Here is a 71,562-nt window from a genome sequence, read left to right as displayed (position 1 = left end):
CAAGCTAAGAAAGTCTAGTCTGTGTAGGATACCTTTTGTCTCTACAAAGTAGTTTCAAAACCCCCATGTTATTTTTCCAAAAGAAATTTTCAAAACCACATTTAACATGCTATTTCAAATCCCCTAAATTGGTGCCAGCTTTGTTACGTCCAGCTGGAGGGTTTTATTTAACAGTGCTTTTCAAAAGATTATACTGCACAGCTAAAAGCTAATTCAACTTCATTCCACATCCACTGTCAATCTGCATAGCTTGCTGTTCCAGAAGATCCTGTGTATTTAGGATGTGAATGTGTAACACTTCACAGATACCTTGGCTTTAACAATATAGTCAAATATATCCATATCAGTCATCATAATATCTATCATAATATCTATCATAATATCTATTTCATAGACAAATGGTGTCAGATCAGGAAAGATAATAATGTCATTGCAGTGACATGTAAATTCATATATTCCAATAAGAGGTAGGTATACATGCTGTAGATAGACAAGTTTGTCAGTACAGACTATGTATGTATGTATGTATGAAAGAACAATGCAGCATATATAATAATTGTATTATTGAGTTTTATCACTAATATATGAAGTACTTAAACTATAGAAGAACCAAAGACAGAAGAAAAGAAAGACCAAAGACACACACTGTTTTTGACGATCAACATTAAAATGTTATTTTTTTAATAATGATCTGACAGTTTGTTACAAAAAAAAAAAACGAGAAATTTGTAGTGCCTTTTGGTAGCGTTATTATAACTTCTTATCAATTTAATTATGTACTAGGTAGCATTTCAAGCCCTGGTAGATCTGCTGCAGTGTACTTCTGTTTGCGTCACTGCGGTTTTAATTATCGGTCATATATTCAGCTCTTTTCTCTTTTCCCTACACGTCAGTGGCTGTCCACATGTTGTCAATCTTTCTCTTTAGACGACAGGGTAAAGAACATTATTTTACAACATCCTTCTTTCAGCACTCGCGGCAGATGTCTTCTACAGAAAATAAAAGAGACTTAACATCCACGATAGCTTCGCAGTATCCCTGTTGCCGCAAATTCTCTCAATTAAATAACGTACCAAACAGTACAGTGCGTCTGAAATGCATCCTGCCCGCACAGAACAGCGCGTACCGTTCGTGCGCAAGGATGAATGGGATTATTAGCCGCTGGCGGCCAATCACAACACAGACAGTCCCCCCTTCGCAAACAGACCTTCAGCGTCCTACAGACAAGGTTGCAAAACGCGTCATATCAGGTAACTCGCACACATGATGCAGCAGGTGCCGGGAACCGGATATAGAGACGACACCTGTTTATTGATATCACTGAAAAAAGTTGTATATGACCACACGACATGGCAGAAGTCGGGGGGTGGGGGTGTTTGCTGCGGAGCCCCAGCTGTCGCGACGCAGCCAGGTAAATGGCTATTCAGGGGAATATTCGTGTCACCACGATTCTGAAGAGCAATGGAAAGAGCAGTGCTACGCTTGTTCCAGAGGGCAACGCAACCGTTTTTATCAATGAGTGCATCGCAGTGCTGGGTGTGCGCGTAATCGCGACAGGCGGTGACGTCAACCTCCTGTAGTCAGGCAAAGACATCGATTAGTTTCCCACGCGAGGGACCGGGGGCTTTTGCGCAGTGTGCTCAGCTTGTCTTTTATAAGGAGCTCTGGGGTGTGGTTGCCAAATTACTTATTGTGCATCTGGATCTCTCTGATGAAGATATGTTTTCATTCATTTCCCCCTGAGCATCAAGAGTAGTTTTCAGTAAAAGTATCAGTAGTTTCCGTGCAATCACTAAAAAAAAAATCTAATTATATTTGTTTATTGTAAGTTTTCTTTAAGAGACAAGCATTTGACAATGAAACACAGACTTGTATATTTGTTTGTATACATGTACACAAGCATATACTGTATGTATACAATGTATTCAAACATGTATATGTTGTATGTAGCCTACATGTTTGTATACATTGTAAATATACATGTTTGGTTCATCTAACCAATAACTTTTTTGGTTTCATTCTGTCACAGAACTACCCTAAGCATTTAAATCCATAAAAAATTATTTCGTTTTAATATTCATCTCAAAGGTTAAATCGATACCTTCAGTAAGGTTTAGCCCCAGCAGTAAATAGATACTACAACCAATAATATCAAAATGTTTGTCACTGCAAGAGCAGCAGAATTTATTAATTTGTAGACTGACGCCAGAGAAATCTCAGCACAAAGCAGCACAAATCAGATCCTCATCCATTTCGTTGTGTTTCTTTTCATTAAGAAACGCTTGCAAAGACTAATTATGATTCGGCTTTCCCTCCACTGCCGTATTTACACGTGAGATTCCGACCCTGCCCCTCCTCCTTCGTGATGCTCGCCATAATGAAACGTAGCAACACGTTTTCGTTTTGTCATTTAGCAGACACTCCCAACCTGAGCGGCTAACAAAGTGTGAAGTGAATATAACAAAGTCCCAGTTTAATGCAGAACGCCACTGACCAACAACAGTTCACATCCGAACGTTCATCGTTCCGCCGAGCGGCGCTGTTTTAACTAGTGCTATTGTAAACACCTACAGTAGGCTATTTACGGCACGCTACGGTATATTATATGCAAAACAATATGCCAGACAACACAAATAAGGGAAACATCAGAGTTTTGATTTAGTCAAGAAGCAAAGAGGAAGTCTGAAGAGGTAGGCCGTCAGTCTATGGCAGAAAATGGCCAGCGACCTGACTGCTGTGGGAAGCTCATTCGACCACACCGGGGACGTGTGACTACAGAATTGACGGACGGCCAGGCGTCCGCAAGATTGCCGAGCAGGGTCGGCCCAAGCCTTTATGGGGCCCTAAGTAGAATTTGATTTAGGGGCCCCCCACCGCCAATACTATTGACTATTGTCAATGCTTGATCATTCTCATGGACTGTAACCTAACGTTAGTCTGACTGTGCTGGCATGATGGGCCATAGCCAGAGCAAAATTTTAACTGAGGTCTAGAAGCATAAGTAAAGCGGGTTTATTTTATAGGTGTACATTTGTACTTTTTTTTTTTTTTTTTACTTTTTTTCCCCCCAAAAATGTGATTCTAATAAGCTATTGTGTGCCAAAGATGTAAGCTAAACAAACATCCCTTATTTCTTACCACCAACTCACTTTTAATGGATTTTGAACCATTCCTGTTAATCAGTAGGCTAGTCCCTTCTTGTGAGCAAAGATGTTTCTGTTACAGACATGAATGGGTTTAAAAAGACAGTGGCCCTACGTTTGCAAGCCAATCTTAGCTAGCTAACCTTGAGTACTGTAAGTTAGTTGATATAGCAACATATAGTAACTCTGTTGGACCACATTGCACACGTAACGTTAATTTTCAAAGATGTCGAATTATGAGGCTAGCCAGTGCTGTAAGATGAAATCACATTGACAAGAAGCAGAGTACCAGCCAGTGCTGCCCTTGTGACTACTGATGAGGTTGTTATAGTTTGGTTAACGTTACAAGCTAGCTAACTGTTTCAGAGACGTTTGACAGTTGCCTCACTGTTGCTTGGCAACAGAGCTACGCGCTGCCTGCTACCACTCTCTCTCCCCCACTCTTTCCTCAGCAAGCACAGTTTTTCTAAAACTTTTAGGCAGGCTCTTCCTTAATCGTTTTGTCAGTTAGTAAACCATACAATGCAGTATTACATTTAGCGTTTGATAACAGTGACCATTACCTAGTAAACCTAGCTAACTAGCTAGCTAACAACATTACATTAGGTATAGCTAGCTAATTAGCTAGCTAGCTCGACAAACGTTTAGCTGATACAAAATGATACAAAATATCATTCGGAAGCGCTGCTGTCCCACAGGTAGTGCACGGACCGGTTCAACAGATATGTGAACATGGTAAATATGTAACGTTAATATTTCTAGGGTGACGATATTTTTGTTTTCAAAAAAGAAGACACTAGTTTGTAGAAACTAAAATGTTACTCACTGCTGGTAGGCTGTCGTTGTTATTATCCCTCCGACTGTCAGATGTGACAGAAACATGGTCGCTTATAACTGAGGTTCTAATTGGCTGAAAAGTCTTATTTGGCAGATCGATACGACCACAGGGCCTACAGAGAATTCGCTTAGATTTGTTGACTATTCTGCCAAGGCTATGCGCGTCGGCATGGGGGATTTATAACGATGTCTGGTGGCCACGGGGGCCCTAAGCAGGCGCTTAGTTCGTCGGGCCGGCGTGTTCCCGAGTAACACTAGTTAATGTTAAACTCAACTTGGAGATCTTTAAAATGTTGAAACAGAGGGCGAGCTAGCAGTTGTTACTTCCTGTAACCTTACATTAAGTGTGACATGTCGGTCATGACAGATCCAATTTAATTAGGTATAGGTCAGGTGCGAACGTTATTTTTAAACTAAAATTTGAAAATGACGTGTTTTTTAACCGTTGCCTAAAATATCTTGTCGCGAGGCCAAAGAGCTGCGCTGGGAGACGGAGCGAGGTGGCCGCAGGAAGAGGGAAGCAGGCAGCTGTGTCGCCCCGGCGGGCTGCGCAGCTGTCTACACGGGACCCCGCTCGCGAGACCTTCCGCACGTTGGACAGCCGCCTGGAAAACCGCGCACCTGCAGCACGTTCCCCACATGTAGTTGCTGGCTAGACATGAAGGATAGTCAAGAGCCTAACAGTAGCCCTGCCCTGGAGTTGGACCTGCAACCTCACAATTAAGAAATCAGTTCCCTTCCCATGATGTCACACTGCCTCCCACTTCCAACCGTCCTGCAATTACCTCTGAACTGGTGCAAATTGACATGAGTGTTCAAGCTCACGTGAAAGAGCAAAAATGAACCATGAAACGACTAAGAGCAAAACCAATAAAAACATTGAAGACTATCCTTCATGTCTAGCCAGCAACTACATGAGACTACATAGTCAGGCTATCAATAGAAATTAAGCACAATTACTCTTCATCTCCAATTAAAAACATTGAAAATATCGGCCACTGCAATGCAAACTGAGAGTCTTAGGCCTCAGAACATGACTGACCAATGAAAAACACAGAAAAAAACACTTCACGTTATGTCACTTCCACCTCCACTGACTGCCACCTCCACTGGTAGGACATGTCCCACCAGTGGAGCCTGCAGCCAGACCCTTCTCTATCTATGTGCGGTAAACCAGTGATGATTGGCTTTTCATCTGGTGACAGTAAACGGTGTGTCTGACCTGTGCTGGCTCTGTGCTTTATGACTCATGCTCCCCTTTCATATGCAGGGTGATTCAACTGCCTCTGACTGCCAGATCCTTCTTCAGTGAATTCATCTGAAGAATTAATATGATTTGTTTATACACATACACACATACATGCACACACACACACGCACGCGCGTGCACACACACACACATGCGCACGCATGCACACACACAGTTCATCGGTAATGAAGCAGAAACTCTTTCTCTGTCATTTGTTTGTTGTACACAACACCCCAGCCTGCAGAACATATCCCCCGTCTTTTTTGGAAATTGATATTCTGCTCAGTAAGACATGCCCTTCCTCAGCCCTCTCTGTGCCTGAATTGTGTCATTCCTCCCTCCACCTCGATTAAAAAAGACGTGGCGAGACTTAAGGTCTGTGCCGCCACACTATGCCGGGTTCACCCGTGGTTAAACAACGTCATCATCTCAACTTTACTTACATGTGATTAAGAGAGAGCTGCCCAGTTCAAGGTTGGGTAGGACACGAGAAATGGCTGCCAAGCTTTCAATTCAAATGACTTACAAAAAAAAGGCTGAATTGTGCTGGATTAGCATTTCAGCAAAGGAGCAGGGGCCTCTAGAGCCCTCTCTCCCTCTCTCCCTCTCTCCCTCTCTCCCTCTCTCTCTCTCTCTCTCCTCTGCTCTTTCACGTGAGCTTGAACACTCATGTCAATTTGCACCAGTTCAGAGGTAATTGCAGGACAGTTGGACGTGGGGGGCAGCGTGACAACATGGGAAGGGAATTGGTTTCTTAATTGTGAGGTTGCAGGTCCAACTCCAGGGCAGGGCTACTGTTGGGCCCTTAAGCAAGGTGCTTCTCTTGACTCACAGCAGTAGATACCCAGCTGTATTAATGAACGGTATGCAAAACAAAAGTAAGCTACAAAAGTCACTGCACAAGGGTATCTACAATACATATAAACAATTTAATATTACACATTAATACCACTCATTAAGTGTTCACATTTACCCAAAAAGTCAGCTATAGTGCAAATTCATCATAGCATTGTAGTTTTCTGCTTGTGGGACTTGTGGGACTTGGGTTCTTGTATGTTCCCTGTTCTTTGTTTTAAGCTATTATAAAATTGTATTCTGTGTCATGTAAGTGTAGCTTCACTACGTGTGATCACACCTGTGTACTCAGTTCCTGACGAAATCAACAGAACCTCTCTGAGCCAGTTCTGCCCATCCCAATGTACCCTGGGGTGTTGCACCTCTTAAGTTGTCAGTGATGGGGTAATGGTTGCGAACAGGTCACGTGTTCAAAGCCCAGGTGAGGCACTGCTGTTGCAACCCTTTGCAGGGTGCTTAACCTGGATTTGTTCAGTCAATATACAGCTCTTTAAATGGATCATGGAATGTGTAAACATTAAATTTCTTCCATACATAATGTAATTCAGCACCATAGAATTGGTGTTCTTGCTCACAGAGCTTTCAGATTTCTGGCTCACGTTGGAGAAGCTGACTTGTTTGAGCTTTGCCTGGCACATCTCTTGTATTTGCTCACCAGCAGCTAGATTCTACTCTACCTCGCTCTCCACAGAAGCATCTTGAGGTTGAGACCAATGCCTGTCAATCAATGGGGTCTCCATGGAGACGCGCCCGCACTCTCCTTCATCCAGGCAAGCAGAGGTGGGGGGAGGAAACTCTGTGTTACACTTCTGACTTTCTCTGAGTCCAGAAGTTGACGCTTTCGGCCATCCTGAAGCCCCTGCCCTCTTTCTCCCTCCACCTCTCATCCACTTCTGAACCACCCTTCTTTTTTAGGGAAAAAATTGATGTTCTCTTGGAAACATGAAGATGCACTGCCTGATTTTTGTGTTATCGCATGCATGATGTACTGCAGGTTTCTGCCAGACAGAAAAACATTCAGGTCACACTGGAGGACGCAGTGGCATCACACCCATTTCAGGAGATGGCACTGCTGCACATGTTGCAGGAGACAGTCCTGCTGCAAACATCTGAGGAGACAATACAGCTGCACCCGTTTTTATGAGACAGGACTACACACATTTGAGACATCTGTACCTCACACATCTGAGGATGCAGTGATATTGCACATGTTTTAGGAGACAGCACTGCTGTTCCTGTTTTTAGAGACAATACAGCTGTGCATGTTCAAGGCGATGAGGCTGCCATATACCTCCGAGAACAACATTGCTTGCTGTACACAGTTGAGTGTCTGTTAACACGGTGGCCCACCTTGCGGGGGGGGGGCGTGTCAGCAGGGACATGTCTGCAGTGCCTCCCTTGAGGATAAGGTCTCATCATCATTGGATGGAGACTGACAGAGAAAGGGAGAGAGAGGGTTGATTTTTTTCCCCTCCCATTAGTGTGCTGTTTTCATTATTACTGTGCCTTGGCAGTGCAATACCCTGTATTTGTCATGTCAATAAAGATGATGTGCATTGGAAAAGGACCTTGAGCTTGTGTTTGAGTGTGTGTGTGTGTGTGTGTGTGTGTGTGTGTGCGCGCACGTGTGTGTGTGTCTGTGTGTATGAGAAAGAACTGTGTGTATATACATGTGTGTATATGAGATAGACAGCTTGTGCGTGTGTGTGTGTGTGTGTGTGTGTGTGTGTGTGTGTGTGTGTGTGTGTGTGTGTCAGAGAGGAGTCTGCATGATTCTGACTGCAAACTGGTGCATTCATTCTAGAGCTGAACAGTTACAGTTGGCTAACATGCATAGTGTGATAGTGTGTAATAGTGTGACACATCGCAGCATGAACATGTTGTTTTCAGGATATGCACGTGACAGTGTTTTTACATCTTCGTCACACTATCTTTCACACTTGTACACCATCCGTACCTATGTGTTCTATATGCAAACATTACAGTAAATTAACCGGCGAATATAATTCCTCCTGCAACATCCTTATTGACAGCGATGACATAAAGGCGCACCTTTGGAAATAATGCACCCATTGTTCTCCACTGTTCTGCCTGGTACATTGGAAATGCACTGCGAATCATATGCCACAGAACACAGCCTACAGGTAAATACGAACAATAAAGACCGGCACAAGAAACACCTCAAGCGTTACTGATAAACCGCATTACCGTTATAACGAAAATACGAATTCACCAAAACAGCGTCGTTCTCCATCACTGACGAACAACCCTCACGAATGATCCGTGGTGAAATTTAAAAACAACTAACCCGCTGAAATTTATTATGCATTATGCACAATCCATTGCACTGCACAACTGAATCAATTGCACGCAAGAAAAACACGATTGAGCACCACAATAACAACAACAAGCGATTGACAACAATGAATTAATATGAGCGTATATGCACATTGTTATTAACTCGGTTACTCACATTTCAGTTCGCAACGCATACACCGGGTTAATGATGTTTCCCCATTCAGGATATTTAAATCTAAAACTGAAGGAAAATAACGTTGTGATCCAACGCCGTTTTAGCTGTGTTTTTTTCTGTCATTGATTCAATCACAGCCGAGCGTGGTTTCACCTTGCTTAGGTAGCCAGCCTGCTACGGCAGCTGCTGCCACTGTTACTCTCCTGCACGCTACCCCTATTGTCTGTTCGTCTCTCCTTCGTGTAAACGGTGAAGCGCGATGCTGCGAAGAATCCAGCCCACCGCGGCCACCGTCCAATCGCAGCACAGACCAGGTCTGTCGCGAGCCCAACCCGGAGAGGAGCGCTCCACTGTCTCCGTACAGATTACCCCGGGCTCATTCACTCTGCGCAATAAACAAGAACGTCCAGGCTGCGGGAAGCGTGAATCGGTGTGCCATCAGTAGAACGTGTTGCCGTTATTATGATAAACAGGTTGCTTTTCACAAAATGTACCGACGCAGATAGTCACTGTTGTTTACTACAGTAAACTTTACAACGTGCGACAGCATATAGGCCTACTCTGCCTTCCCATCAGATGTAGATATAACTTTCAGGTACATAAGTCATTGGCACTTGCAACACAGTCTTAAATGCTGTCAATATATATGTATTGCGTCACCTCAAGTGACATCACTTTGGCCGGTGTGGGACGTGAACAACCTATTGTTACAGAAAACGGATTGTCCAGTTACTGCCGTTACGGCAAAGAGGCCATCAATTCCATGTACCGCCACTCTGTAATAGCGTTTAATCCCCTACCAGTGGATCGAAGGTTGTGTCAACTCTCTCCCACCAATTTCACCTAACAGGGAAACGACAGATTGCCTTTGAAATGAAGGTAACTTGCAGCGCAAATGAACTGAACCATTACTCTAGACAGAGCAGTTGTCAAGTAAGTGATGGAATCTACCCAGTGATTTTTCTCTTTGTGATTTTTCAATAAATCAAGGATGATTATTCAGAGATTACACGATATTAGTATTACGACGATAATGCATTCCTCCAGAGAGGTATCATCGGAAAATAAAATATCAGAGATTCGTTGCCCAATGACCTTCAATGTCATTGTCATTAACTTGCAATTATGTCGTTAAAACCCATTCTTCCGCTGAGACCAGAGGTAGAAGATTATCTTCATATAACCGTATATATACCCGGTACGATTTTGATTGATGGCATCTTGTTCTTTTTTCAACGCCTAAACATTATGATCATACTTAATTACAGCTTATCATCAGTGGAATGCCATCTCTGCGGGCGCAACAGACAGTGATCTCACACACGCGCTGCTGCTGTGGCAATGTAGGGCCAGATAAGTTCTACCACGCTGTTTCCCAGCGGCTTCCCTCTTACCTGAAAAGATTTCTCAACAGCGTATGCATACTGTAGCCTATGTCTTGCTGTGAGGACTCCAATGGCTGGGTATAAAATGTCGCCTTAAAACGCACCCAGAACCGTTAAAATCACACAGATGACGACACCCACTGCCTTCCCAGTGCTTATTACTGTTGTGTGGTGTTTACTTCATTCGTAATTAAGATATGAACACTGGATGCAAGCTACTCTGAACGTATCGCTGTACCAGCAAATAAATCTGCCTCCTCTTTGTAATCGTGAATTTTTTACAATATCAGTTGCATATGCTGGTGTATGTATACGATCGTTTCACTGTCCCCTCGGACTAAAACGTGACTGAACTTTAAAAAGGGGATGCTATACCATAAAGCGATGTAAATTATTAGTTATTTTCAGATAAGGGACAGACCTACACTCACCGAAACGATAGGCACATGATTTATAAATCGATATACCTTTACTGTAGCTGTGCCGCTAAGCCGAAGGTTGTCTGAAAACGTATGAGTCTCGTTACTCCAATCAAATTCCACTCCATCCTTGCAAACGGTTCTCTCAGGCGCAGGACCTGCGTCATCGCACCAGTTTGGTATTCAGCAGGCAACAGGATTCAAGACAGAAAGGAGCCGTGATTATTTTCAATACCGGGCAGAGCTCGTTCATTTAAATAAACACAGAGTGTGAGGTGTTCTTTTGTATTGACGGTTCCTCTAGACATCTGAAATAATAAAACGCGAATGCACTTGTCAGCATTTAACAGACACAAGGAATCTAATTTACCTTAATGATTGTTAAAAGTAATCACCCCCGGTCCGGCACCGCTCTTGTATGATACACATGCTTGTCCTATTCCCACCGAATTTCGATTAAGAGGAAAACTAAATATTTCTGGGTTATGAGTCATGACGCTAGACTTTTACATCGCTTGTCTGGAAAATAACATGATACATTAGTTTGTAAGTGCATGCTGACCTTCAAAGCCAGAGCTGAAGTGAACATTTTGTACATTGATACAGTGATATATGGTTATGGGAAGGGGCAGTCTGATTTAAGGGACATTACCTCTTAAAAAGAAGCAAACATTTAGGTGTGAGAGCACACTCTACCTCAGTGACCCAGAGAGTTCATTATTACTTTTGTGCTCTGGGGGATCTGCTTTGCTCTCCTCTTTTGTCTTCTCTAAGTCTGTCCATCTCTCTCTCTCTAGAACCCTCTTGCTCATTCGTTCTCTCAGACCCAGCAACAGAACCTCAGAGCAGAATGACTAACAAATGCAAATTACATATTCCCCTCTGCGTGTGTGAGTGTGTGACTGGGTTGTATACGTGTGTGTGTTTCTGTGTGTGAGTGGGGTGTGTGAGAGAGAGTGTATGTGTGTAAGAGTGGGGTGTGTGTAAGTGTGTGTGTGTCTGTGTGTTTTAAAAGAAAGAAAATTGTAAAAAGTGGGATTTCACTGCACCTTCTTTTTCCCCAGAAGAACACTTAGGAGCAGACAGACCTACAGTTTAATCAGCCCGTACACATTGCACAATACAACATCAGAATGAAAGAAAACAGCAGGCAAAATGGATCCATCATCAACCCAACATCCAGACGGACACTGTGCCCACCTGACGTGGGTGCAGATCCTGATGATTGATTGACAGCTGGGGTCTACTGCAGTGGATTTTTAAAATGGCAAGCAAAGGTTACGGCTCTCATAAAATTCCCCTTGTGATGAATTCAGATTTCAGGATAACAGCTGTACATGAACACCCAAGTCTGACTCTATGACCCCGGTTATGCTCCTCGCCAGGTGACTCATCTTGCTTCATTGGGAAGAGGTAACCTCTACCTCTCAGGTGTGCTGGGTAAAAGTTGCAATGCAATTTATCAAACTTGAGACACTGAGATTTAGGATGAGATTAGGAGACAGAGGCTGTTCAGAGAAATTTGTCTGTGCAGCTCATTTTCTTTATAATTCTTGATGAAATAGAACTTCCAGAACTCTGCATGAGATGTACTACACAGGACCATTCTCACCTATGTTAGCTCTTCTCAGGTCACTGTTACTGTAAGGCGTCACAACCATTGTCTGGTATGATAGCTTCTTCACATTAGAGCCACTGTGGCCATTAGAGCCATTCTATGATATGTTAGATCCTCACTTATTAGAGCCACCGTGGGAATCAGAGCTATCCTCTGATATGTTAGATTTTCATATGTTACAGCCACTTTAGGTATAGAGACATTCACTGATATGCTAGATTCTGAAATGTTAGAGCCACCGTGGGCATCAGAGCCAATGTACCCGTCATGTCCAGTGCCTCTGCGTGAGTGCACAGACCCGTCGTTATGGGCGGACCTTTAGGGGCACGGCCCGCCCACCGAGCTGGTAGTGCCCGCCCATTGGCCCGCAGGTATAGTTTGAAAATTTGTCATTTAAATTCCTTATACATTATTTTATTTTTCTGTCAAAATCCAGTAAAGATACTAACTTCATATTTCTTATAAATAAAGATAATAAAATAGAAAACGGAAGCTGATGTAGTTACCTAGCACAACTAGCTAGGCTAATTGCGCGATGTGCGCGGCGTGCGGTAGTTGGGATGCCAGTCAAGCTGCGACAGCAGTGATTTACAAGCTTTAGAAGTTAGAAGAAGTAAAAATGGATATACGCAAGTGGCTCAACTTTAAATCTACAAGCACCTCCAACCTCCAACCCATAGATTCCGCCACTAATCGCAGAGAAAGAGAAGTCGGAGAAGATGCCGAAATGCAGCCTGTGCCTAGCACAAGCAGCGGCCCCGGATCAGCTAGCTCTGCTAGCCATGCTGCTGCAGGAGGGAAAGTAATTGTACCACACCTGCCTGTGGGATCAGTGGATGAAATTGGTACGGATAAACCCAAACAAGTTGTGCTCAACCAATTTCTAGTAAGAATGTTTGGTTTCAAAAAACGTTCATTCTCTACAAGCTGGTACAAGAACCGGGACTGGCTGGAGTATTCTGTGTGTGTGTCAGAAGCAAACGGTGTATTTAGAGTGGTCTGCTACTGCTGTCTCATGTTGACTGTTTTAAATTATGACCGTGTGATATTATAAGGCGTTAGCATCCGCCGTGGTGCGTTTACAGATAACAAAATGCTTACAGAACCTTGCAGGTGCAACTGATTGTTGCCAGTGACTGTGAATTGCTGCAGATATTTCATGTTATTGTAACTCGTAACTGGAAATAAGATTTAACCCAAACGTCGGGACATTAAAAATCTAGCAGCCTCAGTAGTTATGGGTTAGTGCTGCACAAATACAACGATCAGTAGCGTCTAATAAATAAGTCTAATAATTGTGCCCCCCAATGTAGTTCATATGCCCGCAGAATGAGCCCTGGCGACGGGTCTGTGAGTGCAGAGGTTTTATTTTTTTTTACACTGTTATACTTTTAATACTTCGTTATTTATTTGAATGTTCTGATGTTTTCACCATGAGAATTCGACCTATTAAATGTGACACTCAACTGACTCCAAAGAGGAAGAGGGTGACTTTCAAAAGTTATCTTTGGCCCATACAGTACCATTAGACTGTGTACTGTGGATGAGCCAAATCAAAGCCATTCTGTCTCTAATTTATGTTCAGCTGCTGCACTGAAATCTCCAGCTCACAAGCCTCAGTTGAGGAGCCTTTCAAACACAGAACTATAGGAGTCACACTATGGCGTCAGATATATGTCAAAAGTCGCGAGCGCAGGAAACATGCTCGCAAACGTATAAAACATTCTCGCGCACAAAGCAGCCACCACGCGCCAGAGAATTTCTGCTTGGCGAGCGCTGGAGGGCATACACGCTCGCGCGGGTTAACTCTGCTCGCGCAAATCGACCTGAGTTTTGACAATTTGGGGGCGGAAACCAAGGGAGTCACTGGCCCTCTTATGATTGGTCACTTTCAACGCAATCACACCCACACGACCTCCTTGAACCTTGATTGACAGCTTCCGTTAACTGAACGACAGGCAGACACTGTTTGGCCAGAGGCTTGTTATTTCAAACAACTGAATCCTGGCAACAATTTCGAGTTGAAGACACAGTGCACCGAGCAATGGCGGTAACACCTGGAGATTTACATGTAAGCGATACTGCTAGCTGGCTTTGTCTAACAACTAACAACCCAGCAATTTACCTACGTTAACGTTACTTCTAACGTCTATTGCATGCAATCGGCCGAATGATAGGGGAAGCATAGCTAACGCTAATTCGCTAACGTTAGCTATTTACATGTTCCAGCCAAATTTCAGAGTAAGTAAATTGCTGGGTTGTTAGACGAAGCATCTATCAGTATCACTTACATATAAATCTTCAGGTATCGCCGCCACTGTGTCTTCAACTCTGAACTTGTCAGGACTCAGTTGTTTGAAATGTTTGAAATTTCTCAGTTGTTTGCAATTTCAGGTGTGGGCTGACGACACCTCTTCAGACTCTACCTGGACTGACACTCTTGCCATTTGACCTTGTAAATCTAAGATTCTTGGCTTGTACTTGTAGCACGTTTTGCCTAGGTAGTATAGCAGCACTTTATTGTCCCAGTGACTGTATTTGATATGTAACCTCAGATCATATTAGTTCTGTCTCGCTACACTGACCTTGCGCTCAGCTTCAGCACTGCAGCATCTGCATTGTATGACCTGTACACATCTTGCCCGTGTGCCTGTTTGCCCACTATTTGCACTTTTGTACGTCGCTTTGGATAAAAGCGTCTGCTAAATGAATAAATGTAAATGTAAAATAACAAGCCTCTGGCCAAACAGTGTCTGCCTGTCGTTCAGTTAACGGAAGCTGTCAATCAAGGTTCAAGGAGGTCGTGTGTGTGTGATTGCGTTGAAAGTGACCAATCATAAGAGGGCCAGTGACTCCCTTGGTTTCCGCCCCCAAATTGTCAAAACTCAGGTCGATTCGCGCGAGCAGAGTTATCCCACGCGAGCGCTTATGCCCTCCAGCGCTCGCCAAGCAGAAATTCTCTGGCGCGTGGTGGCTGCTTTGTGCGCGAGAATGTTTTCTGCGCTCGCGAGAATTTTTTATACGCTCGCGAGCATGTTTCCTGCGCTCGTGACTTTTGACATAAATCTGACGCCATATCACACATTCATCCGTGTGGACTTAATCACTCACAGGAGTGCGCGGGTAGGATAAAGGTTTAACTCACAGGAGCATATATGTAAAGGACACAGCTGACATGTATTTGGCAATTTTGAAGGCCTGTGAAAATCTCTGGAGCAGGGCCTTGATTTATCATCACTACATTAACGCCCTTTAGCCATTCAGCATTCACGCTCAGGTATTTGGAATACATTGGCTATGATCCACCGTCTAACCACAATGTGCATGGCCTTACCTTTGAGTAACAAATTTAAAATATTATGCTTTTTTAATCATCACAAAACATTTTTGAGGTACTGAAACTAAAAATAATAATGATGAGTAAAGAATGTGTATATTTATAAATATTTTCCCTTACTAGTAGAACATTTAACATATTGAAAAGAGGCAAGGATTCTTAGAAGATGAGACAGACACTCTGATAATTGGATATCTGTATATATTGGTGAGGCTTGGTTTAGAGAGAATTTATAAAATAAATGTTTCTGGCATTCAATATTTAAATGTTTTTATGTACCACATTGACAAGTACCCACATACAGCGACTGGATGACCTGTTCACAAAAGTGGCCACAACTTGTAGGTGCAATTTGCTGAAAAAACCAAAGAATAAGGTCTTTCCTCACTTGACAATAACTCACATTTATTCAAAGCATAGTAGATTTGTTTGAATGAGGATAAAAAAGAGTAGTCCAAGGAATCAGCATAAATCAAACAGATTTCCTCACTTCCATTCCAGAGGGATTAAGGCTTTCGGCTGGCACACGTCAATGCTTGTTTTGTCTGTTTTTAAATCAAATTGATTAACTGTGTCCTATTCCTTATTCCTGCACTGCAGCTTCCCCTCAGTTATGTCACTGAGTGACGCTGTGAAAAAATGGTGTGACAAACTCATTGGAACTAGGAGTAAGTCTCATTTAAGCATGAGCATGTGTAGCTCCTGAATTCTGCTCATGGTGATTAGTTAGAATCTCTGCCTGCTGAGCATATTGGACAATATTGCCTCTATTGGCAGTTAGTGTAATGGAAATGTAGCCAGTATTATTGCAGATGATTTTACTCAGGGAAATGATGTTTGGGTTGGGAGCACAGGTAAGGTAGAACCACTGCAAAGCTTTTTACTGCAAGTGCTTTTTATCAGCAAAAAGAACAAGGAATTAGACTCCAAAATAGGTGGAACAACAATGTCACTGATGACTCACTGATCTGGACCAATCACGGTGGTTCATATCAGTGATTGACAGTGCATGGTAGCTCCACCCATTAGAAGGTTTAAGACAATTCACTCTTCCATTACTGCTTTGATTGTTAGAGATGTATTTTTGTTTTTACGAATCTGAATGCTGAATGCACTCTGTGCCTCAGGTTTCCAGTCTTAGGCCAGCTTGGCTTCAGTCTGTCCAAGTCTACTGTGCAAATGCAGAGAGGTCCTAATGAACATGGCCCTGAACACTGGCTGTCAGTGAGCTAGAAACCGAGGAGCCAGAGATCACACCTTCATTGTATAATTATCTTCAGCCTGTTTTACATTATTATATAATATAACTTGCCTCCATTAGCAGCTTGCATCCTGGTAACTAACGTGGTAGCTGCACTTTGGTGCATTTCACATTAAATGGTCACATTAAAAATGGTTTTCAGTCAAAAACTGTTTCCTGATTATAACGAACAAATTGCATTTTAATCCAGTCTCTTTGTGATGGCTGAATGGTTTAATCGGATGTGAGCAGTGAAGTGAGTAATGATGTGAGTAATGCTATCACATGGGACACAAGTAAATGGAGTGTGCTGCTGATGGGTGACCCTGGCTAAAGCTGGCAAGCTTGTGGAGGTAACTCAGTTGGAAAGGAGTCTGCATTGAAGATAGTCTGAACCTTATGGCCTGGATTCAAAACCTGCCTTGTCATTTGCCGACAATGACTGGGATCTCACAGTGGCAAAGTGATCTGGTTTTGTACCATCAGGGATGTGGGTGGGTAGGCCAGACAGAGCTTCCACACCTCACTGATCACAGGCACACTGCAATTCTTCAGGTCCCTGCAATTTGCTCATGTGATGTCGGTGAGGTGGCCCCTGTCCTCCTGGGTGTGCCAACTCTACCAAGCTTAGTATACAGCTGGTGATTCAAAAGTAGGGTTGCATAAAATGCCTTAAAACGTTGCCAGTTTTTTTTAGTTATGAAAGGTTGACAGGTTCAGGACAAATCATCAATGAGACAACACCAACCTGCTGCTATGGGAGTCTCCAAATTCAGCTGCTGTAGGTACAATGCTTAACTTTTGGGAACTGAACTTACCAGCTGTCCTGAAATACGCGTCATCTTCTACAAAGGATGAAACTGATCAATCACAAGGGAAATATTTTTCTAAAGGGATCCAAGGATATCAGACCAACATGAAGTTAACATGTGTGTACTATTAAGGAGAAGCCTTCATCTGTCCCTGGCATGACTGCAATGTTTGTGGTCTTATTCATGTTATCTTATTTTTTATAGGTTGGATGTTAAAGATCCTTATTTTCCCAATATACTGTGTTTGCAATATACAGATCTCATACCAGCAGTGGGCAGCAGTGTAGCACAGGGGCAAGGAAAAGGACCTATACCCCAAAAGTTGCCCATTTGACTCCCTGCTGGGGCATTATTGTTCTTCCCTTGGACAAGATAATTAACCCAGAACAACCTCAGTAAATATCCAACTGGATAAATCAATAACATGTAAAAATTGTAACCTAGGTAAGTTGCTCTGGATAAGAGCATCTGCAAAATGACAATAATGTAATGTAAATATAATACCATCAATAATACCATTATATTTATAACACCAATAATACCAACATAATACCATACCGTTGGAATCCGTTAGAAATGAGGTTCCGTTGGAATCCTTGGGTCAAGCCAAGTCCACCATATTGGATTTTTTTGAAAACACGAAAAAAGTTTCACAGGTCACAAATTTTCTCCAATCTTCACCAAATTTGGCATATGTGATCTTCTGCCCAATGCTCACAAAAGTTATTGAATGGATTTTTCATTTTCGAAAGCGTTTGCCTGTTATAGCCAATCAAAATCCATGGTGAAGCTGCCAAACAGGAAGTGGGCTCATATCTCTGCGTCACTTTCATGTATCAAAACCAAACTTGGTAAGCAGACTCAGGGCCCCAATGGGGGGCACACAAGAAATTTGGTGGCATCTGGCCTCTAGGGGGCACTGTAATAGGCAAAAATGTATTTTAGCTGGTAACTGTTTATAAGTTGGGATTAATATTTCACATGAAACTGCTTGTGAATGCTTATAGTTATGCCTGACGTAATAACATCACATTGCCATGGCAACTCTGGCCTGCTTCGCTGCTTGGCCTCCTCATTGCTGCTTGCAGCTATATTTTTTATTACTTTTTTTCTGGCCTAAAAGTATTTGCACAGCAAAAACTATAGATGCTAGAGCTACCAAACTTGGTATATAGGTTCCTATAGTGACCAACTACTCAGGTAAAAACATTTACCACGATTGGCCAGATGGTGGCGCTATAGAGAGCCACAACTTGTTTTAGGCTGTAACTCTTGAACCGTTTGGGGTAGAATCAAAATAGACACCAAAATGATGCGCCATATTGGATTTTCCGCCATTTTGATTTTTTTGCAAAACCTTTAAAATCTATCTCCTCCTAGACAGTGCCACCGATTTGCATGAAATTTGGTACACAGCATCTTCAGACCAAGATCTTTAAATAATTTATGAAGAAAGTTGCTACGTTAAAAGATGTGGCCGCAGTAAGCCAATGAAATTTATGGGCGTGCAGTCTATTGATATAATAAGCTATAACTCCTCAAAGCAATGTCCAATCATCACCAAACTGGAGATCCCTCATCTACAGGCCATTAGACTCAAGTCTACCAAATTTTGTGTAAACCTGTCCATAGGTGGCACTATAGCAAACAAATGGTCATAACTCCTAAAGCACTTCCCCGATCGAATTCAAAATTTGCATGCTCTGTCTTAGTCAAAGGTCCTAATAAAGTCTGTAAAGAGAATTTGATAGCTCAAACAAGATGGCCGCTATCAGCCAATCAAATTTCAGCAGCCCTTAAACTGACTTAACTATGACTTATCATCATGAAACCTAGCAGGTAGGTTCCTAGAAAACATTTAAATCCACATTACTCTGGCACGAAAGCAGATATTTCAAGTAAATTTCTTGTGCTTCATCAAAGTTAAGGATCCTAACTGGGAACTTATGAAACCTCCACGTCAGCTGTTTTGCATTTCATCCATCTTTGATTTTTCCAAAAACACATTTAACCATCTCCTCCTAGAGCTTGGCACAATGCGGTTTTATGTATTACATCTTTGGACCATTGTCTTTAACAGTTGTTAAAGGATAGTTGTCAGGTTGAACAATATGGCCGCAGTGTACCCACAAATTAACCTGTGAAGGAACCATGAAGGAAGAGTGGCCATATCTCTGCAATGCTTTTCTTCATTGGCATAAAACTCGGTACACATGCTTACCATGAGGCCTGGGTGGAACACACCAAGTTTAGTGAAATTTGGCCACTTTGGGGTGCTATACTGAAAAACCGGTTTTAACACCCATGTTTCCGTGTACTTAGATGTTAACGACATTTTGTTCCAATGGACATCACAAGGCACAGACCACACAAAGAAAATTAGATATTGCCACCAATTTTTGTAGATCATTACATCATTACATGTCAGGTCCGAACTGGGAAATGAACACATAATTCAATGTCCAAATGGCATGGCTGGTAAGATACAATCAGTTTGTAGCACTTAAAAAAGGCACATCTCCTGCACCTTTTGACCTACTGCCACAACTAATACACTAAATAGTGTTGAAACACTAGACTTTCCATAGACACTTGGACTTTCCATATTGGCCTGAATGAAACCCTGAAAGGGTTTTTTATTCTACTTCAAGTACTGAAAGTAGGGTTGTCTTGCATGGGGTGACTAGACTTTTTAATGTCATTATACATTAACAACAGCAGATGGTGCCATTTACCTGAGATTGTTCAGTGGTATTAGAAATCCCAGTAGACTAGTTTGTTTTTATTTTTATTTAAATAACTTCATTCATTTGAAAATGTGATTACCTTTTATTTATATTTAAATGTGGCAATTTCATCTAAAAGATGTAGAAAATATGTCACTGTACCTTGTTTTATTGTGTGCTTTTTTAAATTGATATCAAATGAAATGATTTCTTGAAAAAATAAGATTTGATCTTCAAAAAGTCTTTTACCAAAAAAGGTGTTGAAAATGGGGGGTCCTTTTTTAATCAGGGACATGTTATTATATGCAGCTAATATGGTATGTTCTCTGCCATTTTTCCCACAATTTTGGATTTTTTCAAATACCCAAAAATTGCACTCCTCCAACAGTGTTGACACTTCTTATTGCAATGTCCCAAGAAGGCACACTGCATTTAATGGCACTGCTTATGTTTAAGCTCGAGATGTATGCAGTGGGGGGCAGTACTGTGGTGCAAATGCGTAGCACTACTGCCTAACAATATGGAGGTGTCAAATTTGGGGTGCATCTGCGCACAGTTTGTACCTTGTCCCTGTGTTTATGTGGCTTTCCTCTGGGTATTCTGGTTTTCTACCACAGTCCAAACACATTCAGGTAATGTCAATTGGATATGCTATATTGCCCATAGGTGTGAGTGTAAGAGTGGGTGTCAATGTGTCTGTTCACCCTGTGATGGACTGGTGTCTTTTTCAGGGGTTGTTCTGATTAGTTGTCTACCTGGTGGCCCTGTGGTGCTTGGCCACTTCATTGCTGCTTGCAGCTATATTTATTATAATTACGGGTCCAGGCACCAAAGGTGCTGGAACCCTCTTGTTTTTACTCGGATTATTATTATTATTCTTCCGCCACTTTTCCAATTTTGCCCATAAAACCAAAACTGTGCATGGAAAAGTCACCAAAATTGGTAGGATGGTAGAGGGTCATTTCCTGAACAATTGTGTACAATATGGCGTCACATGACCTGGCAGCCATCTTAGATTGAAACCGCCATTTTCAAAAGCTCAGCCCCCTTGACCCATTTGACGAAAAGTCACGGAACTTGGTACACAGGTTCCCCTCATCACAAGGAACAACTTTGCCTCTTGAACCTTTCAAGTCCGCCATATTGGATTTTGAGCTAATTTGCATAATTATGATTTCAGCAAAAATGACATCTTCTCCTGAACGGTTGGGCCGATTGGCACGAAACTTGAAACGTCACCTTGAACCAATTTAAATTTCAATTGTGAAAAAGAAGCTGCTACATCAAAAAACATGGCCACCACAAGCCAATCAATTTGCCTCATTTATTAATTAATATGCAAATTGCCCAAAATCATTCACCATTGCATCAATCATTCTGAAATTTCTTGTGCACAATGACAAGGCCTCACTGACAGGATATTCCAAATCTGAAAGCAATCTGTCAAAAAGCACAGACTCCACCAGCGCTTGAATATGCCCATTTTAACCCAATTTTTAATATGTGAAAAATATACTTAAAAATCTTCTTCCCATGAGCTGTAACTTCAATTGGTGCAAAATTCCATATGTTGGGTCTTTGGGGTATGCTCTGTCTAAATTGCCAGGGAATAATTGCTACGTCAAATAATACCAGAGCTATGTATCAATCAAATTGCAATGGTGATATAATGAGTTTTTTAACATTTAATACTCATGTGCTTCTGAGCCACTATGCTGATCGGCACAAAACTTGGTATGTAAAACCCTTACACTGACCTCTGTCTAATTTATGAAGGAAAAGTTGCTATATCAAAAAACATGGCCACTACAAGCCAATCATTTGCTTCATTTACTAATTGATATGCAAATGAGCCAATATCATTCACTGTTGTATCAATCATTCTGAAATTTCTTGTGCATAATGACAAGCCTTGCTGAAATGATGTTCCAAATTTGAAAGCAATCCGTCAGAAAACATGGACTCTACAAACACCTCAACACACCCATTTTTGACCCAACTTTTAATGTATGAAAAATATACGTAAAAATCTTCTTTTCACGAACCGTAACTTCAACTGATACAAAATTTCCAATGAATTACCTTTGGGGTATGCTCTATCTAAATTGTGAAGGAATAGTTGCTACATCAAATAACACCAGAGCTACATGGCAATCAATTTGGTCTCAAAAGGTCTCAAAATCAATGTTGAAAAATTGTGTTCAAATGGGTATAAATTCTAGACAGTTGCTTAAAAAGTGTCAATACTTTGCATTCTTCTATAAGCCGAAAGGATGATTCTTCTGTATGAAAATTTTGTACACTGATGACATGGTTTGGCTGGTACATTGAATTTTATGTCACAAATTCAGTTTGTCGTCCTACCAAAACAAAACATTTGGGAATCCTACCAAATGATTTGCCATAGGTCACATCATTTGGTGACCATCTTGAATTATCTGTAAGACTCTTAAATGTCAACTTATCTTGAACTGTGTAGCCGATTGACATGACTATGCATTCCCCAAGGCCTTTGTAACTGTTTTCGGACAGTTTTATTAACAATGAGCCAATAGTTTTATCTTTCATCAAATTCTTCTTAACACTGGCCTGTGAAAATCTTCATTGCAGACTTTTACTGCATGAAATTAAAGACCCCCAGGCAATTAGCTTATTTGTGCTTGGACCCCGGAATTGCTGCTTGCAGCTATATTTATTGTTGTTGTTATTGTTGTTGATAATTTGCACTTTCTGTTTCATTTTTTATAAGTATCAGCCAGCTTTGGGACACCCTCAACCCAGTGAGTCGGCGCCATTTTGAACGGGAGTTTAGGTAAATGAACAACAACAAAAAAAAGACACAGCCTAACTCCCCAGGTGCTCTACCAAGTAACACTTGGTAACACAGTGCCCCTTCGCTGGCAAATGCTTACGTGACATAAGCGATGTTAACTTTTGTGTTCATATCACAGGATAAAAACAAAATCAATGGGTTTTCCAAATATCAACAGACACCCCGCTTCACCTTGCGTGCTGTCATGTCTGTACGTGCAGTGACAGGTCTTCTCTGTGCATATGCACCTCCTTTATCTTTCCCCCCAATTATTTTTCTTCCTTGACCAGGGGCGCGTGACTTCCCAAAAGGAGTTTCAGGTTTGCAGACGGACGCAAGAGTTTTACCGATTCCTTTTGCAAGAATTCACTATAGTATGTCGGAAAAGCAGAGACTGGAGCGAACCGCGTGATGGGCTTCCAAATTTAGGTTGCGTTTTAGGGCACCGTCTTTATGTAATGTGGATCAGCTGAAGCAGTGGGCGCGGTGAGCGGGGTGAAACATCCATACGGTTTTCAAAATTTCTTAATCTGTGCAGCCGCTGCATAGCATCTCTGCGGTATAACGGCACTCAACAACATAACCCAAAATGCCAGCATCAAGACATGCACAACTCTTTATCTTGAATTGCTTCGCTAAATTCTACCTCTGTACTGTAACCGCAGATAGTGCGCATTACCCTACACAAGGGTGTTGTCTAAGAAAGTACACACCTGCTTCTGACCATATCAAAGGGGTTTTGATCAGCCTAACACTACGATTTAGCATGGGAATAAAAGGCAAAAATCTTAGATTTTCTTTTGACATTGCGAAAGCAATCCTAAAACGTGCATAAACGGATACAACTCGATTTTATAAAGTATTATACATCGTCTTTCTGGGTGTCGTTGTAATGATTTTTTTAACTTTTGTCGCAGTTTCTCAAGGTTTCCTTTTCTGTATTTGTCAATCCAAACCATTAGATTAGGTTTACGTAAAAGAAACTCGATTTGTAGAGCCATGGCTTTCAAAAATGTTCAAAGTTAAGTTTGAGTGGTCAGCATACTCAATACATATATTGAGTTTTATGAAGACCTGCGTTCACTTACGCAGACCAGACTCAATGAACTCAATTCAATTCTCCTTGTTGTACCTTGAATTTCCCTTAGCAACGCTTCTAGCAACAGGGCTCTGGCTGACGGTCGAAAAGCAAAACAGATTGCGGAAGTACAATATTTTTGTGCAAAAATATCAAATCAAAGTAAAGCATGCCGAGAAAAAAGAAGACCTCCAAACGCAGTACAAAGTAAGTGGTATATTTGCAGAGAGCCACGACCAGTTATGGGGTTAGACGCAACTGCAGTTAGATCCTGCAGTTAGATTGATAGCTGCAGTTAGATTGATATTATTAAATATTTGTAAATCGCCACGGACCATAAGGAAATGACACACAAATACATTAACTTATGAATCTGGTGAACACACATACTGAAGTCCTTTAGTCTAAGCGTATTTTTTCTGCTAGAAACATAGACAGGCTATAACTACAAAGGTGAATTTACGGTCCATATAGCCTATCCCTCAGAGGCAGTTATGATCAAAGTAGATTTGATTTGTACATTAGACTATAAGGGTTAAGTATCAATATGCAATAGCTATGTACATCAGATGCTATTTTCGATATTCAGTTTGTTTAGAACTCTAGTTCAGATAAAAGTTGAAACTGACGGAAAAATAGGCTACCGTCAGTTTTTTTTTCTTCAGATGAGATTATCCACTCGGAGACTAAAATAATTGTAAACCGATCCAACTGTAGTTATAAACAGGATCCACTACTCTTCGGAGTGAATGATCAAGTCTCTAAGACAACGACGTTTTTGCTGAATTTGATATGTTGTCATATGCATTCTGTGTTAGCTTTTACTATTTTGAAATGTGTTGTCCACCTGCTACATACATCGTCCAAAGGGTGGAACTGTTGTGATATTCACCTATTTCTCTGTCGTGTAGCCAAGCAAAGAATTGTCATTGTTTTTAAACTTTTAGACTTTGTAAAACTTAATAAACTGAAGTAAGCCTATGTGATTTGTATTTATTTATTGACGTTTCAGACTTGTAGGTACAACAACCATGAGACAGTTCAAACCTAGAGAACAGTGGAAGGAATATCGCGCACACAGGGAGGGAAACATTAATGCTGGCCCCACAGTAGAGATAATTGGGCCGATTTTGGATCCGATTTGCCCCTCCCGACGATCGGGGGGGAGTCCCGAGTCGGGGCTGGTCGGAACCGATTGTCTGCCCAAATGATCCTGTAGTGTGAGGGGTTTACAGACGTAATCTTGACGACTTGATCGGAGTTTCCGAGATTTCGAACATGTTTGATATTTACGACTTGAAATCCTGTAGTGTTAACAGCGATGGAATCTTGAGCAGAAACCCGCAACAGCCAATGACAGCGAGCAAGCGTCACCAACCCGGCAATTGACAGTTAACCTTCCTACAAGCCCAGAGCACAATAATATTAATATGGAACGGCATTTCCAGGGCAGTGGAAGGTCAGAGAATGTATAAAAATGACTACATTTCTAATGATCACAACTTTCACTCTCCCCTCCACCTGTGTACAAATAACAAATAGCTTGTAGCAGTAACTTGCACAAGCCCCGTTTGAGACTAACAATAAAACTTTATTTCCAACTCAACTCCAGCTCGCGCTGCAAAATGTTGGCTATAGCCATGCTGATTCCGTCTTCTCAGCCATGACTTTATCCAGTTTTTTTTTCTCCTTTTTTCAGTGCAAAACATAGCACACAGCAGTGCAACAAGATGAAGACGACGGTCTGCCTCCGCATTGGTTTTGTCCCTGGAATCGCCACTCTGAAATCGTTTAGTGTGTGCATTTACATTTACATTTATTCATTTAGCAGATGCTTTTATCCAAAGCGACGTACAAAAGTGCATATAGTGGGTAAACAGGCACAGACACAAGGGTAAGATGTGTACATGTCATACAAAGCAGGTAGTGCTGAAGCTGAGTACAAGGTCAGTGTAGCGAGACAGAGCTAATCTGATCTAGGGGTACATATATCAAATACAATCATTGGGACAATAAAGTACCGCTATGCTACCTTGGCAAAAACGTGCTACAAATACAAGGTAAAAGATAGAGCTACAAGTACGATCTACAAGGTCAAAATGGCAAGGGTGTCAGTCCAGGTAGAGTCTGAAGAGGTGTGTCTTCAGACCACGTCTGAAGGGTTGGATTGAAGGGGTTGTTCTCAGGGGAGTGGGGAGTACATTCCACCATTGGAGGGCAATGACGGAAAAATGACGTTGTGAGGAGCGTGGGCCTTTTGTTCTGATGGTGGGAGGAGCGAGGCGTCCGGATGTAGCAGAGCGAAGTTGTCGAGCGGGTGCGTAAGTTTGGATGAGGTCCTGGAGGTAGGTCGGGGTATCTTTTTTGCAGCAGAAAAGGTGAGAGTCAAGGTTTTTTTCTGGAGATGTCGGCCAAGCAGGCAGAGATCTTTTCGTTGACCTGGGGGTTGGAGGGAGGAAAAGAGAAGATTAGTTGAGTGTCGTCAGCATAGCAGTGATAGGAGAAACCATGTGAGTTAATGACTGAACCAAGTGAGTTGGTGTAGATGGAGAAGAGGAGGGGTCCCAATACAGAGCCCTGGGGGACACCTGTAGTGAGGGGAGTGGGTGTGGAGGTGGAGCCTTTCCAGTAGACCCAGGAAGATCTACCGGTCAGGTAGGACCTGAACCAAGAAAGGGCGGTCCCAGAGATGCCAATCTCTGAGAGCTTGGCGATGAGCAGCTGGTGGTTGACTGTATCAAACGCAGCGGAGAGGTCGAGGAGGATTAGGACCGAGGACAGGTCGGAGGCTCGAGCTGTGTGGAGGGCCTCTGTCACCGCCAGGAGTGCCGTTTCAGTCGAGTGCTTGGGTCTGAACCCGGACTGGTGGGAATCGAGGAGGTTGTGTGGAGGAGGGTGGAAGGTGGTGGAAGGAGGGTGTGGTCCTGCATCTTGACTGAATCATCTGGTGTGTGCGTTCTTACAATTAAACTATTAAAAATCGGTCAAATCTGTCGTTATGTCTGTGGTTTCCCACGTTTTTAAAATTGGTTAAGATTTGAAAATCCTCTAGTGTGCACCAGGCCTAAGAAGGGGTTATCTGTGTTGTGCAAATGCTGGGCAATTGGCAGTTCAGTCATCTTTATGTCACCTGGGAATGTCTCAATTTATCCGCAGAGAATATACACAGCATCTGCACCACATCACAAAGACGCATACTGTAGCAGTGTCCATTGTGTAGCCTATACCGTGTCATGGGAAACGGAGGCAACAGGGGCAAGCTGAACCCAGTGGTGCGTGTTAGGCCAGGTTCACACTACATGATTTTAGCCCTGATTTTCCACTCGCCGACAGTTTTTGGAGATCACCGCCAAAAGCCCCAGATCAGAGGCAAATCGGCGTTCGCTTGGGGCTCACAAATCGACTCTCAATCGCTATGTGTGAATTGTTCAAAGACGCCATTCGAGAGACTCGCTGATGTCTCGCAGGCGCCCAACAGATAGGCTATCTAGCAGGCTAAATATCTGGAACTGTCGGGGAGTCCAATTCCTGTAGTGTGAAAAGTGTAGAGACTGGCAGTGAGTGTGGCGATGAGTTACAGCCAATGAGAGTGCAAGACATGGGGTGAGGGGTAACCCAGGGGAGGAGTTGTACAACATCAACAAGCATGGCTACAACAGAAGTTCTGCAATCTGCTTGGATCCAAGAAATGGAGGAAAATTCGGTTGAACTTTGGCAGGAGCACCGATGCCTTTTTGATGTTTCCAAAAAATAATAAATTCCTGCAGTACTGTGAATATGAATTCATGACTTTGGACTGTGACTTACATTACATTTTAATTACATAAACAATATCAATAATAGCAGTACCCCATAAAAATACAAATATTGTGAGATGAGATTTTGGCCATGTTGCTTACAGAGCATAATGTTTTTGTCTACAGTAGCCATTTTTGGAAGACTAAAATCCCTGTCTCGCGCATGGTATCGTGTCCTTCCCCGTGTCACTTCTCGCGTGTGTTTTCATGACAAAACGTAGTTTGGAGACCAGACAGACTCATTCCTCCTGGTGAAAAATCTTGTAATGTGAACCTCCTGTTGCTGATCAGTCATGTAGTGTGAAACCACAACAACTTAGAAATTCCCGATTACAAGACAGCAAGTTGTGTAGTGTGAACAGTACAGCGATCTGACGACTTTGAAAGTCATACAGTGTGAACCCAGCCTTAGAATCTTACTCGGCACACCTCCGGCAATCTGCTTCAAGGGGACGGGAATAGTTTTGTTCTGTTTGGCTATTTTTTTCGTTGCTTTTTGGTTGTTTTGGGTTTCTGTTTTGTTTCTACGTTTTCGGCCGGTTTTCTTTTCCTTCTGGTGAATATTTCGTTAAGTTTTGGTTCGGTTCATTTTTATTTTGCTTTAATTTGGGGGTGGGAAATCCTGGGAAGGGACTTATTTTTAATTTTTAAATTTTTTTCCCCTTGTATGCGTGTGTGTGCATGGACCTACTCCTCCTTGGTGTGTGGTACTCCCCCTCCCTTGGGCGGTCAGAGTGGTCACTATGGTGTGTGTGTGTGTGTCTGTGTATGTGTGTGTGTGTCTGTGTGTGTGTGTGCGTGTGTGTGCGCGCGTGCACGGGGATATTCTTACGGTGTGCCTAAGCTTGTGGTGCTGTGTGGGGGAGGGAAGTTTCGCTCCTGGCGCTGGGCTCTTGTGGGGAGAGAGCGGGACGAGGGAAGGGCCGCTGTGATGAAGGGGGGGAGGGGTTAGGAGGGGAGGTCTGCAGATGAATAAATTAATAAATTGTGGTGCCTTTTTATTAAATAGAGTTGTCCTGGTTATCTGTGGCGGGCGGATTCTTAAAGGAAACCTGTGCTGGGGTAGCGGGGGCCAACGTTGGCAGCTCCCGACACTCACAAATAACTCCTCCGCGTCCTGGTGTTCTTTGGTGCCTGCATCGAGGCCTTCTTCACAGCAGCATACAGCATTAAGTGCTAATGTTGCGCTGCAGATATGAAACATTTTTAGGCTTTGTAATTCGAAGATTATTCACAGCTGGTTTCGTAGTGCCGAGAGGGAATTCAAGGAGGAAACAATTAAGCTAACGAGATATGTCACAGGCGTATTTTTTTCCAGCTCATGCGTTGCCATCACATTTCATGTGCATTCTGAAGCTCGCTGTGGGTAGGACAGTTCATTCTAGGAACTAACAGCCTTTATTGACGCTTCCCTTTGGCAAGATGCTTCCTTTTGCCAAGACCGACTGCTGACCGATTCTTCCCTCGACTCTTTTCTACCCCAGTAAGGCTGTTTTTGTTCATGTTCAGTGTTAAAAGGGCATTTTTTATGGGACGATGGCTATGAGTGGTTAGTCAACCAAGTTTTTAGTAAAAGTGATGTTTCAAGTGTTGTTTGAGTCTCCATGAGTCTCTGTGAGAACAGTGACATCTGCTGTAGAAAGCAGAAAGGCTTTAACTTGTACACTGAGCAAGGAAGGAAGTCATGTAAATGAAAAACTTTGTGTCATCTGTGTGCAAGGTCTTTGTGCCATTGGTTTTCATTAGATATTCATTAGACATGGCAACACCAGTCATCAAATCACTATTTTGTTCACAAAGTAGCATTTCAAATTCTGATCAGGGTTGCCCATTAGTGTCATCAGTCAAAGTCTACTGCTGCTAATAATACCAGTGATAATGACAATAATGTATTATTGTTGTGATTATTTCTTTATGTAGGAGATGTCTTTACCCCAGCTGTTGTATATAATTTATTTGACAGTAATATTAGATATCGGATATTAGACTATATCTGTTCAGGCAGCTGGATACCTGCTGAGTTCTAGTTACATGCTTTACTCAAGGGTACAATAGCAGTGCCGGGCAATTCAACTGGTACCTCCCTGATTGCAAAACCAGCCAGCTGTGTCCTGGTGTGGTGTATTTGCAGGGTGGCTATCAGAAGGCCTGAAGGTGGCACTAAGGAGAAGTCTGTGGTCACTGTGGAGCCAATCACTGGCCTTCACCCTGGACCGCCCGCTGAACAGGGCATCATGAAGAGCAAGAAGAAGAAGGGGCGGATACCAAATTTCACCAAAGAACAGAAAAAACTGGTATGTTTCAGACACCGTGTTCAAAGTTACCAAGCTTTTTTTTCTGTTAACGTCCACACCAGTGAATACTATGAGAAACATGATAGAAGGCAAACATGAGCAAGTGCACATTTGGTCAGTGAGAGTGGTGGGCGTGGGGACACCAGATAGACCAGACACACGGCTCAGGATGGACATTTAGGCTTGACATTCAAAGTAAAGTGTACGCTTGTGATTTCAGCCCTCTATCTTCTCTGTGTTGCTCTAATCCAAGGCTGACATGAAGAAGGCCATCCAGATGTTCCAGTCGGACACAGAGAGGTACATGAAGTTCCTGGACCACATGTCCTCTTGGCTTCAGGAGCACCAGCAGCAAGTCATGGAGCTCTTCAGCTGCTACGACACATCTGGAACAATGAGCCAGGAGGACTTTCAGCTGGGTAATCAATCCCCATCCCCAGCCCTGAGGACTCTCAGCTGGGTAATCAATCCCCATCCCCAGCCCTGAGGGCTTTCAGATGGGTAATCAATCCCTGCTCTTAGCCCTGAGGGCTTTCATATGGGTAAGCAGTCCCTACTCCCAGATCTGAGGGCTGTCAGATAGATAATCAGTCCCCAGTTTCATCTGAATAATCAATCCCCACTCTCTGCCCTGGGGACTTTAAGTTTCTATTTCTAGTTTTCTGAAGATGTAGTCTAAACATACATCAGAGAAAGGGGAGTGATTCCTACTGCTTGTCATGAAGGCACTTGTTAATTTCCTGATCATTATTCACATTGACACTGACATTGTTCAGAACAGCTTTGCCTGATGAAACAGCAAGGAACAAAGATTCTGGCAATAGCCACAGTGTGAGTCTCATTGGTGCAAGTGGAAAGTTCAAGTGGAAATTCTCCTGAAATGGAATTTCTGCCCTGTATCTCAATATCTGTGCAGAAAGAGTACATGAATCATTACAGTAATTTTTGTGTTTGAGTGATGAGCTGGTCTCTCTCCTTAAAAGCACTGTCGAAGTGATGAATCCTCTCTGGTGTCTGTATGCTGGGTCTACTGATGAATTCAGGCCACGCTAACAATGGATTCCTTGCTCTCTGGTGTGCCTCTGATGAGATGAAATGCTGCACGTTTTCACAATGCAATCTTGGGCTGAACATGCTCTCAGCCTCAATTTAAATATGTGTATCTCAAAGAAATTTCAGCCTTCTGAGTCAGCAGGTATTTAAAAAAAACAGAACACATCCACACCGTTGAAAAACGTTCAGCAAACAGGACAGTCGCCAGTACCAGACAGGTTTTCCAGTGTTGGGCCCATTTTGTTTTGTCTCTCTCTCTCTCTCAGGTTTGAGGGACCTGGGGGTCCCCTGTCTGCAGTTTCAACTCCACATGCTGGCACAGCTGTTGGGTGGGGACAGTGACGGCAGAATCAACTTTGGCATCATGGACACCCTTTTACGGAGAGCAAGGTGACTTCCTCTGCTTCACGCTGACAGCCAAATAGTTTTACCCATGAGCATTCTATGAGTGTTCAGTGTGTAGTGTAGTGTGTAGTGTAGTGTGTGTGTGCAGGCACACTTACCCCTGCATCCATCTCTGTCCAGGTTGACGGCTCGGAAGTCAGATGAACAGCAAATAAATGCCCTCGAGTCCGTGCACACGAGGATATCAGAAGAAAGGGAGGATGATGAAGAGTGTGAGGAGGAGGAGGAAGAGGGCATCAGAGGGCAAGGCCAGGGGGAGCGCCCGTGTCGCTTGGCGGTCACTTGCGAAGAACTGAGACCCTGTCCATCCTGCAAGCTAGGAGTGTGGAGGCCGCCCCCTAGGGACAAAGAGAGGTACCACGCCGCATGGCTCAGAGCAGATGCATACAAAACATCACAAAGCTACACGTGTGGGTTTCCTTTAAAGGGCGACATCCTTCATTGACATGCCCCTACAAGTCCAGGAGCAAAGTGGCCAGTTTGTGTTGAGAAACATCCTGTCCAGGGTCATTTTTAGATTCGGATGACAGATGGGAGGCTTCGTACCCACAAACTGCTGCCCCTGAAGCAATGAATCTGTGTGGTTAACCACGACTGGCTGGCACGGCACCCTCCCTGCCTATTTTCTGCTGTTCTCCAATGCCGAGATACAGTACACCAAGCCACGTATGGAGTTCTGCATTTCACTCATGGGGGCCATTCAACCCAACTGCCGTTATGCATTGTCTTTAATTTGGTGCACCGAATCTAAGCAGCTATTACAGCTTTCCTTACTTAAACACTGTCACAAGCTTAGTGGTCATTAAAATGGACAAAAGTACCATGAAAAAATTATAAAAATGGGAAATCAGAGTTAAGAACGAAATACCACAGCACTGAACTAAATGCCCCTCTTTATGCTTGTACCAAATGACCCCTCTTTAAAGATTTGTCAGATGAAGCATGATGTATAGGGGATGTTAGGTCAGTAAGAGACATTATTTTCCTCTAATCTGAACCTCTAACCCCGTGCAGGTTTGTCCTCCTGAGTCTCAGTCAGGTGATGCCTGATGGGAGGTGGTCCTGCCACCTGAGCAATTTTGAGGAGGTGTTCCCGTTGAGCACAAGAGTCGCTGCTGTGGTGGAGCGGATCCAGGATCGGCTCAGGGTCCGGGATGGCAGGATCAGGGTCTTCAGGGACCGGACCCTCTCCCAGGAGATTGTCCTGCCCCCTGCAGGGTCCCTCGCTGAATGCAGGCTTGCCGGAGGCCCTGAGGATTCGCCCTGCCCTGCCACACTCTACTATGACCACACCCCTGAGCCACGCACCTGCATCATTCTCAACTGTGACCACTACTTTTGGTGGAGGAGGCTCCAAGTATAGCTGGGCCCAAACCCACAACCTCTCTGATGCCCAGGTTACATGTGTGTGTTTTTGTTTCCACAATAGCAGGGTATATGTCATCATAAAATGAGTGCACCCCATGAATCACAAATTGCTCATGTTTTTGTGTCTGCAACACTCTTGCTATCAGATAATCCTTTCAGAGGACTCTGTCCTAGATGAATTGATCAGAGGAGAAGGGGAAGATTTATGTTATGTTATGCATGTTATACAAGGTGCTAGGAATACATTGACATTACTCTACACTCTTTAACATTTCCTTTAGTTGGGATTTCTGTTCATTTCATTACATTATATTCATTTACCAGACTCTGTTATCCAGAGCAACTTCCAGCACAAGACAACCGAAGTGTATCTGTTTAAGTTGAATGGGCAACAGTGTCAGACCAGGCTAACAACACTCCCAGAGTATGAATGTGACATTAAATCTCTGCTTGTACCATTTTGCTGGGGGGGAGCTGTCTGGGCGGAGCGGAAAAACATTGGCCAACCCTAAATGGAAGTCAGCAAAAAAAAAAGCCCCAAATGCTGGTTTGGTAAAAACCACATGTCTGTGATGTCCCAAAACTGATGGCTATAAATGCTCTGTTCTGAGCGCCACTTAGACACGCCCTTGGGGAGGGACACGCCCTGATGTCCCAGCTGCTCCCACTGTTAAACCTTGCTCTCAGCAACTGCCTTATTTGCTGTCACTACAGCAGCACTCAGAGTCTCGAAGCATCTGAGGCGAGCTGTGCAGCTGCACAGCTCCCTCCTATGAGGCGTTCATGCAGTACAAACCGATCAATAAGCCACAGCATCTTATCCAACAAATGGAAATCACACATAGTATGCTTTAAAAAGGAAAACTGTATTTACTTCACAAATAGTGTTTCTTTTATGACATTTCTTTGTCATCAGCAACAGGAAATTACACTGTTTCACTGGGAAATTAATTTCATATATGTATCTGTTCAGTTTTTTCATATGTCACGATTTCACATGAAGTATGGAAGTGAGTCTTTCTTTCAATGGATAATTCATGTTCCCATGAGTCACAGCTCTTATGATAAATAAGATAAATCAATAATGTCAATATATTCCAATCTGTAAAATCCAAAATATAGGAAAATACACATTTTAATTAAGTGAGAATGGATAGCATATACAAAATGTATCACTTACTACCATCTACTGTAGAATATATTTTATATCATATGCATTGTTACATGAATGAAAATGGCAGTAATTGATATATTTTAAAACACATGCAGTATATTTGGAGGCATATTAAGAAGACAATTCTGACAATTTACATTTTTACATTTTAGAAAATTATGTCTTTCCATTAAAAAATACTCCCAGTACAATGTCAGTGCCTTACATACATTTCAGAGAAAATCCAAGAATTTCAGTTCTTCCACATTTTCAGGCCAGGTGAATATCCCAAATGCATTAGCCCTATGAAACTCAGGAAAGGTTTTTTTATTTACATATTAAATTTAATATATGCATACATATTTGTAGATTTTCCCTGTGATTATGGTTTGGCTATGACTTTTCACACAGACACAAGTGCAAGTCAACATGGCTGGAGCCAGCAGTCTGAGGCCTGCAGGATGCTGAAATAGCACAGACACGCGCAAGTGTTTCCACCTCCAGAAGCTTCATAAACCACAGTCCTGTTTACGATTGAAACAGATGTAAGACATGCCACAATGTAATGACACTTTGCTGAGACAGGAGACAATGCTATAGAAACATTCTGTAGGGATTCCATCTCGATGCAAGCGATAGAACAAAGTCTGATTCTGGGCTGAATCTCTGCTCATAACAGTAATGGAAAATCGTGTTTGGGGACGCCCGTAAGAGGTATAATGCGGTGACATAAAAATGGGTCTCCATTCACAGACATGTATGTGTCCAACTTCAGATGGCTTTAAATACTTAAGAAAGGTTTAATGTGATATTTTTAGCAGAAAAATAGCTGATTACTAACACACCCTCATGCAGACTCAAACACAGGCTATAGAAACCACACAAATTTACAATGAAAAGTGTTACATAAAACACCAGACCTCTTTTGAATGCAGTCTTCTTTTGTCTGAAATTTAAAACTCTTTGGTTTTGGAAAACATCCGTTGAACATGCTACTGTGGATTCCCTTGTCTCCAAAGTGATTTCGGATTTAGGATAGGCCGAAGCCTGCTGTGTCAAAAGCAGCATCCTGCCTGAGTCTCAAAGTGCACTTTCTCCTGACAGGAGCTTAGCTTCAAAAACCACTGGCAGCCCCAGGCAAAAAGACAATCTTGTCCATCACTGTGATGTCATTCTCAGAGTTGTTTGGGGTCAGGATTAGGTGCAGGAAAGTAACAGGAAGGCCTTTTCAGACAGATCAGCCTGGCAGCAGCCAGACCCTCTCCTTTCTGCTTGTGAATGGGCGGTTGGACTGTGTCGCCCTGCCACAGATGGTCCCCTGGCTCAGCATTCTGTGCACAGGCTCCTTCCAGCTGACCTGGGATCAGTGCACAGGCTCCTGCCAGCTGACCTGAGCTCTGATCTGGCCACCAGCAGATTGAGTCGGTCACCTGAGGTTAGGATCAATTGCCTCCCACTGAGAAAGGGAGAGGGGGAGAGAGACAGAGACAGGGAAAGAGACAGGGAAAGAGGAGGGAGAAAGGGAAACATGGCTTTGTAATATTTGCACAACTTCAGGGTAATTTATTTCTACATAACATAATTTTCTACATAACATACCCATTATCCAGGGGACCTTACATAGTACATGTATAAACTGATGCTCCTCACCTTGCAATCTGCTGGCCACTATTTCACACTGAACCACCAACCACGCCGGTCTCCCTCTAGTGTAACTTGATCACTCCAACCCCACAATACACACATAAACTCACATGTGGAAGTCCATTCCCACCAGGCTGAGGCCATTCACAGCCAGGATCCGGTCCCCCTGACCCAACTTCCAGCAATGGGCTGCCGGTGAGTCCGGGGCAACTGCCTTCACGAAAATCCCACTCATTTTCAGCGGCGTTTTCTACCCAACAGAGGAGGAGAGAGTGGACACAGTGACTTGAGTAGTCTCCAAACAGACATCTTCCACTACAGAACAAAGTTTATAGTATACAGTCTAAAGCAGGAGGCCTCCATCTTGGTAACCAGTATTCCTAGTTCTGAAAGGGTAAGTGGTTTAGAGAGAGCTGGAAAACCTGCTGGATTCTAACCTTGTGGGACCAGCATTAGAGACCCAAGATAGGCAAAGCAGGACCGATTATTCATGTCCTGTTTCCAACCGACAGGGGGCAGTGTTTGACACAGAATCTGCCTAAAGGTAAGCACCTTCGCTTCTCTGAACACTGCAACAGATAAGTCTTATCTACAAGTGTACTCAGAGAGGTGCCTAAAGTGAAGAAATGGTAGCAAGCTGTCTGTGATGTGGAATGAACCTCTGCAGCATTTCACATATTTGGCTCAAAACATTCAGAAGCAGATGACATTTGACAGAGCAGACATCTATTTTTCTATAAACATGTGGAGAACTCTTTCCTTGTACCACATCCAAACTACTACTAAGACTAATATTTATCACGACAATGATGATAACAATGATGAAGATGAAAAATCATTAGTTCACCATTCCATCCACTAAGGCCAGGCCGAGGCCACGGGGTCCCTTCTGTAACTCCACTGTGAACACTTCCTCCTCCTCGTCCTCCTCCCCCTTCTCTTCCCTCTGGTCAGTGTGGCCCGATGCCTTGATCTGCCCTGAGATTCAAACAAGCACAACAGGTTTTTTATTCACATCACTGTCTGGAGTGTCTGATCTGAGATGAGCTTGTGCACCTCTGAACCAGTTTCACATTTCCTCTGCCTTTCCTTTGAAAGGCACCCAGAATGGCTACATGACAATATAAAACCTGGGGAAAGTGTTTGTTTGGACATCCATAGCATATTTCATCCAGATTGCACCTTCTGTTAAATTGTGTTTGTGTTTTGTATAGTACATCCAACAAACCGCTTTCCCTGGATTTTGTTTTCAGAATGTTTATTTTTCCTGTCTCGTTAGGTCCACCAGGTACAAACCATGGTAGAATGGACTTAAGATTTCAAAATGGGTACATGATCACAATGAGTGGTTTATATGGCAGTCACTGTGAGTGCAGCATTACTGTAGATAGGATCTGGAATTTGTTGCCCATGATGCATCATTGCATTGGCTTGGGTTTCCTGTGACAGTCTGTGCAGGAATGTGCTCCAACATACTCTCTGAATGCTCCCTAAGCCTGCCCCTGACCCTACACCTTCCTCTGTCTGCCATGGTAAAGAATTCACATACCAGACCAGCTGTAGGTTCCCATAGGAGCTCAAACTGTCAACCAGATTAAAAGATCACTGCACTTCCCAGAATAGCGCAGTCTGACAAGTCAGCACCACAACCCACTATCAATAACTGCAAAAAACATATGCTGTTATTTCTGAAACAATTCCTAATGTGTATAATACTAAACAAAAGGAATTACACTTTCAGAACTCAACCAACACAATTACCGTCTCTCTACAGACATTCTTTTAGATTAGATTAGATTCAACTTTATTGTCATTACACATGTAACAAGTACAAGGCAACGAAATGCAGTTAGCATCTAACCAGAAGTGCAGTAAGCAGCAAGTGCAGAGGATATATTACAGTTATATGTATGTACAGTATAAGATGACTGCTATGGACATTTTTTTGTACAGATGGATATATACAATGTGATATGTACATTATGAGGTCAGTAGTTATGGACAAATTTACAGATAGATATATACAGTGATATATACAGTGTATATAATATATGCTATGATATTTACAGTTGTATAATATATAAAATGGTTCTGGATTACAGATTTCAAATAACAGACTGATGGTATGTGCAGTAGCTCTGAATGGGTCAAAGAATAGTGCAGTATAAGATACAGTAAGCAACTGTGTCAAATTATAGTTTTACTGTAAGTGCAGATAACCTTCTAGTAGTGCAGGCGGTAAATGTATTACAATCAGTCCCGGCCAGGGGGATAAGGATGTGAGGGGCAATGAGATGTGCATAGTAGTGTAGGGAAGTCAGCGGGGAGCAGAATTCAATAAGGAGATAGCTGTGGGGAAAACTGTTCCTGAACCTGCTGGTCTTGGACTGGAGGCTCCTGAAGGGCCTCCCAGAAGGCAGGAGGACAAACAGTTTATGAGCTGAGTGGGAGGAGTCCTTGATGATTTTAAAGCTCACTGCCATTGTATTTCCAATGGAGTGTAGAAACAAGTTAGGTAAAAAATTAGTTCACAAAATTATCACAACTGACAATTAATTTTAAATCATTAACAACTGATTCTTTTGAAGATGCTGTTTTTTAAAGTGAACCTCTGTGCCACTCTTAAGGAAAATACCACTCAGGGAAAGTTTTTGCCTTCAGGTAGTACGTGCAATGGTGAGATAGAGGTGTCTGCTGATTCTGTGGATTCCTTTCCTCATGGCATCAATACAAACAGGCTGGCTCGAATCTTTCTCGATAACCTCTCCTGTGGAGGCATTTTTCAGCATGTTATAGTTGTAAGGAGCAGGCTGTGTAGCCCCAAATTTTGCTGGTTTGATTCAAAGGAAGGCCACCCAAACTGCTGCAGTAAAAACATGGCTGTCTGAAAGGATGATATGTAAAGCATGTTCATCGCTCTTGATATGATGCTCTGCAAAGCAAATGTGTATTCCATGAATCTGACTCATGAGCAGTGATGACTGGCGTGTCCTACTAAATGCTTTCTCTGAGGTCATTTTCACATTCTTGCCAGCATTTTCCACGACTTTTTAACATGCTAATTAGATATTTCTGCTAAATGATGATCGTAACGTACAGCTAATTACTCAAAGAATAGCCCCTGTAATCATCTGAATTGTTCTGCCTTTGCATAACAGCACCCTAAATTTAGCTCTTTGTTGTCCTGTCACCCTGAGAGGCTGCTTAAGCCCCTCTGGGGGGAGCAGGGACGGGCGACAGAGACGAGGTCTTGATCTGTCCCAGGCTTGATCTCTCACAGGCGCTTAATGAGCTGCTACTGTCACAAACATAGCAAGCTTTAATCTCCTGCAAAGCCGTGTTTACACACAACCAAGCACCGGGTCCACGTGGGTCTAAGCTGACAGGGCTCAGCCATGACAAACGCAAAGGCACTCAGCAATAACCAGCGCTACAGACACATAGCCTAGCGTAATGTGCCTTCATGGAACTCAGCGTTGCTCTGCAAGACTTATGTCTTCACCTACTGTCAACTGGACAATCACACTTTGTGGTGACCAGCTGGATGTTTGGTCTACACAGATGCCTCAAAGTGGAAAAAAGGATGGCAAAACCATGACCAAATGACCAGAAATGAATGAGTAAAAACTAATGACTAAATCATGAGAAAATGGCCAGAAAGTGAATGACCTAATTGAGCACCTTGGACATATGACTCAGAGAAAGGGTAAATTTCAAGCATAACAAAAACATTAATGGTGTCAATTCAGAGGGCCCTGCATGTAGACGGTGAAGGCTCACAGCAAGCTGGATAGTTTGCTACTTGACTAACTAGACAAGCAAGCAGGGATCCTCATCTCTAGTTAGCAAGAAAACAGGTACCATATCGAAGAGCACCAGGCGATCATAGCTAAACTCACCTAAAGCCACCACTTTGGGTATGTTTTCAGACATGTTTGTTGACCAATAAGATAAAACATGATGCACTCAACTGTTTTGAGAATGTGAAGGTCTACTATGAAACAGACCTTAAAAGATGAGTCTCAAGGAGCTTGTCAACAACATGCACTTTGGCCTTAATTAATTACACACAGGAGATTTGGTCACTGTATACCCTGTAATGTGCAATTGGACAGCAAAGAGACTGGTACAAAGCATTCTGCAAAATGTGTAAAAATCATTATATAATTTGTAAACTATGCTTTATATTTTTGGTGAGTATTAGTGTGGAATACTTATTTTTTTATTTGTCATTTCATAGTGCTGACATGGAATCACTTTTTGTGTGTGTTTTTGCATTATTTAATACTTGCTGTATATTTTTGGCCTGTACTTTGCACGTAATTGTAAACAGTTACATGTCTGAATTTTCTGTTTTACAGAACACAGACATAGTATCACTTTTTCAAAAGTTATGTTTTCATGCAGCTCCTCTAATGGCCTCACAATCTCACAACCTCGTGATGACATGATGCACAGTTTCAAAGAGTAACAGCCCTGAGGGGATAGGCTTTCTTTTGAACTCTGGAGCACAGACTGCAGACACTGCAGGGGACTCTTGACTCCAGTGGTTGAGGACTGCACCTTACACAGAAATGGTTACTGTTCTGCCATGCCCCTGTGCACTTCATAAATCATGTGAGCGGGAAAACATTGGAGCTGGATCCACCCCCTGCTGTGATATCACGGGTCAGGACAGGGTCAGAGGGCAAATGCAGTTACCTTTCCTGGGCTGCCACACTAGGGCAAGGTGGGGAGCATGGTCATGGGGACAGGTCCCCAGCTCACCCAGCTCGGGGCCCTGGGGAGTGTTGGGCGGGGTGAGCAGGCAGGAAGGATCCAGGGCCAGGCTCTTGTGGGAGCCGAGGTCCGTCTCCCCCAGCAGGTCGTTCTGGAGCTCCAGGCTCCGCAACTTCTGCGTCAGAGCCGCCCTGCTGGCTCGGAGGGCACCCATCCTGTCGCAGTGAGCATCACCAACACCAGGAGGCGCTGAAGAATCTGTCCCACTCCTCTCCTCCTCTGCAAGTGGCTGCAGAGGGGCTGCTACTTCTGCTTCTGGGTGGGTGGAGTCCTGCTGCCCAGCTGTGGGTGGGGGACACGCCCCTGCTGGGTCTCTGTACAATACCTGATTAGTCAATCAGCCAAATATGAAACCCGTCACTCAAAGCTCTGTGAGCTAGTTAAGACAACGAAATACAACAAAGTTTATGTAACCATTTGGACATATAATATTTATAAGCTAAATCTGCCTTTTTAAAGATAGATTTAGCATCTTGGTACATCCAACTAAACTTTTTCCCTGGGGCTCATTGTGAAAGCTTCTTGACTTTTGCTAGTCTCTGATTCAATATACACCTTCAGTGCTCGCTGTGAAACCGCTGGTTAGTGTTGCAGAGAACAGCACTAGGTACCAAGCATAAGGACTGTACAGTTATGTTCTTGCAATAGCACTAGTTTGGGTGATAGGTCCCTAATCAAACAGGAACAGGAGCAATACAGTGACACAGGGCTGTTACCTGCTGCAACTGCGCAGGAGATTTAGTCGACTCTCCATGTGTGAGACTCAGTATGAACTCCTGCAGCCGGCCCAGATGCGCAGTCAGGCGGAGGTCCCCAATTGTCTTGCCCAGCTCCAGGTGGAAGGCGGTGCTGGGCAGGATGAGTGGCGGGTGGTTGTCGAAGCTCTCCAGGATGGCCCCTACAGAATTATGGGAAGGAACAGGTGCCACTCAGGAAATGACAGCGCTCCGGCCTTCAGGCAGCCCTGCTGAAAGCACTGAAAGTAAGTTCAGGAAAGGAAGCTTCTGGAAGATTTGCATCTTTACCACTTTATCTGCCTTGTTTTTTGATCCGAATGACCTAAATGAGCTGTCAAATTTCAATTTTACTACTGCACTACACATTAATTCATAGAGCTGACAAGAGTCTGAATGTGAATGTTGGGTGTGAGTGTATGTGTGTGTTCGTATGCATGTTCATTCTTGTGTGTATATTTGTTCTTGTGTGCGTATTCCTGTGTGTGTGTGTGTATGTGTGTGTGTGACCTGTTCTCAGAGCAGCATGAATCTCCTCAGGTGGGGGGCTCCAGTGGGCAGGACGAGCTCGTCCTGGCTCATACTCTTGCAGTATGTGATGCAGCTGGGCGGGGTTCAGGGACACAAACTCTGCCCTCAGAGATCTCCAAGAGGCCTGCACAGACACACACAGACACACGTACACACGAGTCAAATAACATGGGTATTCTTTAAATCTGGACCTTTCAGACCTGTATTCAGGATGAGTAAATAAAAATCCCACAGTTCATGCTCTGAAGTGCAAAAAGATAAAACATGAAATCTGAGGCATATGTTTCAAATCTAGGTGAAAATACACAGCATTTGACTGAACATCAATGGTATCAACTATTTGTTATTTACTATTTGCTACCACTATTTATTATTCATGTAATTGTATGCATACACTGAACGATATTTTGCTGAATTGTACACAATGTATGATGCAAAAGCTATGCCCCTGAAGAGCAGGGAAGGTGGGTATAGGCCCTGTAGCTGTGTCTCACCTGCAGCAGGTTCTCCCTGGGTGTGGCCAAAAGGTTGACTGCCACTGAGACTTTCTGGAGGAACTCAGCTGCCAGGTCCCCCAGCTCTGCCCCATGAATCCAGTCCATCAGGAGGTCCAGATTGGCCCGGACTTGAATCCCCCTGGACCACTGGTAGAACCCACCTCTAGAACCTTCAGAACACAGAACAGAGTTGCTGTGATTAGAACCTGCCTTCTACAGGCGCCCAGACATTTCAACACAGTAAACACTGGTGAAGCACTAACAAGACTATGGGTCATAAAGAGCAGCCGCAACATCAGTGTCAACTGACAATAATGGCAGGTGAATATCCCATGATTGTGCTTTCACTTATTGGTTGCAGGCTGTAGCTGTCTACTAGGACGGCAGCAGACGCGTACCCACCTCTCTCCATGAGGGCGTTGAAAAGCGACGCATTGATGAAGAAAAGGAGATAGACGAAGAGCTGGGAGGCCACGTCCAAGTGCACCTGGTGGGACGTGAGGAGCCGCAGAGTCTCGTCCAGGATGTCAAGGACTTGGGCGACGCCCTCAGGAACCCGCAGCTGCCCCGTCTCTGAGAAAGGATTCCCGTCCAGAAGGCCAGGAAGCGCCGCATATAGGGCCTGCGGAGGACAGAGGGGTGACCCATGGGGGGACGTGTCAAGACAAACAGAGGGGCCTGTTAGAGCAACAAGGGTGCGTGTCAGAATAACAGGAGGACATGTCAGACTAAGAGGGGGTGTGTTAGAGTCACAAGGGGTGTCTCAGAGTCACAGAGGGGCCTGTTAGAGTTACGTAGGGGTGAGTGTGAGCTACAGAGGGGTGTGTCTGAATTACAGAGGGCTGTGTCTGAGTTACAGAGAGGTGTGTCTGAGTTACAGAGAGGTGTGTCTGAGTTACATAGGGGCCTGTCAGAGTTACAGGGGTGGTGGGATGCAGTGGTCTGGGAATTGGCCTTGTTACCATAAGGCTGTATATTTCAAAAGCTTGGGAGGGGTCCCTGGATTTAGTGCAGTATCCAACTATTTAGTGAAAATATCAAACCAACAGTAAAATGAAACCTGACCAAAGACTAACAGCAGAAGACAGAGCCTTTTGCTGGCAGGAGGTGCAGTGCAAGGGGCAAAGCTGACTTGGCTGAGGTAACAGTCAGGCTGTTGGGGTAGCAGTGGAGGGGGTGAAGCTCACTTTGGTGAGGTAACAGTCGGGCAAATGCTCTTCGTGTAAGGACCAGGGCTTACCTTTGTGAGGTAATAGACAGATTGCTGGAAGGTGAACATGATCACCTCCTCCAGGACGGTCATCGCCTCCTCACAAGCCACTCGTATGCAGCCTGCAAGCACAGAAACATCACATGACTAGCTTAACTATACAACCGATTAGTTTTCTACATCCACATCCACAAATACATGATCTTTTTGTGTGATTAAGCAGCGATTTTATTGAGCAGACTCACTGTATCTTATTTTTTTACTGGGTTCATTTGGTGATCTTTCCTGTTCATCTCAGTTTTAGACAATCTGACTCTGCTGTCAGAATACAGTCAGAGTGCAGTTGAAGTGAAAATGTACAGTACATTCAAGACTGATCTAAAAGGAATCAACCAGCATGACTTAATGTACTGAATCCACAACCGCCCAGACGGACGTATTATGCTTGCTTAGTTATTATGTCTAATTAAATTAAGAATTATTGAAGAGCATACCTGTGTTGTCACCATCCTCTTCCTCCTCCCAGGGGATTAACTGTGGGGCCCCCTGCTGGATGAAGTGCAGTAGCTCAATGGCATTGGCCATCCACAACACCAGTGAATGGAGGTCCTTGATCAGCTGATCCAAGATCAGTGGCTGGAGCTTGTCAGGATACTGCTTTCCATCACTGGGGACCCTACGTGACAGTAAAGGAACAGACCCAGGATCAGTTCTCTATGGTACCCACATACCAAGGTTGCCAGCTTGTTTGCTTCGTGGGTCTCTGCTATTGTACCCTTGAATAAAAGTTCAGATATGCAAATTTATCACATGAAATGTAAGCCATGCAAATCGTCCTGTTTGATGACATCAGCTGGGGAAATTCATGTTGATAATAATAATATTACAATAATAACATAATAATAATTATAATATAATAATACTTCTCTCACGTTTCAGGGTGAAGAACAGCCAGCTCCTTTGTCTTCTCCTGTAATGAAATAAAAGAAAACCTCCTTCTAAGAAACAATAGCAAGACAAAACTTTATATTCCTGATCAAATATACATAGGTTCACGTATTTCAGCAACATACATAAAGACATTTTACTGAAAGCAATGAGTAAAATACATGATAAAATATACAGCAATTAGTCTTTACAGATATACAATGCGATTATATATCATGATTTAAAAGATGTGCAGAGGCATGAAGGTTACTGACCCACGTGGTCTTTTGGACCAGGCTGGTGATCCGCAACAGAAGCTGGCAGAAGTCGGACATCTTGAAAGCTGTAGCAGAGTGCTGCAGGCACAGGCATAGCAGGAAAGCGGGGGTCAGCTTGGGGCCATCACCATGGGGTTCAGCCATGGTAATGATCTCGTCCAGGATCCGATCTTCGTGCTCAAGCTCGTACCGTAGGGAGAGATCACGGCCCTCTGTGTCTGTCCACCCAGGCCTGCGCCTCCTCTGAGCTTGCAGAGTGGGGATGCTACAGTGTCTGCAGGCCGGCACCCCGCTGGAGGCTGGCGCTGTCAGCCAGTGGGGCGTCAGGCAGGAAGCTGGGTCAGTGGGATCTTTGAACATGAAGAGGTAGTGTTCACCCAGCTTGACGAGGTCGCCCTGGTGGAGCTCAGCCTCTCCCTCAAGGGGGACACCGTTGTGGGCAACAGGGGCGCTGCAGAAGGGCTTCAGCAGGGTGATGGCTCCCCCCCTCCCACCATCCTGCCCTGCTCTCTCCAGCCGGCACACGCAGCAATGGTGGGGCCAGATGTCCGGGGCGAACAGCAGGATGTCTGCCTTTGGCTGCTCCTTACCCACACCCTCACCCTCACGCTCACGCTCCCAGCGCCCGAAAATGGTGGCGCTCCCCCCCAGCAGGTAGAGCACAAAGTCCTGTAGGAGAGGCCAAGGAAGAGGAGATTCAGAAGGTCAGAGAGCTGGGACATGGGAGTTAAACATACTGGAGGATTCCAACATTAACCTTTATTTAGGCACACTAATAAGGGGTAGGGGCAGCCAAATAAGTTGTTCCTCTTCTCTCTCTCTTACGTTTTGACTTCTGCTAAGAGACAGAGAGATCTGCTGCCTTTAGGAAGGATCCCCCAGTGCACACAGCACATAAAACATTGTACACCCCTCCCTCTGGCCTGCATCCCCAGAGCCGCCGCCCACACAGGACTGACCACTGCTGGGCGTGGACTCTAGCCTGACCACAGCAGGCGTCTCTTTCAGCCACTAGCCTTGCAGGGAGATGGACTTACAGCACCTTCTCAATAGTAAAGATGCTTCAGCTACTTAGAGCTGCTCGTCCCGAGCTGCTGACGTAAATACAAGGCTATATAAATTAATAACATCCTGCCCGCTTTGACTCAGCTCATTCCTGGCCAGTGCAAACACACAAAATGTGATGTGGATTTAGACCAGTGTGAACAGGACCAGGACACTGATAGGCTCCTCCTTGCTAGAAAATGTTTTAAAAATGGACTGTTCATTTCTGAGATGTACCCCCACACAGAGGGTACCCACACACTCACACACTAAAGCAAAACAAAATGACTAAATACATTGCCACAGGCACAAGTCTGACCATATTAATGAGGTAATGTAGTTCCATAAACTGATCTCAGACCAGCAGCACATAGGTGCTGTATTATAGCAGATTTAAGAGGCTTCACTGCTGGGTCAGGGTGGAGTAACTACAGTTCTATAAACTGATCTCAAACCAGGACACGAGTGCTGTATTACAGTGCAGAGTAATGCAGTAGTATGAGCTGATCTCAGACCAGCAGCACATGGGTGTTGTACTCCAGTGCAAGGAAATACAGTTGTATAAACTGATGTCAGTCCACCATCACATAGGTGCTGTATTACAGTGCAGAGCAATGCAGTTGTATAAGCTGATCTTAGACCAGCAGATCATGGGTGATGTGTTACTGTGCAGAACACGCTGTGCTGTTCCACAGACCAGAAGGCAGCTCTAATACAGCAGGAAGCAGCAGAGAATAAACAGAGGAACCAAACTGAGGAACTGCTTCCCACCCACACCCTCTAAAGCTGTGTGAGTGTATGTGTGTGTGTGTGTGTGTATGTCTGTGTGTCTGTGTGTGTGCAAGTGTGAGTATGTGTGTGTGAGTGTATGTGTGCAAGAGTTTGATAATGTCTGTGTGATAGTTTGTGTGTGTGTGTGTGTGTGTGTGTGTATGTCTGTGTGTCTGTGTGTGTGCAAGTGTGAGTATGTGTGTGTGAGTGTATGTGTGCAAGAGTTTGATAATGTCTGTGTGATAGTTTGTGTGTGTGTGTGTGTGTGTGTGTGTGTGTGTGTGTGTGTGTGTGTGTGTGTGTCTGTGTGCACCTGTGTGTACGTGTGTGTGTGTGTGTGTGTGTGTGCATGTGTGCCTTCCCCCTCACAGGGGCCCCATGGCAGGTCTGAGATTCTTCACATGATGTCCTTGAACACACACCACTGGGAGAGAGCCCTCCTGGACGGAGGACCAAACCACTACCACAGCGTGGGCTGGCAGGAGCTCTACCAACTGCACTGAAACACTACGAGGACAGGGGGCACTGGGACAAGAGAGAAAGGCCAATCAGGTGGAAGGGTGTGGCAGGGTCAGAGGGAAGTGGTGGAGGGTCAGGGGAGAGAGAGTGGGACAGCGGGGGGCCTACCTGTGCACAGCTGTAGCCCTGCAGCAGCAGGAAATAGGGGAAGTCGAGGGGTAGGTGAACAGAGTACTGGGTGCTGTTGTCGCCGCTGCTCTCTGTCTCCTCCTTCTCCGGACAGGGCGCCTCCTTATCAGCCTCTGGCTGGGGGTCCTCCTGGGGCCTGGGGCTTTGGCCACGCCTGCCCTCCTCACCCCTCTCACCTGGACCAGACAGGTCCATGTCACTGAGGCTCCTCCACAGGCCGTCTCCCGCCCGCCCGTCACACCCGCTCCCATCGACGAGGAGGGACGTCACTCGTGAACGCATCTTCTGCATCTTCTTGGCCTGGCCGTTTAGGGCTGGGGACAGACAGGACCATACAATACACATTATAATTTATAATATACACCCTATAATAAACAATATACAGTACATTTTACAGTATATATCATGTTTTATATACTGTATATACATATTTATACATATGTACAATTTTATCCATTTATACATCTGCATAGGCAATTGTGGGTTAAGCACCCTTGTCCAAGGGTACAACAGCAGTGTCCCAGCTGGGAACTGAACTGGCAATCTTTCGGTTATGAGCCCTCCTCCTTACTACAATGCCACACTACTAATTGTAGTAATGACAGAATTGCTGATTTCGCAGCATTATTACCATTCCCTTGGCATTATGAATATGCCATGGGAATGGTAATAACTTAAAAAACCAGTACAGAAAAGGCCTGAATAGATCACTTACAAATGAACATCACCGGGACTGCTCAGGACCACTAATGGCTAAAGAATCTTCAGGAAGTTCACCTTCACATCCAACTGAAAGGGTGTCTATTGACATTGTAAGTGGACATTCTTTTTCTCCCACAATGCCCTGTCAGACACAGAAAGACATTTGGCAGTAGTGCTGATGCTGCTAGCCCCAAAGTGCCAAAGTCAACAGGACCACACCGTCCCCCCAAGCTCAGGAAAGCGGCCCGGAAAAAACCAGGTCGTTGGCTGACTGAAATGTTCCTGCATTCAGGAGGAACAGCCCAGCTCTGGATGGGGGCCCACAGTGTGTGTGTGTGTATGTGTGTGTGTGTGTGTGTGTGTGTGTGTGTGTGTGTGCGTGTGTGTGTGTGTGTGTGTGTGTGTGTGGGGGGGTGCAGTGGGGGCAGCCAGGAGGTCCAATGGAATGCCAAAAAGGTAAGACAGACCTCCTTTCGTTCCTGAGATGACAGCAGGACTGTCTGCTCTCTCAGAATGGTGGTTAACATCAATGGCAATTGAATGTTAACCCTGGGGGGATAATCTTTTGCTTGACTATTTGCCAGGCCAGTCTAACCCTAGGAAGTCAAGAGAAGGTGTTGCTTCAGCCCACCTTACAGAATGCAAATGATTCCTTCCTGCAGAAACATCCAGCCCCCACAGGTCACCAGCCTGGATGGGTACCCAGAATGTTGGAGGGGGTAGGAAAGAATTCCTTTAAAAATTAGCATTACCATAACATCAGGGTTATTTTATCTCTGTACTTGGGGAGAAGGTCCACTAGTTCCTTTACTGTATTAAAGAACCTATTTGTGAAACAGCGAAACGAAGTCTGAAGCCTGCATTCATTTTCATACTCGGAAAGTACGACAACCGTTTTATTTCTACAACCTGTGGTGGCAGAGTCCTTCTCCCTGGCGCCCCACTCCTCCACACATGCTCTCCTCTGGATCTCAAACCGCCGTGTCAATCCATCCTTGGGTTTCCATAACGACTGCAGCAGGAGAGGCTTCTCAGTGTCACCCACAACTCGGGAGCACTCCGCCTTCCACTGGAGGTTGTCCCCAGTCTGGCCAATCACGTCGCACAGTACATAGGAGGCGGGGTCCTCCTCACCCAAACCATATCTGCATCACAACAAAGGGAGGAGGAGTCAGGCAGGTCAGCTGATGTATATCAAGCAAAAGTGATTGGACAAAATCCATAGTGACTTTCACATTACCAAACCAAATTGGCTGGGATACACACAGGCATGCAGAATGATCTGTAATTTCATTGTTCACAAGTAAGTATGTATGTCAGCAGAATTAGGTTATATTCAGTTTTATTTGTGCAAAAGACATTATTCAGAAGGCTGTCTGATCATGTGGGAGTTTTGCCAATTTATGTGCTTATGACCACCTGGCTGAGAGGTACTTAGTTATCTAGGATAGCGACTCTCAAAAGTCACTGGTCCTATGGATGATAATGCCATTTTATCCAAAACTTCAAGTGCTGCAACAACAATGAGGCTGTTTCCCATTAAAAACCATATGATAGAGACAGAGCGCATTTAGGCCATGCCCACGCCGTGGGGGAAAACAACTCTGCACGTTCCATTGATTCGCATTGCACAGTTCTCTTTATTGTCTTGAAACTAAAATCGCAACCATGCAAAAAAGCTGTTGCGTGGTGGGTTGCACAGCAAATAAGATAACTAACCCTGATTTAAAATTTTACAGGATTCCAAGACACAAAACAAAGCTAAAAAGATGTCACAGTTGGCTTAAAGCTATTAACAGACAGGAGGGCTCCCTAGCCATGGGGACCTTATGAGATCCCGATACTATCCAGGTCTATGTGTGCAGCAGACATTTTGCGTCAGGTAGGTCAAAAAGTTAATTAATTATCTATCTGAGAATATGTTGTTAAAATTTGTATATGATTGTTTCCAATTCCCCAGATACATTAGTTTATCTAGTTGGTTAGCTAGCTATCTAGCTACGGTAGCTTGCTCTAGGTTAGCTAGCTAGCTAGCTACAAAAGTACTCAATCTATGGTCGCTCTTCATGTTTGCAGGGACTAAATGGCTTATCCTCACCCGTTAGTCACTTTTAATAAAGCCTTCTGGAAAGTGTACCCACCTGTACCCATCTACTGATGAAGAAATTGTGTGCATCCAGGGACCGGAAATTTTTCATCATAGGTGTGTAGGTTCCTAACAAACATTCAGTGTTGCTACTGTAATGCTCCAACTACCCAGATAGCATGTCATGACAATGACAATAACAGTAATAGTAGTGCCGGTAATATGTAATACTAGGCCTACAGTTAGACTTGAGCGTTTGATCTTACATTACAATATGGCAAGTTCATACGACTTTGATTCAGATTGATACAGAACAAGGAGGATAATGGTAATAGTAGTGCTAATAAAATATAGCGTAATAGTAGGCCATACACTTGAGCATTTTTATCACAACGTAAGCTAACGTTAGCTATCTAGATGACAATATTGACTAGCTTAGTCTTCCTGGTGATTTGATCAGGTAATGGTACAAGTCAATGGGGTCATTTTTCCACACTGATTTTGGGATAGAAAAGGGACACTGAGTCCAATCAGACTTAGTTTCTCTATATATCTGGCCCTTTCTTTGGGCAGAAGGGTATTGAAACAGGCTGGTGTTGACATTTTATGTTAAAGCAGTTTCAAGACACGGTGTCCCGCAATTTCCCACTCACTCCCTTTCAACTTCACGGAATGTTTTCCCCCACGAGGGGCGTGGTTTTTCCTCGAATGACACATTGCACTCTGTCTCTATATGTCAATTAGTCCCCGCCTACCGACCCCACCCCGCAGCCATGTCCTCTGACCTCTCCAGGGCCTCTCTGATGAGCTGCCTGGCGCTTGATCGAGTGGTGGCGAGCACGCTCTTGTAGTTGGTCCCCTCGCAGATGTGGCTGCCGTAAACCTTCAGGATCCCCGGGGTGTCCGGGGCCCCGCCCCCCATCACTGCCGGGTCCCCCTGGCCATGCCTGCCATCCTGCGGTAGAGGGTTCCGGTGGAAAACGGAGGACAGGCGGCTCTGCCGGCGGATTTTGCTCCTGACAGGCTGCCTCGCTGGCATGCCCTCGGCCGGCACCGGGGAGCCAGAGGAGCTGTGGGACCTGAGGGTGAGGAGGAGGAGGAGGAGGAGGAGGAAGAGGGGAAGGAGATGAGGAAGGGAAGGAAGAGGAGAGAGGGAAAGGAAGGATGGAGAGACGAACAACAGAGCATTTTTACTCCTATCTGCTTGCAGTCTTTCAGAGGGTGTTCCTCGCCTGTGTATCAGTGTATCAGCATGGCCTCACAAACATACTCACATCCTGACACTATGACACATAACCCCTCCTGCATGCAGTTTCCTTGGGCAAAAAGCCATTCGCCATAGTCAAAAGTTAGGAATGACAAATTAGACCGGTAATATGCAATTTTCTAAATACAAATGTTGCACACAACAGCAACAAAATTTTTGACAGATTTTGACAGTTTCATTAAGTGATAAATTACCATAGCCCTTTTTCCTGTTGGGGTTAGTTACTAAACAGTGGTCAATTCTACTTCTTCCTTGCTTCTTCCACAACAGGAAGTGGACTACAGCTGAGAATAAGAAAGCAGGCACATGCCTTTCCTTGAGTCAGACCCCTTTACCAACCCTCAGCCCACCCGGACAGGTGGCCTGGCATTGAACCCGATAGGTACAGCTTGGGGCTGTGTGATTGTCCTTTTCACACTTGAACTTGACCTGGGTCGATGCCGACCAGATCAGACAATTAGTTGTTAAGTAATGTGAAGGACTTTGGCACAGTCGCAGCTCCCAGGCAGCACCAAACCCTTCCACCTGCAAACTGAAGCGATTCTGAATCCCGAAAGCCAACCACCAATACAAAATGAAGTTAATTCAATTTCTTAAAATACATTGCTGCTGACGCAAATAGCTAACGGAGAAGGCAGCAAAGAAAGAGTAACTGACAGCACTATTTCGTATGCAAGCTATTCGCGACATTCTTTAGCACATTTAATAAAATGCTTTCCATAACTCCAACAGGCGGTCTGCCTCCCCGCGCTGTTTACATGCATTCACTCCATCAAGAATGTGCGGACCACGGCCACCAAAAATGGGAAGACATAAAAAACGTATACAAACAGTAGATGTTTCCAAGTGCTTACTAATAAGCTACAAATCTGATATTCAGTGATACAGGAGGCCTATAACTGATAGGAGGACGTGCTGATGCATGCCAAACTCGAGGCGTAGCCGGTGCAATTTAACGAAAGCGCATCGTTTAAGATACTGACCCGTTCCTTGACTTAAATCCCAGTTTGGCGAGACGTCTTTTCGGCGAGGGGATCAGGAAACCCACGGGAAAGTGCAGAGATTGCTTGGACGTGTGATTACTCCGTTCCTCCGAAATCATATTTGATAGTCTTTTTTTTTAATTGAACAAGCCTTTCTCTGTGCGGCTACCAGTTTGAGTTCCGTGGGACAGTCCCTTTTAGATAAAATGTGGCAACAGGACGTCACTTTCCAAGTGTCCTGCTATCAGATAATCTGACGGATTAGCCTGGAAACTTCGTTCGCAAATTAACCGTCTAGAACTGCATTCAGGCAATGCGCTTTTCTCTTGCATTGGCGGATTCTAGCACTCCTCGTAGTACCCCCGTCACCAATCGATGATCCTGAGGGAACGGGGAAGCTGTTAGTAGAAGATGATAGTAGAGTTTCCTGTAGCTTAGTTATTCCTCATTGTGCTCAGTTAAAACGAAACATATATCCACCCGTTCGGTATGGTGTATCAGGCAGATGCCTCATGCAGAACTCCAGACTACGTGGCTAGCCCAACACCGCTAGCAGGTGGCATGGATTTACACCATCTAAAAGTCCCGCATTTGAGGTTGCGTTCCAACTCCCAAGGCATGGATATGCACCATCTAAAAGTCCCGCATTTGAGGCTGCGTTCCAACTCCCAAGGCAGGCAAAATCCAGTTGCTAAAAATCAACTAATCTTTCGTAATATTTAAAACAGTAGTCATTCAGTGCTGTCTGCGTTCCGGAGGACCACGCATAGATCACAACCTGAATCCTGTAACATTCCCGAGTGCTGCTTGGTGCTATAAAGCGTTCCCACAGTCAGTTCAGCTTGGGTATTGCCTGGAAAGTTGTGCTGGATTCAACTTTTACGTCACCGCCAAAGGGAAGATTTCAGAGACTTCCTCACTGCATGTTGAAGGAGGGGAGTAACGCAGTCAGCTTGCTACACGGTCTGCGTGGGTGTTAACAGGGTTGAACGAAAGCTACCGTGTTCAAACACTTTTACGAGTAACACGTGTGCTGTCGTGCTTAGTGTCTTTTAATATTCTTTCTGGTTTTTTTGGTGCCATGCAGTTGCATACATGTTTGCCTGGGTGTTTTAGTTACCAGCTCTGCTTCTAAACCCCACTGAAGATCTCCTCGATTCAGCCACAGAAGGGTGTAGCTATGCCACCTGCCACAGTAGAAAGTACAGTGGTACAGAAATAGCTCACTGAAGCAAGTTAATCTATTTACACCGTATGTCTGCGTTACACGGTGATGTCATCGTCACCTCGAGATAAAAAGGTCACATGAACAAGCACCTGTTGATTCCATCACGATAGGAGGACGCTGTACGCTCAGAGGGGAGGAATATGTCCAGCAGAGAAATAATGGGAACATCGCAGAATACCCACTCTTCATTTTAAACAATACGTTCCTGAATCTTACCATCTGACCTTTGATCCCGTAAAGTTTTTAATTTGCAGGCCCTTCTGCATATTACTTACATAAAATCAACCCCCTCCCACCCCTGCCTTCTCTCAAGCACACATTTATATTTCCACTGAATGAAGTACATTATAAATTATCAGGATGTTGGCTTGGCAAAAAAAAAAACTTATTTGGTTAAACAGGTTGTGCTCCATATGGGAAATGGCATGTCTAATCCTGTAAATGAATCTTTAAGAGTGTTTGTATCCTGGAACACAAAAGGAATGAGATGTCCTCGTCCTTGTTGGAAATTCCACTGTAAGAGAACCAGACACTTGTCTGGCATGAACACACTTCTAGAAACATTTCAAACAGCCAGATCACCTTGTTTGCAATGTATTTGCAATAATCTCCTTGTAGTATGTATTTCTGTTTCACCATAAACCAAAAAAAGTTCATTCATAACCCAATGAACATTCCACACACAACTGCACATACACAAACATCCCCCAATGAGTGCTGAAAAACATTAGAATTCCTAAGAAGAGAACAGAAGAGATGGATAAATGTGTAGCAGTCAGTCATGCAGCCCAGTGTCACTTAAGAGAAATATCTGGAGTCTGCGGACACCATCTTGTGTACAAGTGTGTGTGTGCGGGTTACAAACATCACAGACACATTCATTTAACATGCAAAAAGCTACTTGTGTGTGACTATGCAAGAGTAGCATAGGCTAGAGAACAGCTGCCATACCAGCTAAAATTCTTCATTGACAAATCAAGCCCTTGAAAACCTTTCAGCTCTCCTCCTCATGTGTAAAGCCCGCCATCTAGTGGCCATGATAGATAAACGGCATCACTTGCATATGGTAATAGGACATTATGAAAACTGAAGAAAATCAAAATAGAGCAAATCTACCATGACTGCTGACTTGGTAAAAGAAATGACATTCACAAACATTATAATGTAACCCTTGTTTGAACGAAGTATGAATAACCATGAAATTTCTGTTATTTGTGTTTGTTTTTTCATCTGAAGGAAGTGGAATTGTCACTCAGAGCTGAGTGCTATGGTATGGTTTGAGAGTTGTTCCACCTCCATCAGACTTTTAAAATGGAGAAATGGGAAAAATGACAAGTTTTGAATTAAGCCACAAAAGAGTGAGAAAACAGCAGGAAAGAAATGTCCTTTTTATTCATCAACACAAATTTACAGGTTTTAAAAACAGAAAAAAATAAAAATCAGTTCATTTCTCAAAATTTGTATCTCAATTTGCCTTAACACTATGGGAAAACAGCCAAAATTAAGTCATACTTCAAGTGAGGAAACCGTTTGGTGTTTACATTTGAAATACGGCACAAACGCTTCGACAAACTGATAACTCACATTAAAAAGTCGAAGTAGGACCTGAAGTTACAAACCTAACAATCCACATGTACAAAAGCGATTCTGTTACTAAATGGAGGTCAGAAACCGAAATGACAGAAATGAGCCGCAAACTCCATGTGCTTCTGAGGAGGAAGGGGTGGGTGTATGCGTGTGGTGTGTTTGTAGCAGGACATGATGCAAAGAAACAGGAAGTCCTGAAATGAGCTTGGAGGAGGGGGCAACCAATCTATGTTACATGACTGTTTCTCTGTTCCTAAGCCACTACAGCTGTGGTTCACCTTTTATCTCTTAAAGCAGCATGTTGGTGGGTCAGGATCAGGACAAGAGGTCTTCAGGTCTTCTTACCCCCGACGTCCCATCAGCCCCTGACATGCACAAACATTCAGAGAGTGCACTGTTAGTGCATTCGTCTCCCCCACCACCACCTCCACCTCAGTCTCCGCACCTGCACTTCACAACAATGGAGGCTCCCTTTAAAAAGCCCTGCCTCAACAAAAGCATTCACTTGTCAATCACCTTTCACCTGGAGATTTTTCTTTTAAGTATGTTGTAAGTTGGTTAAAGGTCTGGATCTATTTTGCAGTATTTCAGATGTTTCACCATTTTGTTACATGGCTGCGCTAAAATCTTTGACGATTTAATCGGCATGACTACAGATATTCTATTTACTGAACAGATATTACACTCTCTTTGGCTCGCTGTACGTTTACGAAGTTCCGGTGCTGTCCACATTGCTCATGGCAGTTATGGCTGTACCAGTCTGGCCAGCCCCTCATGAATATTCAGCGATGAGACCGCAATCGTGACATTTTTTGCTTTGACAATGGCAGACAAACTTCACTGTTGAGTATGCTAAGCTAAAGATGTGTTTAATGAATACAACATCTGTGCTTTGGGTTTTTCTGGACAGCTGTCCTTCCTTGTGAAACAGTTGGCGTGACATGGTGTTAACCATGATTCCGATGCTGTTATTAACTTGCAGGTGACTTGTATAGCTTGCATTTCATGGAGGAAAATATAGTCTCACTCATTTTCCAGCCACTATAGAAAATGACAAATCAATATCTTTTTCCACTCCATGAACTTCTCATTGAAACGCCCCATGTCCATATACCTCAAAGAGGTAAAATGCTATTAAAAACAAAGAACCTGGCATACTCTCAGTGTTGATGCGAAGACCTGCCAAAGGTGTGCAATTCACTGTTTGAATGCAGGTACAGCGTGGTCCACCACTCCGGAAAGATAACCAATCTGCAAAGTGCCTTGTTGTGCATTTTTCCCAAATGTCAGGCTCTTGCGTACCCACTGTCTGGGTCTGTGTGTGATGACATCACAAGAGGGCTGCATCATGTCATACATAGGGTGCTAGACTTCAGAGGACAGTTTTGTGAAAACCAAAAAATCCTAAAAGTACCATCATTGAAGGCAACAATACTTCCGTGTACTGTAACCCCTTGGAATCAATGAGAAGTAAACGGAAGGAAAAAAATGGAGATGATTCTATAGATTCTATATATGGAAGATTCTATACTTTTAAGAATACAATGCTTTGCAAGATTAACTGTAAAGTTGTTAAATTTTACATTTGCCATGAAATCTTGAGGGAAAAAGAGCTAGAATACGAACAAGAACCAGGCCGGCTTTCTGCCCCACAGTTCAACATTATGGCACTAATTTTTCTACTTTGAGCTTCCAATAGTGGGAAAGCCCTGTCTGATGCAAGGTGACATTGCTCCTATTGATCCTTGCTGGGTTATAATACTACGCTATTCTGTCATAGTTACATTATTCTTCACGATAACATTTGCAAAAAACATTACTGTTGGATGCTTATCTTTTAGCACCATTTTTAGCTTGATGCTCAATGGTGTTAATAGTTTTTGTGTACCTGTGTTCAGTTCTTCCTGCTGATGTAATGTGCATTTAATTCATCTAGCCATTATGGTCTAGGAAGTTGGTCTAATAAAGTTACATAAGTTACATACATAAATTATCTTTTGAAATCAATACTGGACTACTGAGATTGTATTGAGAGCTCTGAATTTACATCTGATGTCAGAATTAATTTTCCTTTCTCAAGTAAAAGTTATGTACAATGACAGACAGTGGGGTCATGGACTCCAAAATGGGTGGAACAATCATGTGCTATCTGAATCATATCTGCCATACCTGAACCAACTGTAGGGCAAGAAGCAAGACTTTCTGATTGGCAGCACATGGTAGCTCCATCCATCATGATCCCTCATAATGACTTGCCTCAGTTCAAATAAAGGAAATGAGTAACTAAGCTATTTTGAATATGACCAGCCGGGGGGTGTAACTAGGTTCATTTGTGAGGTCTACCATCTCAGGGTCACTAATAAAATGTATGAAAACCTGCAAGTTAGTTAATACACAAAAAAGAAAAACTCTAAGTAGACTATCAAGCATAACACAAGGTGCTGGGAGGGTGAGGCCTAGGGAGCCCCAACATGGCTGGAGAAACTTGCCAATATGAACGAATCACAGGGTTTTGTCATACGCAGCAAAGTTCTGATTGGTTCAAGAGCTCTGTGACTGACGTCCACCCATTACAGGACTCGCGCGACTTCACCCTCGTGTCACTATACAAAACCACATTATCAAACTCTCAAAGCTGATACAAGAGCATTCAAACACTGAGGTGTGTAGAGAAAGGAGTACCTGAGGTGAGTACCTGTACAGTTTGACAGTATCCTTGATTTTTTATTTGGCTTTTGATGAGGTCGCTCACAACGCCAACGCTGTGTGAGGTATGGAAGTCGACTGAGATAACTGATTAGCCCTACAGTACGCTTCCACCGGCCCAGTGCTAACCGGCTCTCAACTCGAGAGCAAACTGCACTGGAATGCACAGCAGTGATGCAGAAAAAAAAAAAAGATTGCTCGCATCCATATCATGGGAAAAAAAATATCAATAAGACCGACACACTGTATATCACAAACAGAAAGATCCTCTCAGCACGTTTCAGTGGCATTGATGGGGTAAAGAAAGCATTTACAAAAGGGAAGATTTAAAATTCCGGGCAAGTAAATATGCAAAATTTTACATTTCTGATACAGCAAATGAACAAATCAAACCTATACATCATTACACACATTGGTATAAGTGTGATCGATGAATAGATATTTGAGGTTCTGTATAAATTCAATAAATATATCTATATTTTTAAATTTTGTTGCCCAAGTCATTTAAAAATGTGCATAACTGAGACAAGATATGGTACCTCCAGTATGTTTTGCAGGGATACAATGGCCTTCACTTCTGGCTCTGAGATTGTACTTTCTTCTCATGGGTCTAGTTCCACATCTTTGGTGCATACTTATGCTGCACTTTTAAAATAGACAAAAACGAAGGGGGTGGGTTGGGTGGGCGGGGTTGGGGGGAGGGGTATTAAAAAAAAAAAAGATCAACTAATAGGAAGATTGAGGGGAGGGGGAAAGGGGAGGGGCAGACCCATGGGGTGGACACGGTGGGGTGACCTGCACTTACCTGGGCCTGATCTGAGGTCCTATCAGATCAGTTTTAATTGGACTGAGTGTCACCTTCAGAATGCATGTCTTCGGCCGCCCCGTTTAGCTCGGCCTTGGGGGCGTCCGCCTCCGTGGGCTCCCATTTGGGGACATCAGCGGCCTTTTCCTCGCCCGATTTTTCCTCACCCGCTGGCTCCTCGGTCCGTGGCTTCTTGCTGCTCCTCTTTTCATCTACCTCCTTCCGGTCTGCAGGGGGGACAGCATGGTTTGATTTCAGGGAAACAAGTATAACCACATTGGTAGCTAAGCAGCTAGCATATGTGGTCAAGTTCAAAATAAACATACTGACAAATGCAACAGACTTTGTTGTGCTATAAAATATGTCTATCATTACATTTTCTCACAGGCCTCAATTTTCAGTTAATTGCTGGTTAATGAAAAAGCGAGAAAGGCATTTGATCTAACTGCTGTGGAGCATTCTCTTCAACATCTGAGTGACAAGTGTTACATTTTTTTATTCTTTCACATAAGTTTGGCCACTGAGTAATTAGTGAAACAAGCAGAAAAAAATGTTAAAGACTAAAAAAATCCAGAACAAAGACACAAATAAAAATAAACACATGATTAAATAACCCGTCATGGGTGAAGCACTAGGGCAATTAAACTCAGTGATTAAAGCTCTCTGTTGCTTACCCTCCTGAAGATGTAACAGACCCTATTTGTTCACAACCTGTGCCGGCTGACAGCAAGAAGTGAAAGATAGCGTACACTGGACAGCGTCCATTTCAAGCCCCTAACAGTGCCCCACTCACCTTTGTCCTTCGACTTCCTGTCTCGGTCTCGGTCTCGCTCGCGGTCTCTGTCTCTGTCTCGGCTGCGGCTCCGGTGCTTGTGGGTCTTGCGCTCAGAGCTGCGTGACCGGCGCCTCTCACGGCTGCGGGAGCGGTGCTTCCTCTCCGAGCGGTCCCGGCTACGCCGCCTCTCCCGGTCCCGGTCCCTGTCCCGGCTCCTGCAGACACACACAGCGCCAACTACCATTAGCGGAATTCAATGTTCCACACCACCACACAACAGGTGGCCCACAAAATTCTTTCTGATGCATTTTTGCACTGAAAGACAAGATGAGCAATAAGACCTAATTATTTCATGACTCCATCACAACATCACTACTTGATGACTCTGACCAATTGTTCACTAATAAATAGGAACCCTCTCACAAGCTGGACCTACTAACATTCACTGTACAGGGCCACTTATCAGAAAATGCTTACTGAAACCCAAGTAGTCCCTGAACAGCTTCAGTGCCTGTCCATCCATATAAATTGTTAATGTGTGTGTGTAAAGTAAGTATGATAAAGCTGCAGCTATGTTTTCTGAAACTACTTTTTCAAATTAGACGAGCTGTGTTGGGAAATATTCACTGTGACCAAATCCTACCTAATAATCACTATTAGCTTTCACACCTCTGCACAGTGCTGGTGGCTGGGCAGTCGAGCTGATGCGGTACCTGCTGCGTTTGCGCTCCCGGTCTTTGCTCCTGGACCTCCTTCTCTCCCTGGACCGGGTCCTCCTGCGGTCCGAGGTTCTGCTGGAGTGGCGACTGTGGGAGTGGCTCCGCCGACCGCGCCGATCCCTGTCACGGTCCCGGTCCCGGTCTCGTTCACGGTCCCGATCACGTTCCCGCTCACGATCCTTCTCCCTTTCCCGTTCCCGTTCCCTCTCCTTCTCACGCTCTTTCTCTCGCTCCCTCTCGCGCTCCTTCTCGCGCTCCTTCTCTTTCTCCTCTTCCTCCTTGCGCTTCCTCTCGCGTTCCTCCCTCTCACGCTCACGCTCCTCCCTCTCCTTCCGCCCCCGCTCGTCCCGCTCTGGGTCCTCCGACCGCCGCCGGAGCTTCTCCTGAGGGAAGGGGGGAGGGGATTGTCGACATGTCAGAGCGCTGCTCGGATCACATATGAATACCAGAACCTTCCAGATCATTATCAGCCAATGCATGCCTCGCTTGGTGTACATTAATATCTACACCTGGCAATGCAGCATTAGCTTTTCACAGACTGTGGGAAATATGACCATTTTTGTTAACTTGGCACCCCTGACTTTTCACAGTGAAAATGTGTTTATTCCTTTTTTGCATTTTCTCCCCTTTTCACCCAGCTGCAGTAGTAAGAAACTATTTAAGCTTGCCACCACTGCTTGTCAACTGCTCAACCCATATTAGAGCACAGGGAAAGGCACGTGCAATCCTGGGATACACATGTATGCCTACAAAGACAACTTTCCACACTACACACTAAGTCCCACAGGGCACCAGGAGGCAAACGCCTTTGGAGGAGAGGCATATCCTCCTGACTGTACCTGATTAATTCACACGTGCCCAGGCAAGTCTCAGGGCACACAGATGGAGCGCAGAGGGGACCCTAGCCCACCTCCTCCCTGATGTGGGACCCCGGTCATTCTCTGCCAATGATACAGCAAGTCTCTTAATTGTGCCATAGGTCTCAGTCTGCATTTCAAATAAGTGATTTTACTGTCTGAGCCCCTGGGGAGAAAGGGGTGGAAATATTCAAGGATTTTTTAGAACCAGTGGACACCTGAATTTTAATGTAAAGCGATGCCAAATGTGCTGAGCCTGAGCCTTTCAATTTTTCGGTGCTCGGCTACTGTAGACTGAAGGTGACCCTATCAGCCAAGGCAGGGCTCTTACTTTCAGCTCCTCCACGGTGGACTTGATTTTGGCATAGCCCATGTGCTGCTTGCCCATAAGATGGTCATCCACCCGAGACTGCGCGTCACCCACGATGAGGAAGGCCCCGCACACCTCGCACACCTCCATCTGCTTCTCCTGGGCCGCAAAGCTCTCAATTGTCTGAAAGGAGAGGCCCAAGCGGTTCAGTTTAAAAAAAAAAAAATCAACACTTAACCATGCCTATACATGGTGGGGAGACACAAAGTGCAACAGTGTGAGTGTGACGCTGAAGAATTCTGGAAGAAATCTGAGAGATCTCAGAACTGGGTTAGGCATGACTGTATACTAATCTGCCTGCATTATCTTTGACAAGCTAAGGAAAAAAAGTGTTTTGGGGCCAGAGATAAGATACAGCTCTCTTCTTCCAACTTATGTATAAAGAACCTTCTTGCATACAGTGAAACATTTAACATCCAAAAACAATCTCTAGTCAGGATAATAGACTAATTGCATGGGGGAAAATAATCAGGCATCACCAGACACAGCTGTCAACATGGTAGATTTGAAATTCCTTCTGCCTTACAAATCAACCCTGAAAAGTAACTGCGCTTGAATGTACAGGTTAATAATCTTCATGCTGAAAAAGTTGGTTACAATGATTAAGTGGGTGAAATTGATAAGGCTTTAGAACTTTGGAATACAAGAAATAAAAAAAAAATGCTCTACTCTCCAATAAAGGAATTGGCTGTAAGAGAAAGAGGGTCCCTTACCATCTGTGTGTCAGACATGCCTGGTTAAGCTACACAGCTATGTCCAGTGACAACAATGCACTAGACAAGTACGCACGGGCTGCTTTTGATACCAGGAAGGACTTTGTCACTCCCTTGTGTGATAAATACCCACTGCACACTAACTGTGCTTGCAAATCACCTGCTTATGACAGCTCATTCAGAGCACAGCTGTTGATGTGGGGCTTATCTTATGGCTACCACCAAAAGCATGAGACAGAGGGTTCTCTCTAAACAAGGAACAATCCACCCATTAGAAACAAGCCACTCACAGAGGGCGTGGAGCTCAGCAGCTCCCTCTCGTCCTTCAGCTGCTCCACCAGCTTCATCATGCCCTGGGCCTCCTCCACGCGGCCCTCCGAGCCCAGCTCCTCGATCTGCACACCACAACAATAGCAAAAACAATCTCCCTCAACACCATGAACACACACATCTAAATATACGTAATGTAATATCCTACACCTGGGATGGTTCTGCCCTAGCTGTGTCCATCTGAACATTTACATGGAGCTCATGTCCAAATGCATACTGCCTACTTTATCCAGACAATATGAAATTTAACCACCAATCAGACAGACATAAAGGGATCAGTTAGGTAAAATACTGATTGACAAAACAGGAATCTTTTCAGAGGTGGTGGTGTATAAACCCACTGCAGTGCAGGCAACACTGAACAGAATGGTTGCTGTGGATACCTTACCTGGAGCACAAGCTCCTCAATCTTCTCCGTTAGGACCTGTGCTTTCTCCTCGTTCTTCCCAGATGGCCCCGGGCCCTGACGGACACAAGACAGATCACAGCAATTACTGCATGTACAAACCTGCCTGAGGTTCCTAAATAAGGTGCAGCTAGTGCTGTCAAGCAACGATTCCGAATTCCGAACATTCTACTAGGGCTGCACGATATAGCCGTCGCAATATATCGAATAGCTATTTTTAGCGCAATAACAGCTATCCGCAGTATGTGACGTTAGGTTTCTTCCCATATTTGTTTTCCCTTTAGTCATACCTGATGCGGGAGCACACCTCCGAAGTTCAGTGAAATGCTTCCAGGGCAGAAAAATTGTAACTTGTATCTATATTTTGGTTAACTTACTTATTAACTTTGAAAAAGACATATCACATGTTTTCACTCTTTATCTTTGTAGCCATGTGTTTCTATCTGGGGATAGAAATTCTGGCTGGGGAGCAGGGGAGGCTCTCTTTGTCCGTGCTGTGGGCTTGCATAGGCTAATTTCTTTGTTTGGATTTTAAAATTATTGGTTTTAACCCTTTGTTTTTGGCTAATTTATTAGAAAAGTGGCGGCCAGCTTCTCTACTGGCTGGGTGGACTAAATCATAAATGGGCCTTAAGGCTGGCCCACAATGCATCTGCTATGCATACTAAATCACCATTGCAAGGTAAATGGATGATGGCATACGTGAGAACGTAGAGCAGTCAATTCAGAAGAAAACAACACATCTATCATAACCGCCACTAGCGGGTCTGGGGCTTCTTACGGATCAAAGGAGCTTTCCAATATGTACAGGTCTCAATTTGTGTTGCATTCATGGTCAACAAAATTAACCAAAGGACTGTCAGTGAAGGACGACGGCGCCGCTCACCCCGGAGTTCTGCTGCGTTTGTGACAGCGCCAGGCGGGCGTGGCCTCTCCGGATGCGCCGCTCCACTTCGGCCAGGAGGGACTGCAGGTAGCGCAGGAATTCCCTCTCGTAGCCCTCCTTCATGAAACGAGAGCTCTTCTCATACCTGCGTGACAGCCCCGCCCCCGCAACACACACACACACGCGCGCATACATTAGTCTAGCACCGCAAGAACGGAGAACACCAAAGGGCTGTTAAGCTGCCGACAACATGTAGCGCTTACATTTTCCTCAGGTTCTCATCGTGGATTTTTTCGCATGGACCTGGACGGGGAAAATTCATTCACAAAACCTTTAGCATTGAGACAGGAGGAGATACAATTAACCAAATGTTCATGATGGCACTGCTGAAGCACGTTTCTAACAGACAATCAATGTTAGCCTAGCGCACACGAAATTATTAAATTAAATAATTCATTAAAATTATTAAAAATCCATTGATGTACTTACCTAGATCAGACCGTGTGTTTGTAAACAATTCCGCTGGACAAAATCCACACAGGTAATATTTACAAACCTATAAAATAACCAACAATATTTATGTTTGCACAACATAAATGGCTGGTCCAAGTCAGAAATCACGTGACCGAATTTCAGTTCGATTACAGAGGATACCTGCAATCTGAGCCTAATTGATAAAACTGAGGAAACTCATTCTGACCGCAAGTACATTAACCACATACTACTGAAATGAAACTGTCTCAGATTTAGTTGGAGAGCTAACGTCTCCACTCGCTGTGACACGCACACACACACTGTGCACTTCAGCTTCTGATTTGGTTAGCAGCTCGACCTGCCAGCTGCCACCCGACTGTTCATGTTTATCTCACTCCCGCTTGAAACAGCGGCGGAACTGAAACCCGCGACACTGTCCAGAAGCCAGGGAGCCGCTACTGCGTAGTGAGCACTGAAGCTAGCCAACCGTGAGCCCACGAATTAGCTGATGGCTGTGAACTCCATCCGTTCTTAAAATACAGGCAGCAAACTAATTCCACAAATGGGTTAAACAACTGAGTTACCTTGCTATACTAGTCAGATAGTTGACGTTGCCTATAATGAAGACACTAATATTACTGCTGTACTCCCATAACGACTTAAGTGAGCTAACCAACTGGCTAGCTACCCAGTCATTTCTCGCCCACTGGCACGCATAGATAAAGAGACACCGAAACACCTAGCTACGTAAAGGCGACACCTCTTCCAATTGCCTTGTCCCTGTATAGCTATTAGCTAGTCACCAAGCAAACTGTAAAAACATCAACAGAACAGCCAGACTGGCCAGACCACTGACTTTTGAACTATAGTTAGCCAGCCTGCTAAGCTGGCGAAGAAACTTACGGTCTCATGGTCCCAGCGGACGTTACATCGTTTCTCGTCGGGAGCCAAGTTTCTATCTCTGCCCATTAATTCATCGAGTAATTGGGCGGCGGATAACATGTTGACTCTGGTGTGGCTGCTAGCAACTTATTTTTACCCCCTTTAAATCATTTATTCTGGCAACGATTGTTCACAATTCCCAGTTCAGCGGCTAACAAAATGGCAGCTGGTTAAAGGAACAACAGATTCTACCCACAATGCACTGTAAACGGACGGGGCTGCCGAAACTTTCTGCTAACTGCCATCTAGCGGAGGAGAGGACCGGTAAAGTTACGCTGGGAAGGCTGATACCCGACTTCATCTTATTTGAAGGCAGTAGTTTCTAAAATTGATATATATTAAACGTATAAAATATATGGCATTGTTTCTAAAATGAAACACATTTCTATTTAATTTCTATTAGACACATAGAATGTTACTCCTACATCTAGTACATACTTCGACATTTGTAGCTATTACTTAAACGACAGCTAGTAGTGAAATAATCACAGACAACTTAAGTATTCTTTCAAATTGTTTTGCACAGTCTTGCTAACCAACTAGCTGGCACCCATCTAGCCCACAAAACCATTCAGTTCGAGGGAATCTGTTAGTGATGGGAATTCCGGCTCTTTTTAGTGAGCCGGATCATTTGGCTCAGCTCACTAAAAAGAGCCGGCTCTTTCGGTTCCCAAACGGCTCTTCATATATAGTAGGTACCACTTCTGGCTTTTATAATTCAGCCAAATTTAGCAATGTTTTGACCTATGATTGGTATGTGTGCACGTATATCACTTTAATCATTCAATGTAATTATACTAAACCTTATAATTTCCAGAATACCATTATTTTACATTAAGTTTGCTATAAAACATTAATGTAAAAACATCAAACGCTGTTACATATGTGTATTGAACATTGTATTTATATTGCACGTTGTAAATTAGCGTTTCGCAACAAATACTAAACACAGTGCATCTGGTCCTCGTGCATAAATGTATGTTACAACTTTAACATTCAGTCAGTGCATGGAGTACCTGTGGCTGAGCAGTGTGGCGAAAAGATCATCCTATTATTCTGTCTTGTATTAATTAACAAAAAAAGAAAGAAATCGGCTCTCAGACGGGAGCCGGCTCCCATCGTTCGTGTAAAGGAGCCGGCTCATAGAGCCGACTCGTTCGCGACCGACACATCACTAGAATCTGACATTGACGACAACGAAGTTAGAGAGGTTTGGTGAGGGAAATTGCTATATTTATTTGCGTGACAGAACGTTGAAACAAACGTGAGATGGCGATGGTAAAGTTAAAATAACAGTAACGTAGCATTTTAGCTAAAACTATGAGCAAATCTGTTTCCTCATGCAGAAATGCAGGGTAGGAACTCACAATCCAGCTCACGGGTGTTACATATAAATATGCTCCCCGTCATGGGAGGAGTAGTGCAAGGCTCACTATAATGAAGTTATCGATATCATCTGACTAAAGTTTGGACTTAAACATAATATCAGAGATTTCCTCAAGCTTCATCCAAAGATATCATTTCAGTGTTTATTTAAATCGAATTCCTGAGGGGTTTAGGGGCTAGCTAGTTGGCCGGCTGGTTAACGTTACAGTCTTCTACTGGGCTGTGGCGGACAGTGCCTCGGCTTTGTTTTTTGTTTTTTTTTGGAGAAGAAAGCAGCTAGCCGGCTAGCTAAGGAGCAAGCTAGCTTAGCAATGCTTACCATGATCGATTGAAACCAGCCCGTTATCTTTATTGCCTATGAAAACGAAACGTTTGTTTTGACAAAAATGTCAACGCCATCGGTGGATAAAGAGCTGCAGGAGCGTTTGCGAGAGGCGTCTGCTATCGGAGACCTCGATGAAGTGCGGACTTTAGTGGAGACCGGAGTTAATGTCAACTCTCAAAATGAAATCAACGGCTGGTATGTTTTTCTTGGCAGCTGGCTGCTAGTATAGATAACTAACTAGGTAGCTAGTCAGTTGGAAAACCTAGCCGCAATAACTCGAAGCCAGCAACATTACTTAAGACGAAGGTGTTCATTAACGCAACTAGCCACTCAGCTAAACCAAGAAGCCTGGAGCTAAACCGATCCAAATACTGGCAAGCAAAATGCATGTTTGAAAAGTTTCTCTTTTTGGGATACAGGCTGACAACTGGGTAGTCACCCATTGTCGGCCTGGATACAAAATGTGCAGCCTTGCCAGTTTGCTAACTTATCTGCAGACAGTTTTCAAGCACGAGGCATCGAACCTAAGTAGTGCTGGTTGCATGTCTGACGCCTGGGTAGGAAGCAAAATCAAGGCCAAACCTTGGTCATAAGTCAAATAATTAATATTTTTTGCTTGCCTAAACATTTACACATTATGTCTACTTAGAGAATGCAACTTCCTAGTTTGTCGTTGTCGTTATTACTTAAACTGTGAGGGTATGCCCAGAAATTCCAATTAATTTGTCTGAATGTGACACAATTATACTTTCACAAAAGTGTTGCAATCACCTTTAATTTCTCTGATTGGTTAATGATCACAGTTTTTAGTATGTTAGATGTCGGATCTGGATGCAGCCAGGAGGATGGCTGATAGTAATGAAATGCAAAGACCCCGCCATGCCCCGAATAATTTGCTGCTGCCTTGTCGTAGTGTTCAGTGTCTTGTCTGTAGTGTCTATAGACAAGACACTTTTAGTGTTTTGACTGATGTTAATAGTTCTAGCACAGTAATTTTACCGCTCATGTTCTTTTCTATCGTCATGCCCAGATTGAGTTTAAGTGCTCAGTCTGTGTTGTCTATTAATATTTAGATTTTTTTCTTCCCTCTCTCATCTAGGACTTGTCTGCACTGGGCTTGCAAGCGAAACCACAAGCATATTGTGGCCTACCTTCTTAACTCTGGTGCAGACAAAGACATTCTTACTTATAAAGATGAGTTAGCGGTGCAGCTAACGTCAAAACCTGATATCAGAAGACTACTTGGAAGTAAGTCTACATATCACCCAGTATATTGTCTTTGTCTCTCTCATTACTTGTAGGTGAAGTAGCGGTAGTTGTGGTAGTAGTAGTTGTTTTAGTTGTGCTCATGCTTATATGGACTGCAAGTGTGTGCCATGGCGCTGTGGATTTGAGCTCATCCATGTTTGCAGTGGAGGAAGATGAAGTTCCCGAGGTGAAGGAGCCAGAACTACCAATTATTGCCAACTACCTGTCCAGCCCACCCTTCCTGTTTGGCAAGGCCGAGGCAGATGCCTTGTCCCTGGAGCCTGTCATCACGCACAACGGTACTGCGGACCACATGGACGAGCGCCACGGCGAGCAGTCCCCTTCCCCAGTCCCCTTGCCACCTCGCCCTCGGGAGCTGAGCCCGTTTGCTGACGTTCTGCCACAGCGCGAGGGCGCCCGTGCCCCCATCCCTGTCGCCGAGCAGAATGGCGTGTTGCCAGGCCCTTGCCACGCTGTCAACGGGACCCTCCCTGCTGACTTGGTGGCTGACCCCCGCCACACCGGCCGCAGTGAGTTTGCCCATGCAGCGACACAGCATGGCCCAATGTGCCCGCCCCTCCCACCCCCTGCTGGAAGTGCCAGCCCCCAGGTGACCAATGCTGCCATCGCTCGGCAACAACCTGTTCCCCAGCAGCTGAGCTGCACACAGGCGGGGGGGTCCATGCCCACCTTCCAGCCCTTCTTTTTCACCAGCACTTTCCCTGTCAACGTACAAGGTGAGACACAAGCCATCCCATCCACTGTCAGACAGTAGGCAAGGGTACGGTGTGCTGCATCTCACCTGTTCTATCCTTTCCTGTCCCAGAGCTGGTTCTGAAGGTGCGCATCCAGAACCCCAATGCCCGGGAGAATGACTTCATTGAGGTGGAGCTTGACCGACGGGAGCTGACGTACCGCTCGCTGCTCAGGGTGTGCTGTCGTGAGTTGGACATCAGTGCTGACCATGTGGAGAAGATCCGCAAGCTGCCCAACACCATGCTGAGGAAGGCAAGTGCCCTACGCCACCTACCATCATACCACACGTCCTCTCACTACAAACCCTTATACCACACACTCTCACACCAGCAACCCTAAAACCATATGCCCTCACACTACAAACCCTCGTACCACATGCTCTCACACTATAAACCCTCATACCACACCTCATACCATACCTAGTGAAGTAATGATGGCCAACAGCCATGGCAGTAGCTACACGAAAACTGGTTGGGTGCAGTTCTAATGGGTTGTCTCTCTTCTGCCCCCTCCCCTCCTCTGTTCCTCAGGACAAAGACGTGGCCAGGCTGCAGGACTTCCAGGAGCTGGAGGTAGTGCTGGAAAAAGCAGAGGGCCTGTCCCTGCTCTCCACAGGGGGCCAGAGCAGCCTGACAGACCGGCCGTGCTACAACATGAAGGCCTCCCGCCTCACCTACTAAGACGTGACCAGGCTGCAGGCCACCCATCTGGCATTAGGGTCAATTAGCCCCCCCCCCCTCTGAGTATGCCATGCTGGTCCTCAGTTTGTTTGTAATTTAACAGGTTATTTAGTTTTTCTACCCGACGTACACTTCTTTGTGTCCTGTAGCGGCGTTCGTCGCCTTTCCAGCGGAAGCGTGCACACTTGATGGCGGGTTTAGCGCCTTTTTTTGCATCAGTGTTTTTTGGTGCCTCCTCTTCCTGTCTAGCTCTTTTTGCGTGGTGCAGAGCTAGACCTGCCGAGCAGAGGCAGCGGATGGGCCATTTTTAGTTTTTGATCTTTCCCCTCACCTTCTCTTGGCGGAAGAATGCGTGATGTGTGGGGATGCGCTCCCTGTGGTTTTATGTGCCGGATTGCGATTCTGAAGCAGAGAAAAAGAATTAATCCTCCAGCTTCCACTCTTACTGATTGCAGCATCCCACACTGGATTTACCTGTCATGTCTGCGCGTGCTGCTGAGCCTGATATTACAGCACAAACAACAAGTCATTGCAAGACTTTGATATGGCATCAAACGGTCTCTTCCTGTGGGCATGCAGAAATCTGTTATTTTTTTTATTTCTACCCTCAAACGTTTGGATAAAATGCCATCTTCCGTCTTTCCTTGAGATAAAGAGCAGAAATGAGAGGAGGTGTGATATCAGTCAATGCTAGTTTTGACAGAGGTCACAGGCTGACTGAAAACGTTTGCCACGGTGCGGGTATATGCCTCAGGAATATGCCGAAACTCTGCACACCGGAAAGTTCCGCAAGTCTTTCTGTTCCTTTGTTCCTCATGCGCCCGCCATTGAAATTTGACCAATTAACCATGTCACCCTTCCCATTTAACCATCTCATACTGGACACAAAGGCTAAAAATGAATTAATGTAGTTCATCGACATGAACATTCCTTTGAAGAATAGTCAATGTTTGCAGAGTCCCTATTGTCTACAAATCTCTATCCTTTGTGTGGTGAAATCCATGAAAAAGACTGTGGGTAAATATTACACATAGCCAGACAGGTTCAGACAGGTCAACCCTCAGAATACACTACTTTGTAAACAGTGGTATATTATTATGTCTAGGATTTTTAATGATCACATTCTGATTTCTGTAACAGAAATGTGAATAACAGAATGATTTAGCTATGGAGCTAGCACTTTGAAGACTGCCAGTGTTCTGAAGGATGGTCAGACAGAATGTTTTGGCATAAACCATTCTTCTGACTCTTCACCAAAATGGGTGTTTCTGTGGTTTTAGCCTGTTTCCGTTAGGAATGGAATGGTAGGCTTTTTATTTGTTTATATGTTATTTGTTTTTTTTTAACTGCACTTTCATGTATTCTTTTGAGATTCAGGGTAATGACAAAAAATGATCAGTTCACCGAGAAATTGAGTATCAATTGTTCTGTCAGTTGTCTTAGTCAGTCAGGTTTAATAAGCTGATGATTTACAGTCGTTTATTGATTTTTTTTTTTTTTGAGATTGAGTAGTTGATTTTTATCATTTGTTCATGTGAACATTGTGGCTGTTTTTATGTTGCGTCATTACCTTCTTCATACACCATAGCATGACAAGCGCTCTGTCCTACAAGGACACTGAAAGATGTCACAAGCTCAGATAAGAATAAATATTGACCGTTTGTGACAGAAGTTAAATATTTGCCTTTGATTATCACACTACATGACAAGTGTACATATGGTGTACTTACTCCTTTAAATGTGCACCGTTACGACACTGATAATAAAGGTGTAATGTGTAAACTTGTGTATAAAGTCATGATTTCTCCCATGCTGCTTGAGGATGAGTTTCATGCTGAATGTTTTGGGGGATGTTTAAAAGATATGATTTTCCAGCAGATGTTGAGTCATTTAGGGACCCTAACCAAGTCCAGGAGATTCTTTAAAGGCAGCGTGACATGAAAATGGGAAGGCTTGTGTAAGTGCCTTGGACCAGCTTCAGTTTTTGTAGGGCAACTCTGCCATGAGCCTGGAGGGCTGCATTGTTTGCAGGGCTACTCTGCTCTGGGCCTGGAGGGCCACAGCATCTTTAGATTTTTATTCCTTGCAAGAAGTGTACTTGATCCTAGAACTAATAATCACTGTGACTAATCCAGTATCCCTTGCCATCCAAGTTATCAACGTGTTTAAGGTGTAAGGAGACCTGGGAAACATACTAGATCGCAGCTGTTCAGG

General features: G+C 44.1%; 4 protein-coding genes across 7 annotated transcripts in view; 1 reads left to right on the top strand and 3 right to left on the bottom strand.

Moving 5' to 3' along the window:
* Positions 1–10,484, bottom strand: part of LOC118794897 (serine/threonine-protein kinase SBK1-like) — a 14,099-nt gene extending 3,615 nt beyond the window's left edge. Inside the window, exon 1 of one of the 4 annotated variants that reach the window (XM_036553189.1) lies at positions 10,410–10,484. The gene's annotated coding sequence lies outside the window, so the exon portion shown is untranslated. Of the gene's footprint in view, positions 1–8,557; positions 8,788–9,951; positions 10,016–10,409 lie in introns of those variants that run through there. The other 3 variants (XM_036553190.1, XM_036553191.1, XM_036553188.1) reach the window with 3 other exon arrangements.
* A 24,712-nt stretch (positions 10,485–35,196) lies between these two features.
* Positions 35,197–52,690, bottom strand: LOC118794223 (ras-interacting protein 1-like). The gene is made up of 17 exons (XM_036552431.1): positions 52,152–52,690; positions 51,597–51,601; positions 50,691–50,984; positions 48,729–48,964; positions 47,097–47,431; positions 44,652–45,323; positions 44,382–44,419; positions 43,944–44,125; positions 43,480–43,571; positions 42,642–42,861; positions 42,237–42,409; positions 41,722–41,866; positions 41,194–41,375; positions 40,425–40,802; positions 36,546–36,671; positions 35,809–35,948; positions 35,197–35,510 (listed from the first exon to the last, which is right to left on the bottom strand). Exons 1-17 carry the CDS (start codon positions 52,272–52,274, stop codon positions 35,378–35,380), a joined length of 3,474 nt encoding a protein of 1,157 aa, XP_036408324.1. The 5' UTR covers positions 52,275–52,690; the 3' UTR covers positions 35,197–35,377.
* Positions 52,691–54,861: 2,171 nt separating this feature from the next.
* luc7l3 (LUC7-like 3 pre-mRNA splicing factor) lies at positions 54,862–65,013 on the bottom strand. Its single transcript, XM_036552430.1, has 11 exons — positions 64,915–65,013; positions 64,027–64,093; positions 63,801–63,840; positions 63,538–63,682; positions 62,634–62,708; positions 62,206–62,310; positions 61,164–61,325; positions 59,970–60,358; positions 59,275–59,471; positions 58,482–58,708; positions 54,862–55,335 (listed from the first exon to the last, which is right to left on the bottom strand). Exons 1-10 carry the CDS (start codon positions 65,011–65,013, stop codon positions 58,515–58,517), a joined length of 1,473 nt encoding a protein of 490 aa, XP_036408323.1. The 3' UTR covers positions 54,862–55,335; positions 58,482–58,514.
* A 1,356-nt stretch (positions 65,014–66,369) lies between these two features.
* ankrd40 (ankyrin repeat domain 40) lies at positions 66,370–70,584 on the top strand. Its single transcript, XM_036553049.1, has 5 exons — positions 66,370–66,859; positions 67,764–67,912; positions 68,077–68,649; positions 68,739–68,920; positions 69,199–70,584. The coding sequence occupies exons 1-5, from the start codon at positions 66,726–66,728 to the stop codon at positions 69,346–69,348; spliced, it is 1,188 nt and encodes a 395-aa protein (XP_036408942.1). The 5' UTR covers positions 66,370–66,725; the 3' UTR covers positions 69,349–70,584.
* The last annotated feature ends 978 nt before the right edge of the window (positions 70,585–71,562 follow it).

This window comes from Megalops cyprinoides, chromosome 19 (genome assembly GCF_013368585.1).
Source record: "Megalops cyprinoides isolate fMegCyp1 chromosome 19, fMegCyp1.pri, whole genome shotgun sequence".
NCBI lineage: Eukaryota > Metazoa > Chordata > Actinopteri > Elopiformes > Megalopidae > Megalops > Megalops cyprinoides.
Note: the sequence above shows the minus strand (reverse complement) of the source record. Positions and strands in the feature narration are given on the sequence as shown.

Bases quoted from the DNA above. Each gene is read 5' to 3' on its own strand.
- luc7l3 (XM_036552430.1), bottom strand. From the start codon at position 65,013: ATGTTATCCGCCGCCCAATTACTCGATGAATTAATGGGCAGAGATAGA. The intron at 61,326-62,205 runs GTGAGTGGCTTG...CTCTCCTTTCAG, and splicing joins TGCTGAGCTCCACGCCCTCT to ACAATTGAGAGCTTTGCGGC. The intron at 60,359-61,163 runs GTAAGAGCCCTG...CCCTTCCCTCAG, and splicing joins CCACCGTGGAGGAGCTGAAA to GAGAAGCTCCGGCGGCGGTC.
- LOC118794223 (XM_036552431.1), bottom strand. From the start codon at position 52,274: ATGATTTCGGAGGAACGGAGTAATCACACGTCCAAGCAATCTCTGCAC. The intron at 47,432-48,728 runs GTTGTAGAAATA...GTCTGTCCCCAG, and splicing joins GAAGGACTCTGCCACCACAG to CCCTAAACGGCCAGGCCAAG. The intron at 43,572-43,943 runs GTATGCTCTTCA...CTGTGCTTGCAG, and splicing joins AGAGGATGGTGACAACACAG to GCTGCATACGAGTGGCTTGT.
- ankrd40 (XM_036553049.1), top strand. From the start codon at position 66,726: ATGTCAACGCCATCGGTGGATAAAGAGCTGCAGGAGCGTTTGCGAGAG. The intron at 66,860-67,763 runs GTATGTTTTTCT...TCTCTCATCTAG, and splicing joins CAAAATGAAATCAACGGCTG to GACTTGTCTGCACTGGGCTT. The intron at 68,650-68,738 runs GTGAGACACAAG...TTCCTGTCCCAG, and splicing joins TTTCCCTGTCAACGTACAAG to AGCTGGTTCTGAAGGTGCGC.